The following is a 72,089-nucleotide window of genomic DNA, read 5'->3' as shown; positions in this document are numbered from 1 at the left end:
TGTGGGATCCGCACCAGATCGGGTTGACGGAGGAGACAGAGAAGATCCAAAGAAGAGCGGCGCGTTTCGTCACAGGGTTATTTGGTAACCGTGATAGCGTTACGGAGATGTTTAACAAACTCAAGTGGCAGACTTTGCAGGAGAGGCTCTCTGCATCGCGGTGTAGCTTGCTCGCCAGGTTTCGAGAGGGTGCGTTTCTGGATGAGGTATCGAATATATTGCTTCCCCCTACTTATACCTCCCGAGGAGATCACGAATGTAAAATTAGAGAGATTAGAGCGCGCACAGAGGCTTTCAGACAGTCGTTCTTCCCGCGAACCATACGCGCCTGAAACAGGAAAGGGAGGTAATGACAGTGGCACGTAAAGTGCCCTCCGCCACACACCGTTGGGTGGCTTGCGGAGTATAAATGTAGATGTAGATGTAGATGTAAGTGAAGGAATTCGGGGGACAGCGATATGGCCACATACACAGGGCAGTAGTATCGTGTACATATGATATGGTATTTGGCGGAGCTGCCATTTGTATTCACGTAATTCATGTAGAAAGGTTTCGTAAGTAATTATGGCCGCAGGACTGGAATTAACAGATTTTGAGCACTGACATTCCGTTTCGGAAATCGTTAGGGAATTCAATATGCCAAGGTCCACAGTATCAGTAGTGTGCCTAGATTACCAAATTTCGGGTATTACCTCTCATCACAGACAGCGCAGTATCCGACTGCCTTCACTTAACGACCGTGAGCGTTTGCGTAGATTTGCCATTGCTAACAGACAATAAACACCAGATGAAATAGGCGCATAAATCAATGTGGGACGCACGATGATCTTATCAGTTTGGACAGTGTGGCGAAATTTGGCGTTAATGGGCTACGGTATCAGACGGCTGGTGTGAGTGCCTTTGTCAACGGCACGACATCGCCTGCAGCGCTTCTCTTGAGCTCGTGACTGTTTCGATTGAACCCTAAACGATTGCAAAACCCTGACCTGGTCAGGTGAGCCCCGATTTCAGTTGGTAGAGCTGATTGTAGGAAACGAGTGTGGCGCAGACCCAACGAAGCTACGGTCCCATGTTGTCAACAAGGCACTGTGCAAGCTGCTGCTGGCTCCATAATGGTGGGCTGTGTTTAAGCGGTCCAACTTAACCGATCATCTCTGGAAACGGTGCCGTCGAACATTTATGGGACAAAATCGAGATCTCAGTTCATGCATAAAATTCTACACCCTCAACAATTTCGCAGTTTTGGACTGCTATAGAGGCAGCATGGCTCAATATTTCAACAGTGGGCGTTCAACGACTTGTTGGGTTCATGCCACCGTCGACATGCTGCACCAAGCAGTGCTAGAAGAGGTGTTGTTGTAGTTGTGGTCTTCAGTCCTGAGACTGGTTTGATGCAGCTCTCCATGCTACTCTATCCTGTGCAAGCTTCTTCATCTCACAGTACCTACTGCAACCTACATCATTCTGAATCTGCTTAGTGTATTAATCTCTTGGTCTCCCTCTACGATTTTTACCCTCCACACTGCCCTCCAATACTAATTTGGAGATCCCTTGATGCCTCAGAACATGTCCTACCAACCGATCCCTTCTTCTGGTCAAGTTGTGCCACAAACTTCTCTTCTCCCCAATCCTATTCAATACTTCCTCATTAGTTATGTGATCTACCCATCTAATCTTCAGCATTCTTCTGTAGCACCACATTTCGAAAGCTTCTATTCTCTTCTTGTCCAAACTATTTATCGTCCATGTTTCACTTCCATACATGGCTACACTCCATACAAATACTTTCAAAAATGACTTCCTGACACTTAAATCTATACTCGATGTTAACAAATTTATCTTCTTCAGAAACGCTTTCCTTGCCATTGCCAGTCTACATTTTATATCCTCTCTACTTCGGCCATCATCAGTTATTTTGCTCCCCAAATAGCAAAACTCCTGTTACTACTTTAAGTGTCTCAAAAAAATGGCTCTGAGCACTATGGGACTCAACTGCTGTGGTCATAAGTCCCCTAGAACTTAGAACTACTTAAAAATAACTAACCTAAGGACATCACACACATCCATGCCCGAGGCAGGATTCGAACCTGCGACCGTAGCGGTCGTGCGGTTCCAGACTGTAGCGCCTGTAACCGCTCGACCACACCGGCCGGCAAGTGTCTCATTTCCTAATCTAATTCCCTCAGCATTACTCGACTTAATTCGACTACATTCCATTATCCTTGTTTTGCTTTTGTTGATGTTCATCTTATATCCTCCTTCCAAGACGCTATCCATTCCATTCAACTGCTCTTCCAAGTCCTTTGCTGTCTGTGACAGAATTACAATGTCATCGGCGAACCTCAAAGTTTTTATTTCTTCTCCATGGATTTTAATACCTACTCCGAATTTTTCTTTTGTTTCCTTTACTGCTTGCTCAATATACAGATTGAATAACATCGGGGAGATGCTACAAGCCTGTCTTACTCCCTTCCCAACAACTGCTTCCCCTTCATGTCCCTCGACTCTTATAACTGCCATCTGGTATCTGTACATATTATAAATAGCCTTTCGCTCCCTGTATTTTACCCCTGCCACCTTTAGTATTTGAAAGAGAGTATTCCAGTCAACATTGTCAAAAGCTTTCTCTAAGTCTACAAATGCTAGTAACGTAGGTTTGCCTTTCCTTAATCTTTCTTCTAAGATAAGTCGTAGGGACAGTACTGCCTCACGTGTTCCAGTATTTCTACGGAATCCAAACTGATCTTCCCCGAGGTCGGCTTCTAGTAGTTTGTCCATTCGTCTGTAAAGAATTCGTGTTAGTATTTTGCAGCTGTGGCTTTTTAAACTGATTTTTCGGTAATTTTCACATATGTCAACACCTGCTTTCTTTGGGATTGGAATTATGATATTCTTCTTCAAGTCTGAGGGATTTTCGCCTGTCTCATACATCTTGCTCACCAGATGGTAGAGTTTTGTCAGGACTGGCTCTCGCAAGGCCGTCAATAGTAGAAGAGGTAAGGTACGGTATTTGGAGGTACCCCATGACTTTTGTCACCTCAGTGCCAGGTGCAATTTTTTTTGTAGTAAAATTCTCATTTTTATAAATTCGTTATTTTTCCTTCAGTTGATCAGTAAGATATTGAAATTAATTGGTTATTTTTCTTTTAATTTCGCTGTAATGTGTTAAAATAATTTGGCAATTTTGATACTGTTCTGTGAAAGACAAACAATATTTGGTGGACAACACAAGTATGTACAGCATTTTACCTTGGGACCATTTCTATTTCATACGTATGTTGCCGGAGACATGTTTGTTTAGAGTCATCTTTTACTTACACAGAAATAATTTACTTGTCACCATCATCAATATTCGTAGAGCTCTGTGATTACACTTGTAGTGATCACTGGTGTCTGCCATCAATGATGGTCAGTATTCAATAGACACGATTCTTTCAGCGTTAGGCGTTTACCGTTTGCCATTACCATTTACCACTCAGAATTTACAATATTTGTTTAATCTTTGACTATTCTAGTATGATAAAAGAAAAAAATAAGTTAAATATATTTGATTTTGTTTGCGTACTAACGGGTTCTTACTGCTGTTACCAAGTGGAGAGAATTTTACACGACGACAAGGGATTATTATGGCATTCATGTCCTGAAGAAAGCAAGTAGGAATACTCACTTCTGTTGTCATTAGGAAAATCATTGACTTGTTGTTTCAACTGCTCGATTTCCTCAGTGAGGTGTCGTTTCCACTCGAGAAGATCTCGGTGAAAAACTCTACGAATCGCTTCTAACCCACTGAGAAGCGTATCTCCTGATGTACCTGGAGCAGCTAAAACTTCAACTGTGGCTGACTTAACAGCTTCTTTTAAATCCTGTTGAACCTTGTTTTCTATGTACTGTTCTTTTGTCTAGACCCATTCTACAAATTCTCTTCCTATCGTGAAACGTACGTTTGCGGCAGCATAATTCACCCTCTTTTCAATGTTAATATCAGATAGCGCCTGTGTCAGGTCATTGACCTGGCCTTGCAGAGCGACGTTGTCTGAAAGCTTGTTCACTTTAGTTCCGACCTCAGCGGACTTCTTTGAGATTTCCGTTGTACCTGCCTGGCAACTTTCGACTTGTTCTTTCAAGTCTTTGTACATGTTACCGTCTGTGCTGTCACATGCATCTACCTTCTGCAGAATGCCTTCTATCCTTTCATTAACTTTAGTACATAATTCTGTGATATATTCCACCGTGACTGTCCTTATTCTTGCCTCTAGGTTGACATCAATATTATCTAACCGAGTTTTCATTGTACCAGTAACAGAGGTCAGATTACCAATGGTGGTATTTAGATCAAACCATTTTCGCTCTGTCTCCCGTTCCTTTTCCCACTCTTTTTGTTCCCTTTCTTGTCTATCACGTTGTTTTTGTAATTTATAAGCTTCCCTTTCCAGTTTCTCCTGTTCTCTTTCTTGAAAAAAAAATTCTCAACAGTTCAACCATCGAATTTTCGCCCGATTGCTGTGACGATGATTGCTGTGACGACACGACACGCACACCATCATCGTCTGCCGTCTCTCCATTCGCGAATCAGGTCTGCCTGTTCCCGTTCGTGAACGTAATCGGTATGACTTGACTACTGAGTCATCACCGTCAACCACACTGTTTGTCGGCCTGCCTATGTCACCTGCCATGTTTATTTTCAAGTTTGTGACGTAACTGCTCAAAGAATTACTTCGCAACACGCCGATCGTCAACTCTCAGATGCGCACGATGATCGTCAAACGCTACACTGCGGTAGCTGACAATTGCAGAGGTATACCGGGTAGAAGACAACATGGCACCTAGCTTTGGAAATAAGTGACAGTCACCTACTAGACACTGCATCAGCTATTATGGCATCCATCTTGTGTTCTTAACCCTAGCAACAATGAAGATGCTAATAATGCTAACAAATAAACTTTGCATGAAGAGATGATCAGAGATGAATTATAACTACGTAAATAAGCAACTGTGCAAGGAAATTAACAGCGATAGGATGAAATGAAGCAGTAAGGAAAGAAATTCCGGAAATAAGTTTCTTTATACAAGACGCGAGAGTGTATGCGTAATGAAAACCATACTTACATCCGTCGTTTTGCGCACTGCTGTTATTTTTCGAAATTTTTTTTAATACATCCACGATTTTGTTCATTACCTCCTTTACGGCTTCCCGATGTCCACCGGATGATGTCATGAAACCATAAGAGAACAGATTTAAAAAAAATTTTATCAGGCCCTTGATCGGGCACCACAGCTAGTATGAATATATAAGTTAAATATATTTCAATTTTTTTCAATATTAATCTGAAAATTATGTATATATTGTGCTTCATACTAGAGTGTAGTTTTCGCAGTTTGGCACAGCTTTGCCACAGGAAACACGAAAGCGGTCGAAGACGTCCGTCTTCTGGTCGGCTTCTGATCGTTGTCAGGAGGCTAGTTTTTGATTACGCAGAGATTTCTATTATTCGCAAAAGAACAACCCGGATTTCTTTACGTAATCAGTATGAATTTTATAATTACCTAAGGGATCTTTAACAATGAACAATAAAAAAATGCATTTGCAAAAGGAATCATTAATAAACGGGGCAGCTATGAGTTGTATAAGCTACTACAAACAGCATACTGAACGCATTATTGTGGCCAAGATAGACACGAAGCCCACGCCTACTACAGTAGTACAAGTTTATAAGCCAAATAGCTCTGCAGATGACGAAGAAATTGAAGAAATGTATGATAAAATCAAGGAAAATATTTAGATAGTGAAGAGAGACGAAAATTTAATAGACATGGGTGACTGGAATTCGGTAGTAGCTTGGGGCTAAGAAATGAAAGAGGAAGCCGCCTGGTAGAATTTTGCACAGACTACAACTAAATCATAGCTAACACATGGTTCAAGAATCATAAAAGAAGGCTGTATACATGGAAGAAGCCTGGAGATACCGACATTTTTGAGATAGATTATATAATGGTAAGACAGAGATTTAGGTACCAGATTTTAAATTGTAAGCCATTTCCAGGGGCAGATGTGGACTCTGACCACAATCTATTGGTTATGAACTGTAGAGTAAAACTGAAGAAACTGCAAAAAGGTGGGAATTTAGAGAGAGAGGACCTGGATTAACTGACTAAACCAGAGGCTGTACAGAGTTTCACGGAGAGCATAAGGGAACAATTGACAGGAATTGGGGAAAGAAATACAGTAGAAGACGAATGGGTAGCTTTGAGGGATGAAGTAGTGAAGGCAACAGATGATCTTGTAGGTAAAAAGATGAGGGCTAGTAGAAATCCTTGGGTAACAGAAGAATTATTGAATTTAATTGATGAAAGGAGAAAATACAAAAATGCAGCAAATGAAGCAGGCAAAAAGGAATACAAACGTCTCAAAAATGAGATCAACAAGAAGTGCAAAATGACTAAGCAGAGATGGCTAGAGGACAAATGTAAGGATGTAGAGGCCTTTCTCACTAGGGGTAAGACAGATACTGCCTACAGGAAAATTAAAGAGATCTTTGGAGAAAAGAGAGCCATTTGTATGAATATCAAGAGCACAGATGGAAACGCAGTTCTAAGCAAAGAGGGGAAAGCAGAAAGGTGGAAGGAGTATATAGAGGGTCTATACAAGGGCGATGCACTTGAGGACAATATAATGGAAATGGAAGGGGATGTAGATGAAGATGAAATGGGATATATGATACTGCGTGAAGAGTTTGACAGAGCACTGAAATACCTGTGTCGAAACAAGGCCCCGGGAGTAAACAACATTCCATTAGAACTACTGACAGCCTTGGGGGTGCCAGTCCCGGGAAAACTATAACATCTGGTGAGCAAGATGTATGGCACAGGCGAAAATACCCTCAGACTGCTAGAAAAATATAATAATTCCAATCCCAAAGAAAGCAGGTGTTGACAGATGTGAAAATTACCGAAATATCAGTTTAATAAGCCACAGCTGCAAAATACTAACGCGAAATCCTTACAGACGAATGGAAGAACTAGTAGAGGCCAACCTCAGGGATGATCTGTTTGGATTTCTTAGAAATATTGGAACACGTGAGGCAATACTGACCCTACGACATATCTTAGAAGCTAGATTAAGGAAAGGCAAACCTACGTTTCTAGCATTTGTAGACTTAGAGAAAGCTTTTAACAATGTTGACGGGAATACTCTCTTTCAAATTCAGAAGGTGACAGTGGTAAAATACAGGGAGCGAAAGGCTATTTAAGTTATAAGAGTCGAGGGACATGAAAGGGAAGCAGTGGTTGGGGAGGGGGTGAGACAGGGCTGTACCCTTTCCCCGATGTTATTCAATCTGTATATTGAGCAAGCAGTAAAGGAAACAAAAGAAAAGTTCGGAGTAGGTATTAAAATCCATGGAGAAGAAATAAAAACTTTGAGGTTTGCCGATGACATAGTAATTCTGTCAGAGACAGCAAAGGACTTGGAAGAGCAGTTGAAGGGAATGGACAGTATCTTGAAAGGAGGGTATAAGATGAACATCAACAAAAGCAAAACGAGGATAATGGAATGTAGTCGAATTAAGTCTGGCGATGCTGAGGGAATTAGATTAGGAAGTGAGACACGTAATGTAGTAAAGGAGTTTTGCTATTTGGGGAGCAAAATAACTGATGATGGTCGAAGTAGAGAGGATGTAAAATGTAGACTGGCAATGGCAAGGAAGGCGTTTCTGAAGAAGAGAAATTTGTTAACATCGAGTATAGATTTAAGTGTCAGAAAGTCATTTCTGAAAGTATTTGTATGGAGTGTAGCCTTGTATGGAAGGGAAACATGGACGATAAATAGTTTGGACAAGAAGAGAATAGAAGCTTTTGAAATGTGGTGCTACAGAAGAATGCCGAAGATTAGATGGGTAGATCACATAACTAATGAGGAGGTATTGAATGGGATTGGGGAGAAGAGACGTTTGTGGCACAACTTGACTAGAAGAAGGGATCTGGTGGTAGGACATATTCAGAGGCATCAAGGAATCACCAAATTAGTATTGGAGTACAGCGTGGAGGGTAAAAATCGTAGAGGGAGACCAAAAGATCAATACACTAAGCAGATTCAAAAGGATGTAGGTTGCAGTAGGTACTGGAAGATGAAGAAGTTTGCACAGGATAGAGGAGCATGGAGAGCTGCATCAAACCAATCTCAGGGCTGAAGACCACAACAACAACAATGAGTTGTATAGAAGACAAGGAGCGGCCTTCTGTCTACGACCAGGATGCCGCAGTAGTCTCTGCTGTAGTAAAGGCTGTTTGACATTTGTAAAAATAATATGACATGGAGGTAAAAAAAATAAAGGCAAAGAATTGAATAAGAAATCTGGTAAACACTAAATATATTCAAATAATTCTCACAAGCAATTAGAACTTATTTATAAACAGCATAACCCGCATAAGTAATTTTCTAACTGTATGGTGCGATCAGATTTCAGCCTGTCCTGTATACCTTCTTGGTTCACGTTTTTGTCACAAATTAGAGTCATTACTTTTGTCCTTCCTTCGAGACAATTCTTGCACCGTTCAACACATTCATAACAATAACTTGCCGGTTTACAGTATCGAACATAAATTACTTGAATTTTGTTAATTAAATACTGTTGTGTGCACGCTGGCAAGACCGCTCACTTTTACCGTATAAAGACGAGCTTCTTTACGCTTTCACATTACAAGGAGAAGTACGATAAAATCTGAATATCTGCAAACGTTTTTACTGTCATCTTTTATTTAGATCGAAGGGGAACGTTCAGTTCAGCTTGTGTTAAAATGTTTCTTTGACTGCGCAATCGATGTCTTAGCGTCCGCGCTAGATGCGCTTCTTTATAGTTACGTAAATTATATAAAACAAATGTCTTTCAAAGAATAGGTCTCATCCCATAAGTCGATCATTTAATATACAGCTAGGTGAATGCCTTTCCAAGGATATTCACATATTTCATACGACGGGAAGCCCAATAATATTACACTACTTAACTATTAGCATTTACCCTTAAGCGTTTGGAATTTGCTGTTTAGCTATTTCGTATACCATTAATAGTTTGGTGTTTATAGTTTAAAGTTAACCGTTAATCAATTAGAGTTAACCGTTTAGCTTTTACCATTTAGTGCTTAGTGTTTACCATCTAGAGTTTGCAGCGATTATTGTTCATTATTTGCCATTTAATGTAACCGTTTAGTACGTAGAATTTACTGTTTAGCGTTTAGCATTTACTATTTAGCGATTACTGTCTAACGGCTACCATGTAACGTAACTATTTAGCTCTACCATTTACTGTGACTGTTTAGCCTTTATAATTTAGCTTTTACCGTTAGTATTTATCGTTTAGCATTTACCATTTATCATTTGCCATTTAGCGTTTATCATTATGAATTAGCGTGTACTGGAGGTGGGAATGGGTCTATAAAGCCCACAACTGGTCTACTTCCATCAACTTGGAATTTTTTAATACTGCATTTGAATTAGGGGAGAGGGGAGCGGTGTCATATTACATTCAGTTGATATGACACATAGTATAATAATGTGCTCTTACCAGTTGCCAAAAGTGGAGGGGCAGCACGTTACAATGTAATTTCGTACCATTTGAATACTGCACTCTGATTGGTTTCAGCTAAGGTGGAGAGGGGATGTGAGATGTGTGAGATTTATAGGATAACTGGTGTACTTTCGGTCAACATGGTTTCCTTATGGAGCAGGGGAGTGAGTTTTAGTTTGGCGTTACCACAGTTTGACTGCTTTCACCATCTTAGATTATTAATACTGTACCATGAATGGCAGGAGATAAGGATTTCTGCACTGTATGATTGGTTTGAAAGATGGGTTGGGGTACAGAGGGTATAGCGGGCAGTTTCTGCCATTTTTGGTGGCTGGAGGCAAGGCAGGGATTGGGGTGTAACTTGATGTGTATATCAGAAATAATGTAAGTTGACACTTTTTTAATACAATCCCCTGAGTAGTTGAAGATACAAGGTTGCATGGGGTATAAAGCACACACAATTGGTCAGTTTCGAGCATCTTGCTGGGTTATGACTGGATAGGGATAAGGGGGAGAGAACGGAAATTGGAAAGAGTATTTTTATTTTAAACTTCCAATAACCCAGTCGGACTACTTCCGCCAAATTGGATGTTTTCATCACTATGATTGTCTGGAGATAAGGATTAATGGACTCTGTTATTGCTTGGTAATAGGGGGTCAGGGTTTTCAGTTTTCTGCAGATGAAGTTGGGCTGTTACCATCCTCTTGTATTTTTTTATTGGTTGTTTCACATTTAATGCTGTGATTGATGGGGGACAGGAAGGAGGGGAGGGGAGGGGAGGAGAGAGGTGAGAGAAGGGGTATGAAGACGTCACATACGTAGGCAACCCGATTAAACAGTTGCACTTTTCAAGGATATTTAAATGCCAAGTGAACCATGTAGTATATACCTATACAAATGGTATGTAATGCTGTTTGTCTTAGTATTTCAGATCTAGTTATAAAGTAAGTATTATTGATCTTGAAAAACATGAAATTGACGGAGATAAAATGGAAGGGCTAACAACGTGGTACTTTGAGTAGAATATATCAAAGAATGAAGGTGTTACAAGAAACATCGCTGTCACAATAGGATGGCGAAACAGTGTCGGAATGGTGCTCACTATATTTCAATATGAAGCTGCATTTATGTGTCTGACCTAGTTTCCTTCCTGTTTATTGTGTGTGGTGTCACAAAGCATTCGGTGGCACTAGGTACCAGTAATCACAGACAAGCCAGTTTAAAAGATAATTTATATTTAAAAAAAATGTTTGTGTGTTGTTGTAGATATAATATTATTCTATTTTCATGAAGTGACTGACAAGAAGGACAATGTGTGAAGCCTCTGAACACCAGCAGGGCTACGAAATAACTGGTCATAAGCCGCAACTCTCAGAGTAATGATGACAAATTATCCCCCTTCCGTAAATTTTGCTCCACCACTCCGTTTACACGGGACTCCCAAAACAGGATTTCGTAAACCGATTCAACAATACCGTTTTTGTGTAATCGTGTAAACACTTCAGAACCGGTTCTGGAAATCGTCTTTCAGTTGCCGGTTTTCCAATTGCACAATATATACGCAGTTGGTTTTGAACTGTGCATGGGCTGTTAGGCTTCGTCTTGCTTTTTAAAATTTTTTGCTAATATGGACGAATTGGTTTTTCACAGGGAAGGGTAAGCAGAAATGTTAGATTGAAACTGTTTACACCTCGTCTGACTGAAGAGAAATAGCGATTGTGCTGACTATATCATTAACTGTAACAGCTTTTTTCCAGGCGCCATATTTAACTGGCCTATCAGATCTGGTTCTGACCTTAATAAGTGCACGCGACAGCGAGAAACGTTTCCGAAATCTGTTTTTCGTTTTTCGAAACATGTGTCGCATGTGAAGGTAGTGAATTGAGTAGTTTTAAGGTTAGATTTGCTGTTCACCTGATGCACAAAGCTTTCAACAACAACAAATTTTCATTAAAGCTCTCAAGCTTGCGAATTATTGGTGATAGATTAGTCTATGATAAATTTAGCGTGGGAGATAAAAACTTATTTTATTTAAAGAAGAAATTATGATTTTGATTATATGTTGGAGCCCGCGGGGTAGATATCACAATGGACGAAAAAAAGGTTTGCATGTTATTTAGGCAAGACAGCTTGAGCAAAAAAGAATTTGATTTATTGTTTTTGTACTGTACATAGAAGTTTTGTGCCGCTCAGCGGTGATTTCATTATTGCTATAGAAAACGGACATACTCGTGGAGATATAAGGCGAGACGGCGGTATAGGCATAACGCTGTGCTTTCCTTCGGAGACGGCAACTTCATTTTATATGCCCCAACCATGAGTACACTACTCTACAGAATTGACTCTTGTTCTTCATTTCTGTCGTGTGAATGCCAGTGTTGTAAGTGGAAAATGATACCGTGCTTTCGTGGAAAACATAGCGTCAGGGAAGCATTTTCAGAAGTTTTTCTGCTCTTAAATGCATGTTAGATGCAGCAATACGACGCATTTCGCCTCATTACTGCAACTTTCTTTTTGTTATTCATTTCGAATAATCAACTACAGAAGTATGTAGTGTGAAAGGCTGCTTTTATAATCCATTAGTTTAATTAGTACGGAGTGAAAAAAACCGAATGTCCTCTTGCAGAGATAACATATGTTTCGCTCTTAGGTCTGTTTTCAATCGTTACCTCTGACATCGTTCATTTAGAGAGCTTTTAACGTTATGTTAGTGGGAAATCTAAATACAAATGACGAACATAAAACTACCACAGTTGAAGTGAGCAGCGCAACCACAGTAATGTATTCAACAGGAAATATTACTTGAACGAATTCACTTCCGAATAAAGTGTGATTCCTTTACACCATAGACAGTAATCAGAATGATTGGGACATTCATAAACGATGCAAGCTGATCACTTTCCTCAAAGCTCTTCCACCAGAACCCAATGTTTCGTGCAACTAATACGACGTCCTGATGACTGGCCTTATTATAGACATAACAGCCGCGCGGACTCATTTATCTTGCAATCGTCCGCGTGGCTGCCCCCGTCGGAGGTTCGAGTCCTCCCTCGGGCATGAGTGTGTGTGTTGTCCTCAGCGTAAGTTAATTTGAGTTAGATTAAGTCTTGTGTCGGGCTAGGGAACTATGACCTCAGCAGTTTGGCCCCACGGGAACTTACCACAAAAACAAAAAAAAAACAAAAAATGCATCCATACACTAGTGGCCATTACAATTGCTACACCAAGAAGAAAAGCACATGATAAACGGGCATTCATTGGACAAATATATTATACTAGAACTGACATGTGATTACATTTTCACGCAATTTGGGTACATAGATCCTGAGAAATCAGTACCCAGAACAACCATCTCTGGCCGTAATAACGGCCTTGATATGCCTGGGCATTGAGTCAAACAGAGCTTGCATGGCGTGCCCATGCAGCTTCAACACGATACCACAGTTCATCAAGAGTAGTGACTGGCGTATTGTGACGAGCCAGTTGCTAGGCCACCATTGACCAGACGTTTTTTACTTGTGAGAGATCTGGAGAATGTCCTGGCCAGGGCAGCAGTCGAACATTTTCTGTATCCAGAAAGGGCCGTACAGGACCTGCAACATGCCGTCGTCAATTATCCTGCTGAAATGTAGGGTTTCGCAGGGATCGAATGGAGGGTAGAGCCACGGGTCGTAACACATCTGAAATGTAACGTCCACTGTTCAAAGTGTCGTCAATGCGAAGAAGAGGTGACCGAGACGTGTAACCAATGGCATCCCATACCATCACGCTGGGTGATACGCCAGTATGGCTATGACGAATTCACGTTTCCAATGTGCGTTCACCGCGATGTCGCCAAACACGGATGCGACCATCATGATGCTGTAAACACAAACTGGATTCATACGAAAAAATGTTTTACCATTCGTGCACCCAGGTTCGTCGTTGAGTGCATCATCGCAGGCGCTCCTGTCCTGTCTGTGATGCAGCGTTAAGGATAACCGCAGTCATTGCCTCCGAGCGGATAGTCCATGCTGCTGAAAACGTCGTCGAACTGTTCGTGCAGATGGTTGTTGTCTTGCAAGCGTCCATATCTGTTGACTCAAGTATCGAGACGTGGCTGCACGATCCGTTACGGCCATGCGGATAAGAGCCTGTCATCTCGGCAGCTAGCGATACGAGGCCGTTGTGATCCAGCAAGGCGTTCCATATTACCCTCCTGAACCCACCGATTCCCTATTCTGCCAACAGTCATTGGATCTCGACCAACGCGAGCAGTAATGTCGCGATACGATAAACCACAATCGCGATAGGCTACAATGCGGCCTTTATCAAAGTCGGAAACGTGATGGTAGGCATTTCTCCTCCTTACACGAAGCATCAGAACAACGTTTCACCAGGCAACGCCGGTAAACTGCTGTTTGTGTATGAGAAATCGGTTGGAAACTTTCGTCATGTCAGCACGTTGTAGGTGTCGCCACCGGCGACAACCCTGTGTGAATGCTCTGAGAAGCTATTTATTTGCGTATCACAGCATCTTCTTACTGTCGGTTAAATTTCGCGTCTGTAACACATCACCTTTGTGGTGTAGCAATTTCAATGGCCAGTAGTGTATAGAGACTCGAAGTTTATCATAGTCGTCGTCCCTACTCTATGGTTTGTATTATCTTTTACATCTCACGCTGTAGAATGACAAACCTGAAATCGAATGTAAATTAATTTTAACAGTCAATGCCTTAGCCGCATCACATATCTAACCATCATACGACAAGTTACTCAACGTACTTTCTCTACGAGGGTCATTCCATAAGTCGTGGCAACTGCGGTATGCCTTGCGATAAAGCAACAACATGGGAATTCCACGATGTGCATTGAACCGGTAAGGCAGTGTATATCTGAATGCCAGCGTACAAGTACAGTATAGTTCTAGTACAGAAGGTCACGACGAAGTTTGAAGTGAAACATACGCATTGGAAATATGTAGAAATTTATTTTGTACGAGTGCGTAGGGAACAAAAATTAATATAAATAACTGTAGTCCTTCAGACCAGAGCACCAGTGCATCCACACACCGTTGTCAACGACGGGGAGATAGATGCCATTGGCATTACCATCAATGTGGGCTACACTCCAGAACACAGTTGCTGTCATACGCCAGAATGAGCATGACCTTCTTGGGCGATGCCCTGTCACTTATAGCCGTTCATTGTTCCACATAATACTGAGTAACGTTGCTACCAGCGAGAAACGCAATTTTCACGTATTCAGCGACCATCAGTCTGGTAACATGGCCAAGCTTACACTGTGTTTCAGGCGCTATTAGCGAACCATTCCAGAATGCTGTCGCTATCTGTCGTTTCATTTCTGTACTGTTTACGGTGGGTTTTCGGATGTATTTAAGTGCGATTACGGCAGTGCCACACGTTCGCACATTATACAACAGCTGCAATAACTTACGGAACGTCCCTCGTATTTCATCGTATGTGCTACCAGAGGCTATTTTGGAATTCGCCGCGGATTATTCAGAGCGATCACAGGAAATTTAGATAATGACGTCCACGTTGAATTTCGATGGTGCGCCCTCATAAATAGAAATAGATAAACCTTCCAGTATTTGCCTAACGACTGCTATAATAACTACAATAGTTTCTAGTTGCCGTAGTTGCATTAAAATGTTATCAGTCTCACGTTTTCCTTCGCGTCGTCTGTAAGATATGACCGTATTCGTAGGTACTTGTTTGGTGGCGTGTCAATAATATCAACGACCGATGGGCTTGAGATGCCTTGTGCATAAAGCCACCCGCGCAACAGCTCCTTTTTCGCTTGGAAGTTTATTGGCTGCTTCAATTTACACGGGCATTGTGGCGGCTGAATGGAGGCGGTGCTCTTCACTGATTGGCTGTTGGAGGCGCCGACTGTTCACTCGGAGCGCTTTATCAGCACCGCAGCAGTCGCCCTACTTTCAGAAATACCGAAGAAAATCTGAAAACTCGAAATCAAGAGCGTCACTTGTTACCTGTTTAGTTATACCCACTGGAACCAGTCATTGGTAGTATTATATAAACGCTGCACTAAATTTCTAGAATAGAAGAAAATGTAGAGATACTGCATGAAGCACAGTCTTGAGCTTCTTCACGTGCTTTTATTGTTTAAAATATAACTTAAGACGAAATGGAGTTTCGTGATATATGTAGACATTTGTGGTCGTCCATATTTACCTCCGCCGATTCGCTGGTGTGACAGGTTCATAAAATAATGTTAATGTACGCTGGAGGAGTATGGATGGATAAAACCCTTAAAATTGTTTTAAAACCCTTAGGAAGTCGATAATTTATCGTTACTGAACTATCCTTGACAATATATTTTCTAACGAAAGTCAAAACTTCGTATTGCGTTCATTGGAAAGACGTTAATAATTCTTTCAGACAAGTTACTGTGCATATCACACAGTATGTAAATTAGTAATAGACTGCTTACAAACATTTAGGTCCAGCATTGGTTTTCTTTTTATTGTGGAGAACATCCAAATCACTGAACTGTTCAAGTAGCTCACTCTCTGCCGTACTTTCCTACTCGTAACTAATAACACTCCCATTATCCAGTTTTCTGCTGATGTTGCCCAATATTTGTATGGCCAGAACTCCTCAGCTTCTTTCCTTTCCACTTCACTGACGCTAACTCGACTGATGCTTAGCATTCAACTTTTCAGATTATTTACCTTTTCCACTACATGCGAACGTCTAACATTCCATACTGTAACATCCACGAGATAAATTGTAGCTACAGTGCGACGAGAGGAAGTTACGCCTCTAACAGTTATGAAATTATCTATCCGACATATGAAAAAACAGTGAAATAAAACGATGATAAATATTAATTATTTATATAATATTTTATGATGCAATTGGACATATCGATGTGTATCATACAAAGCCAATGATAATTGTAAATTCCTTTTATGATCTGTGTTTGTCTTCCTTTGTATTTACCTTTTGTTGGTTGGCTTTTGTAGGTTACGGACGCAAGACGTATATCAAATTAAGGTCTGTTAAAAAATTTTAATTATTTGTTAATAATTACTTGAGAATAGAGTTCATTATTATTATAAATATGCGTGAATAATTATTTGTAACTTTAATTCCTCTCTCAATAAGCATTATGTGTGTCAATTATTTCTTTCCGCTGGAAGGAGCGCAGCCATTGATGACAGCGATTTGTATCGCGTTTTTATCTGCGTTTCTAACGAAAGTATGAAAGGTTTGCTTGACGCAAATTAGTCTAAATAGTGCACAATATCATAGCAAAGTTTAATAATCATTTCAAATACTTATCCTGTTAAAAGGAAATTTTCTCTAACAATAGAAAGTCTCTATCAATTGTCTGCCGCCATCTTAACAATTATCTCAGCGGCAAATTCAAATCACGCAACTCTGCAGACATAAATGCCGAAGGTAATAAAAATGTGTAAAAATAAATGTACACCGGTGGTCTCGAACTCATTGTAATGAAAATAATTCGAATCAGATTGGTTCTTTAAAAACAGTGCTCATAGCACTTCTCTTCTCCCCAATCCTATTCAATACTTCCTCATTAGTTATGTGATCTACCCATCTAATCTTCAGCATTCTTCTGTAGCACCACATTTCGAAAGCTTCTATTCTCTTCTTGTCCAAACTATTTATCGTCCATGTTTCACTTCCATACATGGCTACACTCCATACAAATACTTTCAAAAATGACTTCCTGACACTTAAATCTATACTCGATGTTAACAAATTTATCTTCTTCAGAAACGCTTTCCTTGCCATTGCCAGTCTACATTTTATATCCTCTCTACTTCGACCATCATCAGTTATTTTGCTCCCCAAATAGCAAAACTCCTGTTACTACTTTAAGTGTCTCAAGAAAATGGCTCTGAGCACTATGGGACTCAACTGCTGTGGTCATAAGTCCCCTAGAACTTAGAACTACTTAAAAATAACTAACCTAAGGACATCACACACATCCATGCCCGAGGCAGGATTCGAACCTGCGACCGTAGCGGTCGTGCGGTTCCAGACTGTAGCGCCTGTAACCGCTCGACCACACCGGCCGGCAAGTGTCTCATTTCCTAATCTAATTCCCTCAGCATTACTCGACTTAATTCGACTACATTCCATTATCCTTGTTTTGCTTTTGTTGATGTTCATCTTATATCCTCCTTCCAAGACGCTATCCATTCCATTCAACTGCTCTTCCAAGTCCTTTGCTGTCTGTGACAGAATTACAATGTCATCGGCGAACCTCAAAGTTTTTATTTCTTCTCCATGGATTTTAATACCTACTCCGAATTTTTCTTTTGTTTCCTTTACTGCTTGCTCAATATACAGATTGAATAACATCGGGGAGATGCTACAAGCCTGTCTTACTCCCTTCCCAACAACTGCTTCCCCTTCATGTCCCTCGACTCTTATAACTGCCATCTGGTATCTGTACATATTATAAATAGCCTTTCGCTCCCTGTATTTTACCCCTGCCACCTTTAGTATTTGAAAGAGAGTATTCCAGTCAACATTGTCAAAAGCTTTCTCTAAGTCTACAAATGCTAGTAACGTAGGTTTGCCTTTCCTTAATCTTTCTTCTAAGATAAGTCGTAGGGACAGTACTGCCTCACGTGTTCCAGTATTTCTACGGAATCCAAACTGATCTTCCCCGAGGTCGGCTTCTAGTAGTTTGTCCATTCGTCTGTAAAGAATTCGTGTTAGTATTTTGCAGCTGTGGCTTTTTAAACTGATTTTTCGGTAATTTTCACATATGTCAACACCTGCTTTCTTTGGGATTGGAATTATGATATTCTTCTTCAAGTCTGAGGGATTTTCGCCTGTCTCATACATCTTGCTCACCAGATGGTAGAGTTTTGTCAGGACTGGCTCTCGCAAGGCCGTCAATAGTAGAAGAGGTAAGGTACGGTATTTGGAGGTACCCCATGACTTTTGTCACCTCAGTGCCAGGTGCAATTTTTTTTGTAGTAAAATTCTCATTTTTATAAATTCGTTATTTTTCCTTCAGTTGATCAGTAAGATATTGAAATTAATTGGTTATTTTTCTTTTAATTTCGCTGTAATGTGTTAAAATAATTTGGCAATTTTGATACAGTTCTGTGAAAGACAAACAATATTTGGTGGACAACACAAGTATGTACAGCATTTTACCTTGGGACCATTTCTATTTCATACGTATGTTGCCGGAGACATGTTTGTTTAGAGTCATCTTTTACTTACACAGAAATAATTTACTTGTCACCATCATCAATATTCGTAGAGCTCTGTGATTACACTTGTAGTGATCACTGGTGTCTGCCATCAATGATGGTCAGTATTCAATAGACACGATTCTTTCAGCGTTAGGCGTTTACCGTTTGCCATTACCATTTACCACTCAGAATTTACAATATTTGTTTAATCTTTGACTATTCTAGTATGATAAAAGAAAAAAATAAGTTAAATATATTTGATTTTGTTTGCGTACTAACGGGTTCTTACTGCTGTTACCAAGTGGAGAGAATTTTACACGACGACAAGGGATTATTATGGCATTCATGTCCTGAAGAAAGCAAGTAGGAATACTCACTTCTGTTGTCATTAGGAAAATCATTGACTTGTTGTTTCAACTGCTCGATTTCCTCAGTGAGGTGTCGTTTCCACTCGAGAAGATCTCGGTGAAAAACTCTACGAATCGCTTCTAACCCACTGAGAAGCGTATCTCCTGATGTACCTGGAGCAGCTAAAACTTCAACTGTGGCTGACTTAACAGCTTCTTTTAAATCCTGTTGAACCTTGTTTTCTATGTACTGTTCTTTTGTCTAGACCCATTCTACAAATTCTCTTCCTATCGTGAAACGTACGTTTGCGGCAGCATAATTCACCCTCTTTTCAATGTTAATATCAGATAGCGCCTGTGTCAGGTCATTGACCTGGCCTTGCAGAGCGACGTTGTCTGAAAGCTTGTTCACTTTAGTTCCGACCTCAGCGGACTTCTTTGAGATTTCCGTTGTACCTGCCTGGCAACTTTCGACTTGTTCTTTCAAGTCTTTGTACATGTTACCGTCTGTGCTGTCACATGCATCTACCTTCTGCAGAATGCCTTCTATCCTTTCATTAACTTTAGTACATAATTCTGTGATATATTCCACCGTGACTGTCCTTATTCTTGCCTCTAGGTTGACATCAATATTATCTAACCGAGTTTTCATTGTACCAGTAACAGAGGTCAGATTACCAATGGTGGTATTTAGATCAAACCATTTTCGCTCTGTCTCCCGTTCCTTTTCCCACTCTTTTTGTTCCCTTTCTTGTCTATCACGTTGTTTTTGTAATTTATAAGCTTCCCTTTCCAGTTTCTCCTGTTCTCTTTCTTGAAAAAAAAATTCTCAACAGTTCAACCATCGAATTTTCGCCCGATTGCTGTGACGATGATTGCTGTGACGACACGACACGCACACCATCATCGTCTGCCGTCTCTCCATTCGCGAATCAGGTCTGCCTGTTCCCGTTCGTGAACGTAATCGGTATGACTTGACTACTGAGTCATCACCGTCAACCACACTGTTTGTCGGCCTGCCTATGTCACCTGCCATGTTTATTTTCAAGTTTGTGACGTAACTGCTCAAAGAATTACTTCGCAACACGCCGATCGTCAACTCTCAGATGCGCACGATGATCGTCAAACGCTACACTGCGGTAGCTGACAATTGCAGAGGTATACCGGGTAGAAGACAACATGGCACCTAGCTTTGGAAATAAGTGACAGTCACCTACTAGACACTGCATCAGCTATTATGGCATCCATCTTGTGTTCTTAACCCTAGCAACAATGAAGATGCTAATAATGCTAACAAATAAACTTTGCATGAAGAGATGATCAGAGATGAATTATAACTACGTAAATAAGCAACTGTGCAAGGAAATTAACAGCGATAGGATGAAATGAAGCAGTAAGGAAAGAAATTCCGGAAATAAGTTTCTTTATACAAGACGCGAGAGTGTATGCGTAATGAAAACCATACTTACATCCGTCGTTTTGCGCACTGCTGTTATTTTTCGAAATTTTTTTTAATACATCCACGATTTTGTTCATTACCTCCTTTACGGCTTCCCGATGTCCACCGGATGATGTCATGAAACCATAAGAGAACAGATTTAAAAAAAATTTTATCAGGCCCTTGATCGGGCACCACAGCTAGTATGAATATATAAGTTAAATATATTTCAATTTTTTTCAATATTAATCTGAAAATTATGTATATATTGTGCTTCATACTAGAGTGTAGTTTTCGCAGTTTGGCACAGCTTTGCCACAGGAAACACGAAAGCGGTCGAAGACGTCCGTCTTCTGGTCGGCTTCTGATCGTTGTCAGGAGGCTAGTTTTTGATTACGCAGAGATTTCTATTATTCGCAAAAGAACAACCCGGATTTCTTTACGTAATCAGTATGAATTTTATAATTACCTAAGGGATCTTTAACAATGAACAATAAAAAAATGCATTTGCAAAAGGAATCATTAATAAACGGGGCAGCTATGAGTTGTATAAGCTACTACAAACAGCATACTGAACGCATTATTGTGGCCAAGATAGACACGAAGCCCACGCCTACTACAGTAGTACAAGTTTATAAGCCAAATAGCTCTGCAGATGACGAAGAAATTGAAGAAATGTATGATAAAATCAAGGAAAATATTTAGATAGTGAAGAGAGACGAAAATTTAATAGACATGGGTGACTGGAATTCGGTAGTAGCTTGGGGCTAAGAAATGAAAGAGGAAGCCGCCTGGTAGAATTTTGCACAGACTACAACTAAATCATAGCTAACACATGGTTCAAGAATCATAAAAGAAGGCTGTATACATGGAAGAAGCCTGGAGATACCGACATTTTTGAGATAGATTATATAATGGTAAGACAGAGATTTAGGTACCAGATTTTAAATTGTAAGCCATTTCCAGGGGCAGATGTGGACTCTGACCACAATCTATTGGTTATGAACTGTAGAGTAAAACTGAAGAAACTGCAAAAAGGTGGGAATTTAGAGAGAGAGGACCTGGATTAACTGACTAAACCAGAGGCTGTACAGAGTTTCATGGAGAGCATAAGGGAACAATTGACAGGAATTGGGGAAAGAAATACAGTAGAAGACGAATGGGTAGCTTTGAGGGATGAAGTAGTGAAGGCAACAGATGATCTTGTAGGTAAAAAGATGAGGGCTAGTAGAAATCCTTGGGTAACAGAAGAATTATTGAATTTAATTGATGAAAGGAGAAAATACAAAAATGCAGCAAATGAAGCAGGCAAAAAGGAATACAAACGTCTCAAAAATGAGATCAACAAGAAGTGCAAAATGACTAAGCAGAGATGGCTAGAGGACAAATGTAAGGATGTAGAGGCCTTTCTCACTAGGGGTAAGACAGATACTGCCTACAGGAAAATTAAAGAGATCTTTGGAGAAAAGAGAGCCATTTGTATGAATATCAAGAGCACAGATGGAAACGCAGTTCTAAGCAAAGAGGGGAAAGCAGAAAGGTGGAAGGAGTATATAGAGGGTCTATACAAGGGCGATGCACTTGAGGACAATATAATGGAAATGGAAGGGGATGTAGATGAAGATGAAATGGGATATATGATACTGCGTGAAGAGTTTGACAGAGCACTGAAATACCTGTGTCGAAACAAGGCCCCGGGAGTAAACAACATTCCATTAGAACTACTGACAGCCTTGGGGGTGCCAGTCCCGGGAAAACTATAACATCTGGTGAGCAAGATGTATGGCACAGGCGAAAATACCCTCAGACTGCTAGAAAAATATAATAATTCCAATCCCAAAGAAAGCAGGTGTTGACAGATGTGAAAATTACCGAAATATCAGTTTAATAAGCCACAGCTGCAAAATACTAACGCGAAATCCTTACAGACGAATGGAAGAACTAGTAGAGGCCAACCTCAGGGATGATCTGTTTGGATTTCTTAGAAATATTGGAACACGTGAGGCAATACTGACCCTACGACATATCTTAGAAGCTAGATTAAGGAAAGGCAAACCTACGTTTCTAGCATTTGTAGACTTAGAGAAAGCTTTTAACAATGTTGACGGGAATACTCTCTTTCAAATTCAGAAGGTGACAGTGGTAAAATACAGGGAGCGAAAGGCTATTTAAGTTATAAGAGTCGAGGGACATGAAAGGGAAGCAGTGGTTGGGGAGGGGGTGAGACAGGGCTGTACCCTTTCCCCGATGTTATTCAATCTGTATATTGAGCAAGCAGTAAAGGAAACAAAAGAAAAGTTCGGAGTAGGTATTAAAATCCATGGAGAAGAAATAAAAACTTTGAGGTTTGCCGATGACATAGTAATTCTGTCAGAGACAGCAAAGGACTTGGAAGAGCAGTTGAAGGGAATGGACAGTATCTTGAAAGGAGGGTATAAGATGAACATCAACAAAAGCAAAACGAGGATAATGGAATGTAGTCGAATTAAGTCTGGCGATGCTGAGGGAATTAGATTAGGAAGTGAGACACGTAATGTAGTAAAGGAGTTTTGCTATTTGGGGAGCAAAATAACTGATGATGGTCGAAGTAGAGAGGATGTAAAATGTAGACTGGCAATGGCAAGGAAGGCGTTTCTGAAGAAGAGAAATTTGTTAACATCGAGTATAGATTTAAGTGTCAGAAAGTCATTTCTGAAAGTATTTGTATGGAGTGTAGCCTTGTATGGAAGGGAAACATGGACGATAAATAGTTTGGACAAGAAGAGAATAGAAGCTTTTGAAATGTGGTGCTACAGAAGAATGCCGAAGATTAGATGGGTAGATCACATAACTAATGAGGAGGTATTGAATGGGATTGGGGAGAAGAGACGTTTGTGGCACAACTTGACTAGAAGAAGGGATCTGGTGGTAGGACATATTCAGAGGCATCAAGGAATCACCAAATTAGTATTGGAGTACAGCGTGGAGGGTAAAAATCGTAGAGGGAGACCAAAAGATCAATACACTAAGCAGATTCAAAAGGATGTAGGTTGCAGTAGGTACTGGAAGATGAAGAAGTTTGCACAGGATAGAGGAGCATGGAGAGCTGCATCAAACCAATCTCAGGGCTGAAGACCACAACAACAACAATGAGTTGTATAGAAGACAAGGAGCGGCCTTCTGTCTACGACCAGGATGCCGCAGTAGTCTCTGCTGTAGTAAAGGCTGTTTGACATTTGTAAAAATAATATGACATGGAGGTAAAAAAAATAAAGGCAAAGAATTGAACAAGAAATCTGGTAAACACTAAATATATTCAAATAATTCTCACAAGCAATTAGAACTTATTTATAAACAGCATAACCCGCATAAGTAATTTTCTAACTGTATGGTGCGATCAGATTTCAGCCTGTCCTGTATACCTTCTTGGTTCACGTTTTTGTCACAAATTAGAGTCATTACTTTTGTCCTTCCTTCGAGACAATTCTTGCACCGTTCAACACATTCATAACAATAACTTGCCGGTTTACAGTATCGAACATAAATTACTTGAATTTTGTTAATTAAATACTGTTGTGTGCACGCTGGCAAGACCGCTCACTTTTACCGTATAAAGACGAGCTTCTTTACGCTTTCACATTACAAGGAGAAGTACGATAAAATCTGAATATCTGCAAACGTTTTTACTGTCATCTTTTATTTAGATCGAAGGGGAACGTTCAGTTCAGCTTGTGTTAAAATGTTTCTTTGACTGCGCAATCGATGTCTTAGCGTCCGCGCTAGATGCGCTTCTTTATAGTTACGTAAATTATATAAAACAAATGTCTTTCAAAGAATAGGTCTCATCCCATAAGTCGATCATTTAATATACAGCTAGGTGAATGCCTTTCCAAGGATATTCACATATTTCATACGACGGGAAGCCCAATAATATTACACTACTTAACTATTAGCATTTACCCTTAAGCGTTTGGAATTTGCTGTTTAGCTATTTCGTATACCATTAATAGTTTGGTGTTTATAGTTTAAAGTTAACCGTTAATCAATTAGAGTTAACCGTTTAGCTTTTACCATTTAGTGCTTAGTGTTTACCATCTAGAGTTTGCAGCGATTATTGTTCATTATTTGCCATTTAATGTAACCGTTTAGTACGTAGAATTTACTGTTTAGCGTTTAGCATTTACTATTTAGCGATTACTGTCTAACGGCTACCATGTAACGTAACTATTTAGCTCTACCATTTACTGTGACTGTTTAGCCTTTATAATTTAGCTTTTACCGTTAGTATTTATCGTTTAGCATTTACCATTTATCATTTGCCATTTAGCGTTTATCATTATGAATTAGCGTGTACTGGAGGTGGGAATGGGTCTATAAAGCCCACAACTGGTCTACTTCCATCAACTTGGAATTTTTTAATACTGCATTTGAATTAGGGGAGAGGGGAGCGGTGTCATATTACATTCAGTTGATATGACACATAGTATAATAATGTGCTCTTACCAGTTGCCAAAAGTGGAGGGGCAGCACGTTACAATGTAATTTCGTACCATTTGAATACTGCACTCTGATTGGTTTCAGCTAAGGTGGAGAGGGGATGTGAGATGTGTGAGATTTATAGGATAACTGGTGTACTTTCGGTCAACATGGTTTCCTTATGGAGCAGGGGAGTGAGTTTTAGTTTGGCGTTACCACAGTTTGACTGCTTTCACCATCTTAGATTATTAATACTGTACCATGAATGGCAGGAGATAAGGATTTCTGCACTGTATGATTGGTTTGAAAGATGGGTTGGGGTACAGAGGGTATAGCGGGCAGTTTCTGCCATTTTTGGTGGCTGGAGGCAAGGCAGGGATTGGGGTGTAACTTGATGTGTATATCAGAAATAATGTAAGTTGACACTTTTTTAATACAATCCCCTGAGTAGTTGAAGATACAAGGTTGCATGGGGTATAAAGCACACACAATTGGTCAGTTTCGAGCATCTTGCTGGGTTATGACTGGATAGGGATAAGGGGGAGAGAACGGAAATTGGAAAGAGTATTTTTATTTTAAACTTCCAATAACCCAGTCGGACTACTTCCGCCAAATTGGATGTTTTCATCACTATGATTGTCTGGAGATAAGGATTAATGGACTCTGTTATTGCTTGGTAATAGGGGGTCAGGGTTTTCAGTTTTCTGCAGATGAAGTTGGGCTGTTACCATCCTCTTGTATTTTTTTATTGGTTGTTTCACATTTAATGCTGTGATTGATGGGGGACAGGAAGGAGGGGAGGGGAGGGGAGGAGAGAGGTGAGAGAAGGGGTATGAAGACGTCACATACGTAGGCAACCCGATTAAACAGTTGCACTTTTCAAGGATATTTAAATGCCAAGTGAACCATGTAGTATATACCTATACAAATGGTATGTAATGCTGTTTGTCTTAGTATTTCAGATCTAGTTATAAAGTAAGTATTATTGATCTTGAAAAACATGAAATTGACGGAGATAAAATGGAAGGGCTAACAACGTGGTACTTTGAGTAGAATATATCAAAGAATGAAGGTGTTACAAGAAACATCGCTGTCACAATAGGATGGCGAAACAGTGTCGGAATGGTGCTCACTATATTTCAATATGAAGCTGCATTTATGTGTCTGACCTAGTTTCCTTCCTGTTTATTGTGTGTGGTGTCACAAAGCATTCGGTGGCACTAGGTACCAGTAATCACAGACAAGCCAGTTTAAAAGATAATTTATATTTAAAAAAAATGTTTGTGTGTTGTTGTAGATATAATATTATTCTATTTTCATGAAGTGACTGACAAGAAGGACAATGTGTGAAGCCTCTGAACACCAGCAGGGCTACGAAATAACTGGTCATAAGCCGCAACTCTCAGAGTAATGATGACAAATTATCCCCCTTCCGTAAATTTTGCTCCACCACTCCGTTTACACGGGACTCCCAAAACAGGATTTCGTAAACCGATTCAACAATACCGTTTTTGTGTAATCGTGTAAACACTTCAGAACCGGTTCTGGAAATCGTCTTTCAGTTGCCGGTTTTCCAATTGCACAATATATACGCAGTTGGTTTTGAACTGTGCATGGGCTGTTAGGCTTCGTCTTGCTTTTTAAAATTTTTTGCTAATATGGACGAATTGGTTTTTCACAGGGAAGGGTAAGCAGAAATGTTAGATTGAAACTGTTTACACCTCGTCTGACTGAAGAGAAATAGCGATTGTGCTGACTATATCATTAACTGTAACAGCTTTTTTCCAGGCGCCATATTTAACTGGCCTATCAGATCTGGTTCTGACCTTAATAAGTGCACGCGACAGCGAGAAACGTTTCCGAAATCTGTTTTTCGTTTTTCGAAACATGTGTCGCATGTGAAGGTAGTGAATTGAGTAGTTTTAAGGTTAGATTTGCTGTTCACCTGATGCACAAAGCTTTCAACAACAACAAATTTTCATTAAAGCTCTCAAGCTTGCGAATTATTGGTGATAGATTAGTCTATGATAAATTTAGCGTGGGAGATAAAAACTTATTTTATTTAAAGAAGAAATTATGATTTTGATTACATGTTGGAGCCCGCGGGGTAGATATCACAATGGACGAAAAAAAGGTTTGCATGTTATTTAGGCAAGACAGCTTGAGCAAAAAAGAATTTGATTTATTGTTTTTGTACTGTACATAGAAGTTTTGTGCCGCTCAGCGGTGATTTCATTATTGCTATAGAAAACGGACATACTCGTGGAGATATAAGGCGAGACGGCGGTATAGGCATAACGCTGTGCTTTCCTTCGGAGACGGCAACTTCATTTTATATGCCCCAACCATGAGTACACTACTCTACAGAATTGACTCTTGTTCTTCATTTCTGTCGTGTGAATGCCAGTGTTGTAAGTGGAAAATGATACCGTGCTTTCGTGGAAAACATAGCGTCAGGGAAGCATTTTCAGAAGTTTTTCTGCTCTTAAATGCATGTTAGATGCAGCAATACGACGCATTTCGCCTCATTACTGCAACTTTCTTTTTGTTATTCATTTCGAATAATCAACTACAGAAGTATGTAGTGTGAAAGGCTGCTTTTATAATCCATTAGTTTAATTAGTACGGAGTGAAAAAAACCGAATGTCCTCTTGCAGAGATAACATATGTTTCGCTCTTAGGTCTGTTTTCAATCGTTACCTCTGACATCGTTCATTTAGAGAGCTTTTAACGTTATGTTAGTGGGAAATCTAAATACAAATGACGAACATAAAACTACCACAGTTGAAGTGAGCAGCGCAACCACAGTAATGTATTCAACAGGAAATATTACTTGAACGAATTCACTTCCGAATAAAGTGTGATTCCTTTACACCATAGACAGTAATCAGAATGATTGGGACATTCATAAACGATGCAAGCTGATCACTTTCCTCAAAGCTCTTCCACCAGAACCCAATGTTTCGTGCAACTAATACGACGTCCTGATGACTGGCCTTATTATAGACATAACAGCCGCGCGGACTCATTTATCTTGCAATCGTCCGCGTGGCTGCCCCCGTCGGAGGTTCGAGTCCTCCCTCGGGCATGAGTGTGTGTGTTGTCCTCAGCGTAAGTTAATTTGAGTTAGATTAAGTCTTGTGTCGGGCTAGGGAACTATGACCTCAGCAGTTTGGCCCCACGGGAACTTACCACAAAAACAAAAAAAAAACAAAAAATGCATCCATACACTAGTGGCCATTACAATTGCTACACCAAGAAGAAAAGCACATGATAAACGGGCATTCATTGGACAAATATATTATACTAGAACTGACATGTGATTACATTTTCACGCAATTTGGGTACATAGATCCTGAGAAATCAGTACCCAGAACAACCATCTCTGGCCGTAATAACGGCCTTGATATGCCTGGGCATTGAGTCAAACAGAGCTTGCATGGCGTGCCCATGCAGCTTCAACACGATACCACAGTTCATCAAGAGTAGTGACTGGCGTATTGTGACGAGCCAGTTGCTAGGCCACCATTGACCAGACGTTTTTTACTTGTGAGAGATCTGGAGAATGTCCTGGCCAGGGCAGCAGTCGAACATTTTCTGTATCCAGAAAGGGCCGTACAGGACCTGCAACATGCCGTCGTCAATTATCCTGCTGAAATGTAGGGTTTCGCAGGGATCGAATGGAGGGTAGAGCCACGGGTCGTAACACATCTGAAATGTAACGTCCACTGTTCAAAGTGTCGTCAATGCGAAGAAGAGGTGACCGAGACGTGTAACCAATGGCATCCCATACCATCACGCTGGGTGATACGCCAGTATGGCTATGACGAATTCACGTTTCCAATGTGCGTTCACCGCGATGTCGCCAAACACGGATGCGACCATCATGATGCTGTAAACACAAACTGGATTCATACGAAAAAATGTTTTACCATTCGTGCACCCAGGTTCGTCGTTGAGTGCATCATCGCAGGCGCTCCTGTCCTGTCTGTGATGCAGCGTTAAGGATAACCGCAGTCATTGCCTCCGAGCGGATAGTCCATGCTGCTGAAAACGTCGTCGAACTGTTCGTGCAGATGGTTGTTGTCTTGCAAGCGTCCATATCTGTTGACTCAAGTATCGAGACGTGGCTGCACGATCCGTTACGGCCATGCGGATAAGAGCCTGTCATCTCGGCAGCTAGCGATACGAGGCCGTTGTGATCCAGCAAGGCGTTCCATATTACCCTCCTGAACCCACCGATTCCCTATTCTGCCAACAGTCATTGGATCTCGACCAACGCGAGCAGTAATGTCGCGATACGATAAACCACAATCGCGATAGGCTACAATGCGGCCTTTATCAAAGTCGGAAACGTGATGGTAGGCATTTCTCCTCCTTACACGAAGCATCAGAACAACGTTTCACCAGGCAACGCCGGTAAACTGCTGTTTGTGTATGAGAAATCGGTTGGAAACTTTCGTCATGTCAGCACGTTGTAGGTGTCGCCACCGGCGACAACCCTGTGTGAATGCTCTGAGAAGCTATTTATTTGCGTATCACAGCATCTTCTTACTGTCGGTTAAATTTCGCGTCTGTAACACATCACCTTTGTGGTGTAGCAATTTCAATGGCCAGTAGTGTATAGAGACTCGAAGTTTATCATAGTCGTCGTCCCTACTCTATGGTTTGTATTATCTTTTACATCTCACGCTGTAGAATGACAAACCTGAAATCGAATGTAAATTAATTTTAACAGTCAATGCCTTAGCCGCATCACATATCTAACCATCATACGACAAGTTACTCAACGTACTTTCTCTACGAGGGTCATTCCATAAGTCGTGGCAACTGCGGTATGCCTTGCGATAAAGCAACAACATGGGAATTCCACGATGTGCATTGAACCGGTAAGGCAGTGTATATCTGAATGCCAGCGTACAAGTACAGTATAGTTCTAGTACAGAAGGTCACGACGAAGTTTGAAGTGAAACATACGCATTGGAAATATGTAGAAATTTATTTTGTACGAGTGCGTAGGGAACAAAAATTAATATAAATAACTGTAGTCCTTCAGACCAGAGCACCAGTGCATCCACACACCGTTGTCAACGACGGGGAGATAGATGCCATTGGCATTACCATCAATGTGGGCTACACTCCAGAACACAGTTGCTGTCATACGCCAGAATGAGCATGACCTTCTTGGGCGATGCCCTGTCACTTATAGCCGTTCATTGTTCCACATAATACTGAGTAACGTTGCTACCAGCGAGAAACGCAATTTTCACGTATTCAGCGACCATCAGTCTGGTAACATGGCCAAGCTTACACTGTGTTTCAGGCGCTATTAGCGAACCATTCCAGAATGCTGTCGCTATCTGTCGTTTCATTTCTGTACTGTTTACGGTGGGTTTTCGGATGTATTTAAGTGCGATTACGGCAGTGCCACACGTTCGCACATTATACAACAGCTGCAATAACTTACGGAACGCCCCTCGTATTTCATCGTATGTGCTACCAGAGGCTATTTTGGAATTCGCCGCGGATTATTCAGAGCGATCACAGGAAATTTAGATAATGACGTCCACGTTGAATTTCGATGGTGCGCCCTCATAAATAGAAATAGATAAACCTTCCAGTATTTGCCTAACGACTGCTATAATAACTACAATAGTTTCTAGTTGCCGTAGTTGCATTAAAATGTTATCAGTCTCACGTTTTCCTTCGCGTCGTCTGTAAGATATGACCGTATTCGTAGGTACTTGTTTGGTGGCGTGTCAATAATATCAACGACCGATGGGCTTGAGATGCCTTGTGCATAAAGCCACCCGCGCAACAGCTCCTTTTTCGCTTGGAAGTTTATTGGCTGCTTCAATTTACACGGGCATTGTGGCGGCTGAATGGAGGCGGTGCTCTTCACTGATTGGCTGTTGGAGGCGCCGACTGTTCACTCGGAGCGCTTTATCAGCACCGCAGCAGTCGCCCTACTTTCAGAAATACCGAAGAAAATCTGAAAACTCGAAATCAAGAGCGTCACTTGTTACCTGTTTAGTTATACCCACTGGAACCAGTCATTGGTAGTATTATATAAACGCTGCACTAAATTTCTAGAATAGAAGAAAATGTAGAGATACTGCATGAAGCACAGTCTTGAGCTTCTTCACGTGCTTTTATTGTTTAAAATATAACTTAAGACGAAATGGAGTTTCGTGATATATGTAGACATTTGTGGTCGTCCATATTTACCTCCGCCGATTCGCTGGTGTGACAGGTTCATAAAATAATGTTAATGTACGCTGGAGGAGTATGGATGGATAAAACCCTTAAAATTGTTTTAAAACCCTTAGGAAGTCGATAATTTATCGTTACTGAACTATCCTTGACAATATATTTTCTAACGAAAGTCAAAACTTCGTATTGCGTTCATTGGAAAGACGTTAATAATTCTTTCAGACAAGTTACTGTGCATATCACACAGTATGTAAATTAGTAATAGACTGCTTACAAACATTTAGGTCCAGCATTGGTTTTCTTTTTATTGTGGAGAACATCCAAATCACTGAACTGTTCAAGTAGCTCACTCTCTGCCGTACTTTCCTACTCGTAACTAATAACACTCCCATTATCCAGTTTTCTGCTGATGTTGCCCAATATTTGTATGGCCAGAACTCCTCAGCTTCTTTCCTTTCCACTTCACTGACGCTAACTCGACTGATGCTTAGCATTCAACTTTTCAGATTATTTACCTTTTCCACTACATGCGAACGTCTAACATTCCATACTGTAACATCCACGAGATAAATTGTAGCTACAGTGCGACGAGAGGAAGTTACGCCTCTAACAGTTATGAAATTATCTATCCGACATATGAAAAAACAGTGAAATAAAACGATGATAAATATTAATTATTTATATAATATTTTATGATGCAATTGGACATATCGATGTGTATCATACAAAGCCAATGATAATTGTAAATTCCTTTTATGATCTGTGTTTGTCTTCCTTTGTATTTACCTTTTGTTGGTTGGCTTTTGTAGGTTACGGACGCAAGACGTATATCAAATTAAGGTCTGTTAAAAAATTTTAATTATTTGTTAATAATTACTTGAGAATAGAGTTCATTATTATTATAAATATGCGTGAATAATTATTTGTAACTTTAATTCCTCTCTCAATAAGCATTATGTGTGTCAATTATTTCTTTCCGCTGGAAGGAGCGCAGCCATTGATGACAGCGATTTGTATCGCGTTTTTATCTGCGTTTCTAACGAAAGTATGAAAGGTTTGCTTGACGCAAATTAGTCTAAATAGTGCACAATATCATAGCAAAGTTTAATAATCATTTCAAATACTTATCCTGTTAAAAGGAAATTTTCTCTAACAATAGAAAGTCTCTATCAATTGTCTGCCGCCATCTTAACAATTATCTCAGCGGCAAATTCAAATCACGCAACTCTGCAGACATAAATGCCGAAGGTAATAAAAATGTGTAAAAATAAATGTACACCGGTGGTCTCGAACTCATTGTAATGAAAATAATTCGAATCAGATTGGTTCTTTAAAAACAGTGCTCATAGCACGATCCATATAACAAACTTTTCTTGCTGATGAATGGAGCCGAAATTAATTACACACAAGTTGCGAAGAGTATTGTTTCAGGTAATATACGTCAGTGTTGTGCGCGGCTGATATTCGGTGGTTTTAACGATCATTTTGCTGAAGATAACTGTTTCCATCATGATCAATAGTTGTATAGAATCTGTTGTATGAACTGTGATTTAGTGACACGTACACAACTTACACTCACCACTTTAACACAACGTTAACTTTGAGTTCTTTAGCAACTTGACCAAATCTTTAGCCGGGTGAACAATTATTAAGTAATTACTCACTGCAATAAATTAAAATTACCATTCTCATTTACAAATTACTTAAATACCATACCACTGAATAACACAGCGAACTCCACAATGCTCCTACTCATAGAATCTTATCCCTTTGTTGGTAATTCCATCTTTTTCTCGCCGTACCTACCCTTTGACAGTCTCGACCAGAAATCCGAGAGGGCAATGGAAAGATCATCAGGACACATTTTCTATTACAGGCCACTGTGCACGAAGAATATCCAGAGTGATGATAAAGTTTTATTGCTGGATGCTAAATTTTATTTCTGCAACTGATAGTTTCTAAAGCAGTGAAACCCTCTCTGACAATAAAGGATGTGGTTGGGCTTGTGCCGGTGCAATGGCTACGTCTGGTCTATGTGCACAGCGTTCTGAAATCATGTAGTGCTGACTAAGTAGGGCTCTATGAAATCATCGTTCAGTAGGGCACACTTGCGAAGTTCCTCCAGTGGCCAGTCAGATGGCTGTGAATGGTCAGTTGCGGAGGCGCAGGGCAAGTTAACGAGGGCGCGCCAGCACCACCAGGAAGGGACGGTCCCTCTGGAACCAGCTCTCGCCCCTCTCTTAGGCACTATCTCCCTCAATCCGGCTGTAGGTTATCTCCACTCTGTGCTCTATATTGTAAGTGGGAAACAAAGTCTTTGGCAGCCATTGCTGAGGAACTGAGTTCAAAATTTAAGCTGTGGCCTGGTTAGAAACCGGAACCTAGGACATTCTCATTATTGGACGCGGACGAACTCTAGGACACAGGTCGACGAACGCTAAGGATGTCTAAAGTCAGGGGTTACGTTGAAGCAGGAGTAGACATGCATAGGTGTCAGTGGGTAGTAGCCTTTTGAAGTCCCTTATAGTATGGCTCTGAGCACTATGCGACTTAACGTCTGAGGTCATCAGTCGCCTAGAACTTAGAACTAATTAAACCTAACTAACCTAAGGACATCAGACACATCCATGCCCGAGGCAGGATTCGAACCTGCGACCGTAGCGGTCACGCGGTTCCAGACTGAAGCGCCTTTAACCGCACGGCCACACCGGTCGGCCCTTATAGTATGTAAATGGCCTATAATAAGGGAGTATAATGTGACATGAGTAGGAGAGAAAGCAAATGGAAAATTTGTTGGAACATTTGTGGGTGATTTGGTGCAGCTATTAAGAAAAAGTACATACACTCCTGGAAATGGTAAAAAGAACACATTGACACCGGTGTGTCAGACCCACCATACTTGCTCCGGACACTGCGAGAGGGCTATACAAGCAATGATCACACGCACGGCACAGCGGACACACCAGGAACCGCGGTGTTGGCCGTCGAATGGCGCTAGCTGCGCAGCATTTGTGCACCGCCGCCGTCAGTGTCAGCCAGTTTGCCGTGGCATACGGAGCTCCATCGCAGTCTTTAACACTGGTAGCATGCCGCGACAGCGTGGACGTGAACCGTATGTGCAGTTGACGGACTTTGAGCGAGGGCGTATAGTGGACATGCGGGAGGCCGAGTGGACGTACCGCCGAATTGCTCAACACGTGGGGCGTGAGGTCTCCACAGTACATCGATGTTGTCGCCAGTGGTGGGCGGAAGGTGCACGTGCCTGTCGACCTGGGACCGGACCGCAGCGACGCACGGATGCACGCCAAGACCGTAGGATCCTACGCAGTGCCGTAGGGGACCGCACCGCCACTTCCCAGCAATTTAGGGACACTGTTGCTCCTGGGGTATCGGCGAGGACCATTCGCAACCGTCTCCATGAAGCTGGGCTACGGTCGCGCACACCGTTACGCCGTCTTCCGCTCACGCCCCAACATCGTGCAGCCCGCCTCCAGTGGTGTCGCGACAGGCGTGAATGGAGGGACGAATGGAGACGTGTCGTCTTCAGCGATGAGAGTCGCTTCTGCCTTGGTGCCAATTATGGTCGTATGCGTGTTTGGCGCCGTGCTGGTGAGCGCCACAATCAGGACTGCATACGACCGAGGCACACAGGGCCAACACCCGGCATCATGGTGTGGGGAGCGATCTCCTACACTGGCCGTACATCACTGGTGATCGTCGAGGGGACACTGAATAGTGCACGGTACATCCAAACCGTCATCGAACCCATCGTTCTACCATTCCTAGACCGGCAAGGGAACTTGCTGCTCCAACAGGACAATGCACGTCCGGATGTATCCCGTGCCACCCAAGTGCTCTAGAAGGTGTAAGTCAACTACCCTGGCCAGCAAGATCTCCGGATCTGTCCCCCATTGAGCATGTTTGGGACTGGATGAAGCGTCGTCTCACGCGGTCTGCACGTCCAGCACGAACGCTGGTCCAACTGAGGCGCCAGGTGGAAATGGCATGGCAAGCCGTTCCACAGGACTACATCCAGCATCTCTACGATCGTCTCCATGGGCGAATAGCAGCCTGCATTGCTGCGAAAGGTGGATATACACTGTACCAGTGCCGACATTGTGCATGCTCTGTTGCCCGTGTCTATGTGCCTGTGGTTGTGTCAGTGTGATCATGTGATGTATCTGACCCCAGGAATGTGTCAATAAAGTTTCCGCTTCCTGGGACAATGAATTCACGGTGTTCTTATTTCAATTTCCAGGTGTGTAGAAGAAGCTCATGCTGAAGATCCTTGATTACTGGCCCAGTGCGTAGGGTACGTTAGCAGATATATATATGACAACAGGCATCTACAGAACTGTACTAATAGCATCGTAACGGATCAGTATCGTCATTAGTAAATAGTAGCGGCTTTATTCACAAAACTATTAAATTACGACGAAACCCTACAAGGTAAATCTGGAAAAATAATATTCGAAGGAAACTGCAGCAGTTATGTTACTTCACACAACCAACATACAGGTCTCATCTGCCACCGTGTGAATACCACCTCTCCGGTAAATTGAAGACAACACTTCATGGAACGAGATTTGAAAATCTTGACTCCCTTGGCAGCACTGCTACAGACTGTCTCGAGCGTCCCAGTCCTGACGTCTAACGTTCAGGTTTACATGCTGGTTGTGTAGGACAGCTCAAAGGGACTGAGAGGGTTTGGAAAAATGACATTCGTCTCTCAAGAACGTACTAACATACTTTAAAAATGTGAAAGTTACGGAAAGTCAATTGGATACTAAAAATATATGAGTGTGTGTTTCTTTCTGAATGACTCTCGTTGGTCAATTTAATATCTTGGAGAAACATGACTGTAATTTCTTTTGCATTTCTGAATATCATTCATATAAGATCTGGGTTCCACCAAATACATTTTAAGAGCTATTAAATGAACGTCTACGAAATATGCTACAGAATGTATTTCGCTGATATTTGTCGAACCAGAGTCTAGACCATCATGCGAGTATGTCAGTTCAAATGGCTCCAAGCACTATGGGACTTAACATCGGAGGTTATCAGTTCCCCTAGACATAGAACTACGTAAACCTAACTAACCTAAGGTTATCACACACATCCATGCCGGAAGCAGGATTCGAACCTACGACCGTAGCGAACGCGTGGTTCCAGACTGAAGCGTCTAGAACCGTTCGGCCACAGCGGCCGGCTGAGAATGTCAGTGAGCTGTTGTCTGTGAAGAAAAAGAACTAAAATAGGATAGAAATATCGGACACGGTTTCTTCCACTTCGTAAATAAGTGTAAGAAGACAGGCTGAGCATGCTAGACAAAAGAGAGCACATGAATATTTTGCAGGATTCTCGAACTTATTCTCAGTTCGAATATAATGAATTTCCTTGAGACAGAGAAGTTGCTGTCCATGCATCAGCACGGCTTTAGAAAGCATCGCTCCTGCGAAACGCAACTCGCCCTTTTTTCACATGATATCTTGCGAACCATGGATGAAGGGTATCAGACGGATGCCACATTCCTTCACTTCCGGAAAGCGTTTGACTCGGTGCCCCACTGTGGACTCCTAACTAAGGTACTAGCATATGGGATTGGTTCCCAGATATGTAAGTGGCTCGAAGACTTCATAAGTAATGGAACCCAGTACGTTGTCCTCGATGGTGAGTGTTCATCGGAGGTGAGGGTATCATCTGGAGTGCCCCAGGGAAGTGTGGTTAGTCCGCTGTTGTTTTCTATTTACATAAATGATCTTTTGGATAGGGTGGATGGCAATGTGCGGCTGTTTGCTGATGACGCTGTAGTGTACGGGAAGGTATCGTCGTTGAGTGACTGTAGGAGGATACAAGATGACTTGGACAGGATTTCTCATTGGTGTAAAGAATCCCAGCTAACTCTAAATATAGATAAATGTAAATTAATGCAGATGAATAGGAGAAAGAATCCAGTAATGCTTAAACTAATGGAGTATTCAATCTAATGTAGTGTAGCGTTTGACACAGTCACATCGATTAAATATTTGGGCGTAACATTGCAGAGCGATATGAAGTGGGACAAGCATGTAATGGCAGCTGTGGGGAAGACGGTTAGTCGTCTTTGATTCATTGGTAGAAGGAGACCGCTTATAAAACACTAATAAGACCTATTCTTGAGTACTGCTCGAGCGTTTGGGATCCCTATCAGGTCGGATTGAGGGAGGACATAGAAGCCAATCAGAGGCGAGCTGCTAGATTTGTTACTGGTAGGTTTGATCATCTCGCGAGTGTTACGGCAATGCTTCAGGAACTCGGGTGGGAGTCTCTGGAGGAAAGGAGGCGTTCTTTTCGTGAATCGCTACTGAGGGAATTTAGAGAACCAGCATTTGAGGCTGGCTGCAGTACAATTTACTGCCGACAACTTATATTTCGCGGGAAGACCACAAAGATAAGATAAGAGAGATTAGGGCTCGTACAGAGGCATATAGGCAGTCATTTTTCCGTCGTTCAATTTGGGAGTGCAACAGGGAGAGAAGATGCTACTTGTGGTACGAGGTACCCTCCGCCACGCACCGTATGGTGGATTGCGGAGTATGTATGTAGATGTAGAATATTTTCCAATTAAATTGTTCAATTGCAACTGAAATGGACGCAAGTTTGAAAACAAGTTTGAAAATCTGAAATATCTGGAGATTCAGGCATCTGTCACTTGACGTGTGTAATATCATCAGAGGAAGATGAATAAAGAGAAGAGGAGGATGAGAATGGAACTACGAGGGGCGTTCAAAATGTAATGCACCCTAATTTTCTTAAAGCAGGTTGGTTTAATTCAGAAGTGCAATTTTAGTCCATGTTTTTCCCCACGCTTTTGGGTACAAAATTATCTTTTTCAACATAATCTTCGTTCAGTTCGATTCCTTTATGCCATGTTACTGGGTGGGCCTGTATGATTGCGTGATACCACTCTACTCCTAACGGCGGACCCAACGGACGTACAGCTTCAATAACCTCCCCTGCATCCACGTTCTGCTTCCCACGGAAGCCAAATACATGGAAATCGGATTGTGCGAGTTCCGGGCTCAATGGCCGAGCTGTTTTAGGTGCTACAGTCTGGAACCGTGCGACCGCTCCGGTCGCAGGTTCGAATCCAGCCTCGGCATGGATGTGTGTGATGTCCTTAGGTTAGTTAGGTTTAAGTAGGTCTAAGTTCTAGGGGACTGATGACTTCAGAAGTTAAGTCCCATAATGCTCAGAGCCATTTGAAACTTTTTTTTTTTTTTTTTGAAGGTCGTACTTGTAGCAACAGGCGTCAATGATAAACACAGTAGGCCTACAGAACGATAAATGTGCTGTCGATTGTTTTTGCATGGTAGAAGTACATGTCTGTTCTTCTTACGTGTGAATCTGTTTGTTTATATTCTTTTGATATCAACGAGGTAAGCTGCAATTCTATCGAACGTCACAAGTGTTTCTTCACGAATGTGTTATAGCTTGCCCCGCTCGATTCATGGTTTTTGTCCATACTTGCGCTTATTTTGGAATCATTTTAAGAAACATATATGTCTTCTGATACCACACAAACCCCTAGAGGCCAGAAAATAACTGAAATATTTCTTAAATTACGTAGGTAATTGGAGCAAAACAAACATTATGCTTACGACTCGTCTGATGTTCACCTTACTCGCCACCTGGAGCGCTAGTGGCGCTCCAACTGCCAAACGGTAACGACTTTTACAGCAGTGAGTGCCGCGACTATAATACGAGGGCAGTTCAATAAGTAATGCAACACATTTTTTTTCTGAAACAGGGGTTGTTTTATTCAGCATTGAAATACACCAGGTTATTCCCCAATCTTTTAGCTATACAACACTATTTTTCAACGTAATCTCCATTCAATGCTACGGCCTTACGCCACCTTGAAATGAGGGCCTGTATGCCTGCACGGTACCATTCCACTGGTCGATGTCGGAGCCAACGTCGTACTGCATCAATAACTTCTTCATCATCCGCGTAGGGCCTCCCAAGGATTGCGTCCTTCATTGGGCCAAACATTTGGAAATCCGACGGTGCGAGATCGGGGCTGTAAGGTGCATGAGGAAGAACAGTCCACTGAAGTTTTGTGAGCTCCTCTCGGGTGCGAAGACTTGTGTGAGGTCTTGCGTTGTCATGAAGAAGGAGAAGTTCGTTCAGATTTTTGTGCCTACGAACACGCTGAAGCCGTTTCTTCAATTTCTGAAGAGTAGCACAATACACTTCAGAGTTGATCGTTTGACCATGGGGAAGGACATCGAACAGAATAACCCCTTCAGCGTCCCAGAAGACTGTAACCATGACTTTACCGGCTGAGGATATGGCTTTAAACTTTTTCTTGGTAGGGGAGTGGGTGTGGCGCCACTCCATTAATTGCCGTTTTGTTTCAGGTTCGAAGTGATGAACCCATGTTTCATCGCCTGTAACAATCTTTGACAAGAAATTGTCACCCTCAGCCACATGACGAGCAAGCAATTCCGCACAGATGGTTCTCCTTTGCTCTTTATGGTGTTCGGTTAGACAACGAGGGACCCAGCGGGAACAAACCTTTGAATATCCCAACTGGTGAACAATTGTGACAGCACTACCAATAGAGATGTCAAGTTGAGCACTGAGTTGTTTGATGGTGATCCGTCGATCATCTCGAACGAGTGTGTTCGCACGCTCCGCCATTGCAGGAGTCACAGCTGTGCACGGCCGGCCCGCACGCGGGAGATCAGACAGTCTTGCTTGACCTTGCGGCGATGATGACACACGCTTTGCCCAACGACTCACCGTGCTTTTGTCCACTGCCAGATCACCGTAGACATTCTGCAAGCGCCTATGAATATCTGAGATGCCCTGGTTTTCCGCCAAAAGAAACTCGATCACTGCCCGTTGTTTGCAACGCACATCCGTTACAGACGCCATTTTAACAGCTCCGTACAGCGCTGCCACCTGTCGGAAGTCAATGAAACTATACGAGACGAAGCGGGAATGTTTGAAAATATTCCACAAGAAATTTCCGGTTTTTTCAACCAAATTTGGCCGAGAAAAAAAATGAGTTGCATTACTTATTGAACTGCCCTCGTATTAGACTGTGGCGTATCTCTGCCGCGGTAGCCGACCGTTGCGTTTGTGTGGCTGTGCGCGCCACGTCAGGGAGAATCCCAGCAGGCACACACCTTTGAGTACGCCAACTAGTAGGCGAGTGTGTCAACACTACCGACAGAGACTTCCAGCTGTGGAACGAGGTGTCTGATTGTGATGCGTCGATTACCTCGAAAGAGGGTGTCCGCACGTTCTGACATCGCAAGAGTCAGAGCTGCTTGCGGCCGTCCTGCGCGCGGCAGATCGGGCAGGTTTGCGCGACCTCGTACGGTGATGACAGACGCCTCACGCACCGACTCACTGTGCTTCCATAGACACTCTGGTAGCGCCTAAGAATATCTGCGATCCTCTAGTTTTCCGCCGAAAGAAACACCCATGAGAGCTGTCTGCTTGGAACGCATCTCCGTTACAGACGCCCTTTTGAAGGTAAAGCACAGCGTCGCTACCTATCAGAACTTGATGAACTATAGGGGCTAAAGCGGGAATATTAGGAAACTTCACTCAATAAATTATGCTTTTTTTTCACCCGAAACTGGCTGAGGAAAGAAAAGTGTTGCATTACTTTTTGAACGGCACTCGTACTGTATGTTGATTTCAATAAAGACACTGTTAGATACCGATTCGTTAGAGTGGTAACAAGGAACGTACTGGATATGTTTGGATCTGGCTGGAAATCTGTCAGTAATAAGCACTGGATATTTAATTATAAATAAATTACAGAACAAGAATGTAATAGCATATATTGTAAAATGTTAAAATATCCCAATCAGATATCGTGATACTTTTGATAATAATTAAAGAGAGCAAATCCAGAGGGACACTGAATACTACGCTCAGATTATGCTCTCAGGGATAACGTGCCTAACCATAATACCTTGTAACTAAGTTTGAATTTTATTTTATAGTTCTCCGCACATTATTCTTGTCGAAAACTTAAATGCGTGACCTGGCAAACTGAACGTGTAACTGTTTTCACATGTATCTTCCCTTGTTATCTTCGGAACTGTTTGGACGATATCCTTTCGATAGTCCGACGGCACGTTTTCTCTCCGATACAGTCAAAAAACTAACATTGCGAATACTATGGTTGTCAATTCCGTCAATGAATTTAGAGATTCTAATGGACCGTTATCTATCCCCTTTGGTTTCTCGTCCTCAGGGTTTTCGAGTCTTTGTGAGCTTCTTAACGCTAATACGACTATCCTCTGTATCAAACGTATTTTCTTATTCTAATACGTCTCCTTCCCGTCGTAGAAGTGTACAGCATACTGTTTCCACCTATTCACTCTCTCCTCCCCATGTAACCGTGCTATTTGTTTTGCTCTCCTAATACTGACTCTACTGTTTGTACTTCTTCCAAAACTTATTTTCTTCGCACTATATCCTACATAAATTTGCGTATTTGAGTAATCATATGGCTTTACGTTCTGTAGTTACTGTGTGACGAGGCCCAGTAACACACGTTTGATAGCCGTGTTCGTAAGGTGTGGCGTTAGAATTTTCGTCCAGATATCATACTTGCTTTTCTCTTATTGTCCCTAAATTAAATTTGATGAATGTGAAGTCGACAAGGCTCCTTCGAAACGTCAGGCCATTTTCAAAAGCTTCATCCGATTTCGCAAGACTGCTTCTTTTACAGTGATGAATATAAAAGGTTGGGCCAAATTTTAAACGAAAAGTACACGTTCTAATTTTAAAAATAACCGTCCTACTTTGGAAGAATATCATTTAAAAGTATGTACTGAAAACTTGGGGCACTTTTAAAAAAAAGGTTTTCATTGCATTTTGTACTTACCTAGAACAAACGCACAATGTGCCCCATACCGGACAGACAGCCATAAAACAGATTCGTCTCGTAGTTTTGCTAGAGTGCCTGGAGTTGCAGCATACGCTGCCGTTGTTACGCTGCGACACAGTTCACAAAATGTTTGGAGCAGTGGTACGTAACCGAGTCTCGCACAGTCCACCCTAAGGAAACACATACGTTGAGAACAGGCGACTTTGCTCTGTGATGTTGAAAAATAACATTTTCGGCATACCCTTGGAGTTACGGAAAAAGGCAGATCTGCAACAGATCCAACTACCTATTGATTCACGTTATTGTCTATTCTATAAGAATGAGATAACCGTAAATCATTTCTCGGGAATGGTACAGTCTCTTGTACTTAACTATAGTACTAGGCTTACATTTATTCAACTTTCTAGTTAACTGGAACGTTGTCAGCACTGAACAGTAGGGTGTCACACATCATCCATTTTATATTTGTGCTAACCAGTAAAAATGATATAAATTCTTATTTTTTTTTAATTTTGTCTCAGAAAATATTCTTCAGAAGTAGTATGTTCATCAACAACTTTCTTACTGTCAACTCAGCTGTAAATACTTTTAAGTTAACCTTATTATAAAATCGGCTGTATGGTAAAGCAAGTATCATATGAAAGCCGGTAAAATCAGTAAGTATGAATGCGATTGTTATTAGACACTCCACTGAGCACCGTATCTATTATTTCTGATATCAGTGACATTTCATATTGAAATTCCAACATTGCCCATGGCATCTTTAACATTTTTAAATAATTTTTTTTAATACAAGGTAATAACTTGTTCACTTGACAGCATATTACGGGTTAACACCGTCGAGCACTGAGGCAGACTAATTATTTATTACATTCAAACCTTTCTTATTTGCCCGCAGGAGCAGGAGTTCGTGAAAGATCGCCCAATTACCCCGACGTTCGTCCTGTAATTTCTGTTAATTCCTATATGAAGTAATTTTTAGCACTTCACTTTTTACGGAGTATCTATTAGCATGAGGCATTACTAAAGCATCAGTTGTATTACAGTTACTCATACATTACTTTGAGGTGTCATGTATTTGTTGGGTGTGGCAATGATATTATGAGCCGAGGTTTAACTATTGTTGCTTGAAAATTATTTGTTTTGTAAACAGGCAGAGTAATAAATACTTCACCACAAAATAAAAATTCAGACTCAGATGTGTACGCTTCAAATACTGTTGACTGCTAAACTTTGAACTGTTAAGAGATGTTCTTGTGTTCATTACGGCGCTCTCTGTGCCAGATAAATCATTTTCCAGGACAAATGGTTAAATATTGGTATGTAATCACAATATCACAGCCGGCCGTAGTGGCCGTGCGGTTCTAGGCGCTGCAGTCTGGAACCGCGAGACCGCTACGGTCGCAGGTTCGAATCCTGCCTCGGACATGGATGTGTGTGTGATGTCCTTAGGTTAGTTAGGTTTAACTAGTTCTAGGTTCTAGGGGACTAATGACCTCAGAAGTTGTGTCCCATAGTGCTCAGAGCCATTTGAACCATTTCTTTTTTCATGAGTCCCATAGTGCTCAGAGCCATTTGAACCATTAGAACAACATCAGGGCCGGAAAGTATCCTTCATGAGATTTCAGATTGTATGTAGCTGTTCTGCGCCTGATAATATCAGAACGCTGGCGCAATACGTCTTACTAATAAATACATTCTCCCATCACTTTAATGTGGTCACCTGACTAAGCCCTGAATATCCAAGTTTTGCGGCGCAGAGCGCTGCGAGACGTGTAGAAAGAGTGTCATTGAGGATCTAGATGGAACCGATAGGGATGTGGAGCCATGCTGAGACCAGCTCCGTGGACACTTGCGTTAGGTTTCTCGGTTGAGGATCCATGGCGCGATCGACGCGATCGAGGTGGTCCCACAGTTTCTGGACTGGGCTTATATCAGGGGAGCATGGTGGCCAGGAGATTACGGTAAACTCAACCTGATGCTCTTCGTACTACACACGTACAATGCGATGTCTGTGATACGGTGCACTCCCACTCTACTAGATACCATGGTGCCGAGCAAAAACAAAAAAAAAAAAAAAACAGCATGTAGGGATGTCAAAGGTCCGCAAGGATAGATGCGTACTTGTGTTGCTCCACTCTGACTTCCAGGACAACGAAATAACCTCCGGATGGCACAAAAACGTTCCCCAGACCATAACCCTCCCTCCAACGGCCGGGACGCTTCCGGTAATTGCTTTACGGTGTTTGATTTCAGACGTTTCATGCCGTACGCGCGTAAAACGTGATTCATCATAAAAGGCTACCTGTCGCCACTCACTGGACAGCCAATAGCGTTTTTTTTTTATTATTATTATAATATTTTTTTGTTAGGGTCAACAATCTTAAGAATGGTTTGATGCGGTCCGCCACGAATTCCTGTCCAGTGCCTATCTCTCTGTCTCAGAGTAGCACTTCCAAACTACGTCCTTAATTATTTGCTGGATGTATTCCAGTCTCTGTCTTACTCTAAGGTTGTTGGCCTCTACAGCTTCCTCTGGTAGCACGGAAGTCATTCTCTGATGTCTTAACAGATGACGCTTCTCCTTATCAGTGTTGTCCACATATTGCTTTCCTCTGCCTTTCTGCACACAATGTCCTCATTCCTTACTTTATCAGTCCACCTAATATTCAACATTCGTCTGTAGCACTACATCTCAAATGCCTCGATTCTCTTCTGTTCCTGTTTTCCTACAGTCCATGTTTCACTACCATACAATACCGTACTGCAGACGTTCCTCGTAAATTTCTTTCTCAAACTAAGGCCTGCGGTTGATACTAGTAGACTTCTCTTGGCCAGGAATGCCCTTTTTTGCCACAGATAGTCTACTTTTCATGTCCTCTTTGCTTCGGCCGCCATTGATTATTTTACAGCCTATGTAGCAGAATTTCTGATCATCAATCCTGATGTTACGTTTCTTCCTGTTCTCATTTCTGCTACTTCTCATTACTTTCGTCTTTCTTCGATTTACTTCCAGTACATATTCTGTACTCACTAGATTGTTCATTCTATTCAGCAGATCATGTAATACTTCTTCACTTTCACTCAGGATAGCAATGTCATCAGCGAATCGTATCATTGATATCCTTTCGCTTTGAATTTTAATTCCACTCCTGAACCTTTTTTTTATTTCCATAATTGGTTCATCGTTGTACAGATTGAACAGTAGGGACGTAAGACTACATCCCTGTCTTACATCCTTTATAATCCGAGAAATTTATTCTTCGTTGTCCACACTTATTATTCCCTCTTCGCTATTGTACATATTGTATATTACCCGTCTTTCCCTATACCTTGTGGTTATCTATGAGTGGTTATTGCACGTTGACATCAAACATAGGCGGTGGCCACATTAATGTGTCTAAACCACATATCAGGAGAAGATGGACCCGCATTCGGGAGGACGACGGTTCAATCCCGTCTCCGGCCATCCTGATTAGGTTTTCCGTGATTTCCCTAAATCGCTTCAGGCAAATGCCGGGATGCTTCCTTTGAAAGGGCACGGCCGATTTCCTGCCCATCCTTCCCTCACCCGAGCTTGCGCTCCGTCTCTAATTACCTCGTTGTCGACGGGACGTTAAACACTAATCTCCTCCTCCTCAGGAGAAGATGACTGAAAAAGCAAAAATTATTTCATAAATTTTCGATTCATACGCTGATCTCATTTCCATACGAAAGTTCTTTTTAGTAAATAATGATGCAGATCTGAAACTTCAGTAAGAGTATAGATTGTGGTGCAGTCAGTATGGATTATCACTATTAACACCTTTATTATTAACTGACCCATTTTGTAGAGAAATTCCTATGGCTTCCCTTAGCCAAGGATACTATCGCGTAACGACTGGAGCTTTCCCATGCTGATGATCCACGTGTGTGTAGCACATTCCCTAGAGGAGTGAGTTAACTACCAATCTGTTGTGACACGCATGGCTGTAGCAGCGAATGTATCTTTACACTGAAATAAAGTTACGATCCGCTTTGTTGCATAAAGGCCACGAGCTCTGTAAGATGCAGACGAATGCAAGGAATTGTGATCAGATCTGAAGATCTGTCAGGGTATTTGATCAACGTCTAAGAACCCGAGTACCGAATTGGGCCTACTGGAGGCGGGCGGCGCCGCGCCGGACGTCGATACCCGCTGCCGCTCGGTAGGGGCAGCAAGTGTCTGCAGCGGGTTAAGCCGCCCCCTGGAGCCGATTAGCCCCGACCCCGCGGCCGGCTCAGCCGATGGCTCCCCGCGGAGCTGCCAGCCGCGTCCAATTTTCTGCCCGGCGCCGCCAACGGCCTCCTAATCGTGGTGGCGACCGGGCCAGGCGCTTAAAGCGCAGGAAAACACAAAACGAAACAGCTGCTCCAGAACGAAAGCAGTCTCCGTTGCGAAATTATTTAACGTCAATGACATGTTTCACCCTTTCTGGGCATCATCAGATTGTTGTGTCTAAGTAGCTGGATTCGTGGCCCATTAGTCATAAAACCACATATGATGTATAATTTTCACCAAAGTAACCGGTTACCTCAATGTCTATCTTCTATTAAATTGGTTTTATGACTAATAAGTCACGTATACAGCTACTTTATACACAATCTGCTGATACTTTGAAAGGGTGAAACGTTAGACATTAAATAATTTCGTAACCGAGACTCTTTTTGTTCTGAAACACTTTTAAGCCGGGGGTTCAAACAGCTTGTCAAAATGGAAAGGGAAAATTTTTTGAAGGTATTTTGTTACAAGTAAGTAGAATATTTCACGAGTGGAAATATTTAACGTTCTATTGCAAACTCTCAGATTTATCAGGTGAATCGAAACACAATTTTCCCATTTCGTACATAGCTTATTTGGTTAGTGTTTTATCCATCTCCACCGAACTATATTTCTAATTTGATAAAAAATATATTTGTGCCATCAACTGTACTACCGGTCTCCATTATTACCATTATCTGAACAGGAGAAAACGGAACACTGATCGGCCAGAACATTATAACCACCTACCTATAGCCGGTATGTCCACCTTTGGCATGGTTAACAGCGACGACGCGTAGTGGCGTGGAAGCAACAGGGCCTTGTAGCTCACTGGAGGTAGTTGGCACTACATCTGCACAAACAAGTCACCTAACTCTAGCAGGCGGCGGTGGCCGAGCGGTCCTAGGCGCTTCAGTCGGGAACCACTCAACTGCTACGGTCGCAGGTTCGAATCCTGCCTCCCGCATGGACGTGTGTGATGTCCTTAGGTTAGTTAGGTTTAAGTAGTTCTAAGTTGTAGGGGACTGATGACCTCAGAAGTTGAGTCCCATAGTGCTCAGAGCCATTTGAACCATTTGAACCACTGCCTTCCTCGAACCACTCCATAACTCACTGCCGCGTGACAAAGCACAATATCTGTTTAGAAATGCCGCTGTCGTCGGGAAACTCGAACGTCATGATTGAGTTTACGTGACCTGCAACCAGTGTACCATGTTCCTCGTACACTCCTGGAAATTGAAATAAGAACACCGTGAATTCATTGTCCCAGGAAGGGGAAACTTTATTGACACATTCCTGGGGTCAGATACATCACATGATCACACTGACAGAACCACACGCACATAGACACAGGCAACAGAGCATGCACAATGTCGCCACTAGTACAGTGTATATCCACCTTTCGCAGCAATGCAGGCTGCTATTCTCTCATGGAGACAATCGTAGAGATGCTGGATGTAGTCCTGTGGAACGGCTTGCCATGCCATTTCCACCTGGCGCCTCAGTTGGACCAGCGTTCGTGCTGGACGTGCAGACCGCGTGAGACGACGCTTCATCCAGTCCCAAACATGCTCAATGGGGGACAGATCCGGAGATCTTGCTGGCCAGGGTAGTTGACTTACACCTTCTAGAGCACGTTGGGTGGCACGGGATACATGCGGACGTGCATTGTCCTGTTGGAACAGCAAGTTCCCTTGCCGGTCTAGGGATGGTAGAACGATGGGTTCGATGACGGTTTGGTTGTACCGTGCACTATTCAGTGTCCCCTCGACGATCACCAGTGGTGTACGGCCAGTGTAGGAGATCGCTCCCCACACCATGATGCCGGGTGTTGGCCCTGTGTGCCTCGGTCGTATGCAGTCCTGATTGTGGCGCTCACCTGCACGGCGCCAAACACGCATACGGCCATCACTGGCACCAAGGCAGAAGCGACTCTCATCGCTGAAAACGACACGTCTCCATTCGTCCCTCCATTCACGCCTGTCGCGACACCACTGGAGGCGGGCTGCACGATGTTGGGGCGTGAGCGGAAGACGGCCTAACGGTGTGCGGGACCGTAGCCCAGCTTCATGGAGACGGTTGCGAATGGTCCTCGCCGATACCCCAGGAGCAACAGTGTCCCTAATTTGCTGGGAAGTGGCGGTGCGGTCCCCTACGGCACTGCGTAGGATCCTACGGTCTTGGCGTGCATCCGCGCGTCGCTGCGGCCCGGTCCCAGGTCGACGGGCACGTGCACCTTCCGCCGACCACTGGCGACAACATCGATGTACTGTGGAGACCTCACGCCCCACGTGTTGAGCAATTCGGCGGTACGTCCACCCGGCCTCCCGCATGCCCACTATACGCCCTCGCTCAAAGTCCGTCAACTGCACATACGGTTCACGTCCACGCTGTCGCGGCATGCTACCAGTGTTAAAGACTGCGATGGAGCTCCGTATGCCACGGCAAACTGGCTGACACTGACGGCGGCGGTGCACAAATGCTGCGCAGCTAGCGCCATTCGACGGCCAACACCGCGGTTCCTGGTGTGTCCGCTGTGCCGTGCGTGTGATCATTGCTTGTACAGCCCTCTCGCAGTGTCCGGACCAAGTATGGTGGGTCTGACACACCGGTGTCAATGTGTTCTTTTTTCCATTTCCAGGAGTGTATTTTTGATCTATTGACGTACACTGTGTAAGTACTAGGGTTTTAGGATCGTGGCTTGCATGAGCTCTACTCGAGCCATGGATGCCCACGTCAATCTTCTACAGACCATAATACCGCCGCCGCCAGCTTGTCTCCGTCCCGCAGTACAGGTGTCAAGGAGCTGTTCCCGTGGAAGAGGGCAGACTCGCCATCAAAAGAAGGTATTCGAATTCATCGGAATATGCAACGCTCTGTCACCGTGCCAGCGTCCAGTGCCGTTTGTCATGTGCCCATATCAGTCGTAGCTGCCGATGTCGTGGTGCAATCTAGAATTGGCACGTGCATGGACTATCGGCTGCGGTCGAACATCATTAGGACTGTTCGGTGCACTGTGTATACTAAATGTCTTTTTCCAAAGTTGTTTCACAGAGGAAGATTGCACTGTAGTTCCTTCTCTAGATTGTCGCACAGATGACAAAATGGTAGATATCGAAATAGACGACAGAGGGATAGAGAAACAATTAAAATCGCCCAAAAGAGGAAAGGCCTCTGGACCTGATGGGATACCAGTTCAATTTAACACAGAGTATGCGAAGGAAGTTGCCCCCCTTCATGCAGCGGTGTACCGTAGGTCTCTAGAAGAGCGTAGCGTTCCAAAGGATTGGAAAAGGGCACAGGTCATCCCCGTTTTCAAGAAGGGACGTCGAACAGATGTGCAGAATTATAGACCTATATCTCTAACGTCGATCAGTTGTAGAATTTTGGAACACGTATTGTGTTCGAGTATAATGACTTTTCTGGAGACTAGAAATCTACTCTGTAGGAATCAGCATGGGTTTCGAAAAAGACGGTCGTGTGAAACCCAGCTCGCGCTATTCGTCCACGAGATACACAGGGCCATACACAAGGGTTCACAGGTAGATGCCGTGTTTCTTGACTTCCGCAAGGCGTTCGATACAGTTCCCCACAGTCGTTTAATGGACAAAGTAAGAGCATATGGACTATCACACCAATTGTGTGATTGGATTGAAGAGTTCCTAGATAACAGGACGCAGCATGTAATTCTCAATGGAGAGAAGTCTTCCGAAGTAAGAGTGATTTCAGGTGTGCCGCAGGGGAGTGTCATAGGACCGTTGCTATTCACAATATACATAAATGACCTCGTGGATGACATCGGAAGTTCACTGAGGCTTTTTGCAGATGATGCTGTGGTGTATCGAGAGGTTGTAACGAAGGAATATTGTACTGAAATGCAGGAGGATCTGCAGCGAATTGACGCATGGTGCAGGGAATGGCAATTGAATCTCAATGTAGACAAGTGTAATGTGCTGCGAATACACAGAAAGATAGATCCTTTATCATTTAGCTACAAAATAGCAGGTCAGCAACTGGAAGCAGTTAATACCATAAATTATCTGGGAGTACGCATTAGGAGTGATTTAAAATGGAATGATCATATAATGTTGATCGTCGGTAAAGCAGATGCCAGACTGAGATTCATTGGAAGAATCCTAAGGAAATGCAATCCGAAAACAAAGGAAGTAGGTTACAGTACGCTTGTTCGCCCACTGCTTGAATACTGCTCAGCAGTGTGGGATCCGTACCAGATAGGATTGATAGAAGGTACAGAGAAGATCCAACGGAGAGCAGCGCGCTTCGTTACAGGATCATTCAGTAATCGCGAAAGCGTTACGGAGATGATAGATAAACTCCAGTGGAAGACTCTGCAGGAGAGACGGTCAGTAGCTCGGTACGGGCTTTTGTCAAAGTTTCGAGAACATACCTTCACCGAAGAGTCAAGCAGTATATTGCTCCCTCCTACGTATATCTCGCGAAGAGAACATGAGGATAAAATCACAAAGATTAGAGCCCACACAGAAGCATACCGACAATCCTTCTTTCCACGAACAATTCGAGACTGGAATAGAAGGGAGAACCGATAGAGGTACTCAAGGTACCCTCCGCCACACACCGTCAGGTGGCTTGCGGAGTATGGATGTAGATGTAGATGTAGATGTATTCAGACACACCTGTAATCCGCTCAGCATTAAAGTCTGATGTTAGGACCGCCACAGTTCGCCGCCTGTCCTCTTTTACCGGTCTTACCACATTGCGCCGTTTGACATCTGTAATGCAGATTGCGCGCCCAACCTCACGACATCCGGACGTGTTGTTACCTTGGTTTCTTCACGTGTTGAGGACACCCTCCACAGCACTCCTTCAACACCCGACAAGTCGCGCAGTTTCCAAAATTCTCGTGCCGAGCCTCCGGACCATCATAATCTGCAGTCGGTCAGACTCAGATAGATAGTACGTCTTACACATTCTACACTCGGACAGCACGTTCACTGATACTTCATGCGCCTTGCCGGTGTCGACTAACAGTCATTCCTCGCCGTGTGACACTGCTAATGCCTGGACGGTCTAGCGTTAAAAGGTTTTTTCTTTTCACATTTAACCAAATATAGCATTGATGATGATAATCTATAGCAATGTTTGCCGACAACATAAAGAATGCAACCTTGAACACTAGATTGCGTACTCACGGCAGTTCTCCTTGGTCGTTTTTTGGTACGACTTGGAAAGAGAGACAAATTAATGAATGAAACTTCCTGGCAGATTAAAACTGTGTGCCCGACCGAGACTCGAACTCGGGACCTTTGCCTTTCGCGGGCAAGTGCTCTACCATCTGAGCTACCGAAGCACGACTCACGCCCGGTCTCACAGCTCTACTTCTGCCAGTATCTCGTCTCCTACCTTCCAAACTTTACAGAAGCTCTTCTGCGAACCTTGCAGAACTAGCACTCCTGAAAGAAAGGATATTGCGGAGACATGGCTTAGCCACAGCCTGGGGGATGTTTCCAGAATGAGATTTTCACTCTGCAGCGGAGTGTGCGCTGATATGAAACTTCCTGGCAGATTAAAACTGTGTGCCCGACCGAGACTCGAACTCGGGACCTTTGCCTTTCGCGGGCAAGTGCTCTACCATCTGAGCTACCGAAGCACGAATCACGCCCGGTCTCACAGCTCTACTTCTGCCAGTATCTCGTCTCCTACCTTCCAAACTTTACAGAAGCTCTTCTGCGAACCTTGCAGAACTAGCACTCCTGAAAGAAAGGATATTGCGGAGACATGGCTTAGCCACAGCCTGGGGGATGTTTCCAGAATGAGATTTTCACTCTGCAGCGGAGTGTGCGCTGATATGAAACTTCCTGGCAGATTAAAACTGTGTGCCCGACCGAGACTCGAACTCGGGACCTTTGCCTTTTGCGGGCAAGTGCTCTACCATCTGAGCTACCGAAGCACGACTCACGCCCGGTCTCACAGCTCTACTTCTGCCAGTATCTCGTCTCCTACCTTCCAAACTTTACAGAAGCTCTTCTGCGAACCTTGCAGAACTAGCACTCCTGAAAGAAAGGATATTGCGGAGACATGGCTTAGCCACAGGCTGGGGGATGTTTCCAGAATGAGATTTTCACTCTGCAGCGGAGTGTGCGCTGATATGAAACTTCCTGGCAGATTAAAACTGTGTGCCCGACCGAGACTCGAACTCGGGACCTTTGCCTTTCGCGGGCAAGTGCTCTACCATCTGAGCTACCGAAGCACGACTCACGCCCGGTCTCACAGCTCTACTTCTGCCAGTATCTCGTCTCCTACCTTCCAAACTTTACAGAAGCTCTTCTGCGAACCTTGCAGAACTAGCACTCCTGAAAGAAAGGATATTGCGGAGACATGGCTTAGCCACAGCCTGGGGGATGTTTCCAGAATGAGATTTTCACTCTGCAGCGGAGTGTGCGCTGATATGAAACTTCCTGGCAGATTAAAACTGTGTGCCCGACCGAGACTCGAACTCGGGACCTTTGCCTTTCGCGGGCAAGTGCTCTACCATCTGAGCTACCGAAGCACGAATCACGCCCGGTCTCACAGCTCTACTTCTGCCAGTATCTCGTCTCCTACCTTCCAAACTTTACAGAAGCTCTTCTGCGAACCTTGCAGAACTAGCACTCCTGAAAGAAAGGATATTGCGGAGACATGGCTTAGCCACAGCCTGGGGGATGTTTCCAGAATGAGATTTTCACTCTGCAGCGGAGTGTGCGCTGATATGAAACTTCCTGGCAGATTACAACTGTGTGCCCGACCGAGACTCGAACTCGGGACCTTTGCCTTTTGCGGGCAAGTGCTCTACCATCTGAGCTACCGAAGCACGACTCACGCCCGGTCTCACAGCTCTACTTCTGCCAGTATCTCGTCTCCTACCTTCCAAACTTTACAGAAGCTCTTCTGCGAACCTTGCAGAACTAGCACTCCTGAAAGAAAGGATATTGCGGAGACATGGCTTAGCCACAGCCTGGGGGATGTTTCCAGAATGAGATTTTCACTCTGCAGCGGAGTGTGCGCTGATATGAAACTTCCTGGCAGATTAAAACTGTGTGCCCGACCGAGACTCGAACTCGGGACCTTTGCCTTTCGCGGGCAAGTGCTCTACCATCTGAGCTACCGAAGCACGACTCACGCCCGGTCTCACAGCTCTACTTCTGCCAGTATCTCGTCTCCTACCTTCCAAACTTTACAGAAGCTCTTCTGCGAACCTTGCAGAACTAGCACTCCTGAAAGAAAGGATATTGCGGAGACATGGCTTAGCCACAGCCTGGGGAATGTTTCCAGAATGAGATTTTCACTCTGCAGCGGAGTGTGCGCTGATATGAAACTTCCTGGCAGATTAAAACTGTGTGCCCGACCGAGACTCGAACTCGGGACCTTTGCCTTTCGCGGGCAAGTGCTCTACCATCTGAGCTACCGAAGCACGACTCACGCCCGGTCTCACAGCTCTACTTCTGCCAGTATCTCGTCTCCTACCTTCCAAACTTTACAGAAGCTCTTCTGCGAACCTTGCAGAACTAGCACTCCTGAAAGAAAGGATATTGCGGAGACATGGCTTAGCCACAGCCTGGGGGATGTTTCCAGAATGAGATTTTCACTCTGCAGCGGAGTGTGCGCTGATATGAAACTTCCTGGCAGATTAAAACTGTGTGCCCGACCGAGACTCGAACTCGGGACCTTTGCCTTTCGCGGGCAAGTGCTCTACCATCTGAGCTACCGAAGCACGACTCACGCCCGGTCTCACGAGATACTGGCAGAAGTAGAGCTGTGAGACCGGGCGTGAGTCGTGCTTCGGTAGCTCAGATGGTAGAGCACTTGCCCGCGAAAGGCAAAGGTCCCGAGTTCGAGTCTCGGTCGGGCACACAGTTTTAATCTGCCAGGAAGTTTCATATCAGCGCACACTCCGCTGCAGAGTGAAAATCTCATTCTGGAAACATCCCCCAGGCTGTGGCTAAGCCATGTCTCCGCAATATCCTTTCTTTCAGGAGTGCTAGTTCTGCAAGGTTCGCAGAAGTGTTCTGTAAAGTTTGGAAGGTAGGAGACGTGATACTGGCAGAAGTAGAGCTGTGAGACCGGGCGTGAGTCGTGCTTCGGTAGCTCAGATGGTAGAGCACTTGCCCGCGAAAGGCAAAGGTCCCGAGTTCGAGTCTCGGTCGGGCACACAGTTTTAATCTGCCAGGAAGTTTCATATCAGCGCACACTCCGCTGCAGAGTGAAAATCTCATTCTGGAAACATCCCCCAGGCTGTGGCTAAGCCATGTCTCCGCAATATCCTTTCTTTCAGGAGTGCTAGTTCTGCAAGGTTCGCAGAAGAGCTTCTGTAAAGTTTGGAAGGTAGGAGACGAGATACTGGCAGAAGTAGAGCTGTGAGACCGAGCGTGAGTCGTGCTTCGGTAGCTCAGATGGTAGAGCACTTGCGCGCGAAAGGCAAAGTTCCCGAGTTCGAGTCTCGGTCGGGCACACAGTTTTAATCTGCCAGGAAGTTTCATATCAGCGCACACTCCGCTGCAGAGTGAAAATCTCATTCTGGAAACATCCCCCAGGCTGTGGCTAAGCCATGTCTCCGCAATATCCTTTCTTTCAGGAGTGCTAGTTCTGCAAGGTTCGCAGAAGAGCTTCTGTAAAGTTTGGAAGGTAGGAGACGAGATACTGGCAGAAGTAGAGCTGTGAGACCGGGCGTGAGTCGTGCTTCGGTAGCTCAGATGGTAGAGCACTTGCCCGCGAAAGGCAAAGGTCCCGAGTTCGAGTCTCGGTCGGGCACACAGTTTTAATCTGCCAGGAAGTTTCATATCAGCGCACACTCCGCTGCAGAGTGAAAATCTCATTCTGGAAACATCCCCCAGGCTGTGGCTAAGCCATGTCTCCGCAATATCCTTTCTTTCAGGAGTGCTAGTTCTGCAAGGTTCGCAGAAGAGCTTCTGTAAAGTTTGGAAGGTAGGAGACGAGATACTGGCAGAAGTAGAGCTGTGAGACCGGGCGTGAGTCGTGCTTCGGTAGCTCAGATGGTAGAGCACTTGCCCGCGAAAGGCAAAGGTCCCGAGTTCGAGTCTCGGTCGGGCACACAGTTTTAATCTGCCAGGAAGTTTCATATCAGCGCACACTCCGCTGCAGAGTGAAAATCTCATTCTGGAAACATCCCCCAGGCTGTGGCTAAGCCATGTCTCCGCAATATCCTTTCTTTCAGGAGTGCTAGTTCTGCAAGGTTCGCAGAAGAGCTTCTGTAAAGTTTGGAAGGTAGGAGACGAGATACTGGCAGAAGTAGAGCTGTGAGACCGGGCGTGAGTCGTGCTTCGGTAGCTCAGATGGTAGAGCACTTGCCCGCGAAAGGCAAAGGTCCCGAGTTCGAGTCTCGGTCGGGCACACAGTTTTAATCTGCCAGGAAGTTTCATATCAGCGCACACTCCGCTGCAGAGTGAAAATCTCATTCTGGAAACATCCCCCAGGCTGTGGCTAAGCCATGTCTCCGCAATATCCTTTCTTTCAGGAGTGCTAGTTCTGCAAGGTTCGCAGAAGAGTTCTGTAAAGTTTGGAAGGTAGGAGACGTGATACTGGCAGAAGTAGAGCTGTGAGACCGGGCGTGAGTCGTGCTTCGGTAGCTCAGATGGTAGAGCACTTGCCCGCGAAAGGCAAAGGTCCCGAGTTCGAGTCTCGGTCGGGCACACAGTTTTAATCTGCCAGGAAGTTTCATATCAGCGCACACTCCGCTGCAGAGTGAAAATCTCATTCTGGAAACATTCCCCAGGCTGTGGCTAAGCCATGTCTCCGCAATATCCTTTCTTTCAGGAGTGCTAGTTCTGCAAGGTTCGCAGAAGAGCTTCTGTAAAGTTTGGAAGGTAGGAGACGAGATACTGGCAGAAGTAGAGCTGTGAGACCGGGCGTGAGTCGTGCTTCGGTAGCTCAGATGGTAGAGCACTTGCCCGCGAAAGGCAAAGGTCCCGAGTTCGAGTCTCGGTCGGGCACACAGTTTTAATCTGCCAGGAAGTTTCATATCAGCGCACACTCCGCTGCAGAGTGAAAATCTCATTCTGGAAACATCCCCCAGGCTGTGGCTAAGCCATGTCTCCGCAATATCCTTTCTTTCAGGAGTGCTAGTTCTGCAAGGTTCGCAGAAGAGCTTCTGTAAAGTTTGGAAGGTAGGAGACGAGATACTGGCAGAAGTAGAGCTGTGAGACCGGGCGTGAGTCGTGCTTCGGTAGCTCAGATGGTAGAGCACTTGCGCGCGAAAGGCAAAGTTCCCGAGTTCGAGTCTCGGTCGGGCACACAGTTTTAATCTGCCAGGAAGTTTCATATCAGCGCACACTCCGCTGCAGAGTGAAAATCTCATTCTGGAAACATCCCCCAGGCTGTGGCTAAGCCATGTCTCCGCAATATCCTTTCTTTCAGGAGTGCTAGTTCTGCAAGGTTCGCAGAAGAGCTTCTGTAAAGTTTGGAAGGTAGGAGACGAGATACTGGCAGAAGTAGAGCTGTGAGACCGGGCGTGAGTCGTGCTTCGGTAGCTCAGATGGTAGAGCACTTGCCCGCGAAAGGCAAAGGTCCCGAGTTCGAGTCTCGGTCGGGCACACAGTTTTAATCTGCCAGGAAGTTTCATATCAGCGCACACTCCGCTGCAGAGTGAAAATCTCATTCTGGAAACATCCCCCAGGCTGTGGCTAAGCCATGTCTCCGCAATATCCTTTCTTTCAGGAGTGCTAGTTCTGCAAGGTTCGCAGAAGAGCTTCTGTAAAGTTTGGAAGGTAGGAGACGAGATACTGGCAGAAGTAGAGCTGTGAGACCGGGCGTGAGTCGTGCTTCGGTAGCTCAGATGGTAGAGCACTTGCCCGCGAAAGGCAAAGGTCCCGAGTTCGAGTCTCGGTCGGGCACACAGTTTTAATCTGCCAGGAAGTTTCATATCAGCGCACACTCCGCTGCAGAGTGAAAATCTCATTCTGGAAACATCCCCCAGGCTGTGGCTAAGCCATGTCTCCGCAATATCCTTTCTTTCAGGAGTGCTAGTTCTGCAAGGTTCGCAGAAGAGCTTCTGTAAAGTTTGGAAGGTAGGAGACGAGATACTGGCAGAAGTAGAGCTGTGAGACCGGGCGTGAGTCGTGCTTCGGTAGCTCAGATGGTAGAGCACTTGCCCGCGAAAGGCAAAGGTCCCGAGTTCGAGTCTCGGTCGGGCACACAGTTTTAATCTGCCAGGAAGTTTCATATCAGCGCACACTCCGCTGCAGAGTGAAAATCTCATTCTGGAAACATCCCCCAGGCTGTGGCTAAGCCATGTCTCCGCAATATCCTTTCTTTCAGGAGTGCTAGTTCTGCAAGGTTCGCAGAAGAGCTTCTGTAAAGTTTGGAAGGTAGGAGACGAGATACTGGCAGAAGTAGAGCTGTGAGACCGGGCGTGAGTCGTGCTTCGGTAGCTCAGATGGTAGAGCACTTGCGCGCGAAAGGCAAAGTTCCCGAGTTCGAGTCTCGGTCGGGCACACAGTTTTAATCTGCCAGGAAGTTTCATATCAGCGCACACTCCGCTGCAGAGTGAAAATCTCATTCTGGAAACATCCCCCAGGCTGTGGCTAAGCCATGTCTCCGCAATATCCTTTCTTTCAGGAGTGCTAGTTCTGCAAGGTTCGCAGAAGAGCTTCTGTAAAGTTTGGAAGGTAGGAGACGAGATACTGGCAGAAGTAGAGCTGTGAGACCGGGCGTGAGTCGTGCTTCGGTAGCTCAGATGGTAGAGCACTTGCCCGCGAAAGGCAAAGGTCCCGAGTTCGAGTCTCGGTCGGGCACACAGTTTTAATCTGCCAGGAAGTTTCATATCAGCGCACACTCCGCTGCAGAGTGAAAATCTCATTCTGGAAACATCCCCCAGGCTGTGGCTAAGCCATGTCTCCGCAATATCCTTTCTTTCAGGAGTGCTAGTTCTGCAAGGTTCGCAGAAGAGCTTCTGTAAAGTTTGGAAGGTAGGAGACGAGATACTGGCAGAAGTAGAGCTGTGAGACCGGGCGTGAGTCGTGCTTCGGTAGCTCAGATGGTAGAGCACTTGCCCGCGAAAGGCAAAGGTCCCGAGTTCGAGTCTCGGTCGGGCACACAGTTTTAATCTGCCAGGAAGTTTCATATCAGCGCACACTCCGCTGCAGAGTGAAAATCTCATTCTGGAAACATCCCCCAGGCTGTGGCTAAGCCATGTCTCCGCAATATCCTTTCTTTCAGGAGTGCTAGTTCTGCAAGGTTCGCAGAAGAGCTTCTGTAAAGTTTGGAAGGTAGGAGACGAGATACTGGCAGAAGTAGAGCTGTGAGACCGGGCGTGAGTCGTGCTTCGGTAGCTCAGATGGTAGAGCACTTGCCCGCGAAAGGCAAAGGTCCCGAGTTCGAGTCTCGGTCGGGCACACAGTTTTAATCTGCCAGGAAGTTTCATATCAGCGCACACTCCGCTGCAGAGTGAAAATCTCATTCTGGAAATTAATGAATGATCGCCGATGCATCGGTTCGCGATTGAGTTCGGGAGACGTACAGATTGATTGCGCGAAAATAGTTTCTCAAATGATCTCGTAACCCGGATTGCTTTTACGCTGACTCTTCAAAGAAAAATTACCTAAGGGACCAATTTGAATAATAAAAAAAATTGGAAATGAATGCAAAACAGTGAAATTTTGTAAAAAAAGTTGTCAGATCGGAAATTGAACACATTAATGGTCTCCCAAATACAATCGAGACACAGCGATAAAGAGCGAACCTGTAACAAAGTTCATTTAAACATAAACATTATTGTGATGTTTAAAGCTTTCCCGGCGTACTGATTGTTCCATAAAAACACGGGAGAACTGCCAGATATCAGTAACTTCCTGCCACGATATTTCGGCGCAGAGTCTTCTGGCCATCTTCAGGTGAATGCCACTGTAGTAATACTACTACAGTGGCATTATTTGTGGTTAATTTAAAGTAAAGAATAAGCATAGATTTTCTGTACAGTGAAGCAACAATATATTCTCAAAGAACAAAGGCGTTAAACTATAAATATTAACAAATCTACAATGAATACAAAACTTACATTTTCATGTTTTTCTCATACATCGAAAAGTCCAACAATCGCTGCTTTTGTATGTGTCATATTTTGTAAAAAGTAAATGTCCTGGCGTGCGCGTAAGTACACTCCTGGAAATGGAAAAAAGAATACATTGACACCGGTGTGTCAGACCCACCATACTTGCTCCGGACACTGCGAGAGGGCTGTACAAGCAATGATCACACGCACGGCACAGCGGACACACCAGGAACCGCGGTGTTGGCCGTCGAATGGCGCTAGCTGCGCAGCATTTGTGCACCGCCGCCGTCAGTGTCAGCCAGTTTGCCGTGGCATACGGAGCTCCATCGCAGTCTTTAACACTGGTAGCATGCCGCGACAGCGTGGACGTGAACCGTATGTGCAGTTGACGGACTTTGAGCGAGGGCGTATAGTGGGCATGCGGGAGGCCGGGTGGACGTACCGCCGAAATGCTCAACACGTGGGGCGTGAGGTCTCCACAGTACATCGATGCTGTCGCCAGTGGTCGGCGGAAGGTGCACGTGCCCGTCGACCTGGGACCGGACCGCAGCGACGCACCGATGCACGCCAAGACCGTAGGATCCTACGCAGTGCCGTAGGGGACCGCACCGCCACTTCCCAGCAAATTAGGGACACGGTTGCTCCTGGGGTATCGTCGAGGACCATTCGCAACCGTCTCCATGAAGCTGGGCTACGGTCCCGCACACCGTTAGGCCGTCTTCCGCTCACGCCCCAACATCGTGCAGCCCGCCTCCAGTGGTGTCGCGACAGGCGTGAATGGAGGGACGAATGGAGACGTGTCGTCTTCAGCGATGAGAGTCGCTTCTGCCTTGGTGCCAATGTTGGTCGTATGCGTGTTTGGCGTCGTGCAGGTGAGCGCCACAATCAGGACTGCATACGACCGAGGCACACAGGGCCAACACCCGGCATCATGGTGTGGGGAGCGATCTCCTACACTGGCCGTACACCACTGGTGATCGTCGAGGGGACACTGAATAGTGCACGGTACATCCAAACCGTCATCGAACCCATCGTTCTACCATTCCTAGACCGGCAAGGGAACTTGCTGTTCCAACAGGACAATGCACGTCCGCATGTATCCCGTGCTACCCAACGTGCTCTAGAAGGTGTAAGTCAACTACCCTGGCCAGCAAGATCTCCGGATCTGTCCCCCATTGAGCATGTTTGGGACTGGATGAAGCGTCGTCTCACGCGGTCTGCACGTCCAGCACGAACGCTGGTCCAACTGAGGCGCCAGGTGGAAATGGCATGGCAAGCCGTTCCACAGGACTACATCCAGCATCTCTACGATCGTCTCCATGGGAGAATAGCAGCCTGCATTGCTGCGAAAGGTGGATATACGCTGTACTAGTGCCGACATTGTGCATGCTCTGTTGCCTGTGTCTATGTGCGTGTGGTTCTGTCAGTGTGATCATGTGATGTATCTGACCCCAGGAATGTGTCAATAAAGTTTCCCCTTCCTGGGACAATGAATTCACGGTGTTCTTATTTCAATTTCCAGGAGTGTATTTTTTTATCGTGACAAGGTTTACAAAAGCGTTTTCTTTTTCTTGGTGATAACGTGGTTTTTCACACTAAATGAAATATAACTTGTAGCGGTGCAACACAACACGTCTTAATAAGTCGGCGACCAAACATCAAAGGTAATAAAGTACATGTTAACATATCGGCGACCAGAAGTACAACTAACTGTAAAGACTAGAATTTTCCTAGCAAATGATAGATTGTTCTTTCTTCTGTTTCGCAGCTTCTTGCTATCAAGCGCTGCGGTAATGATTTTAAATATCTGCACCCAGCGAGTCATAGTGTTTAAAAGTACCTTTTAAACGCTGGCCGCGCGTCTTGGTATAGGCGCACGTTACAAACAGATTTCGTTTCTTTACTCTCGCGTTGTCAGGCTTGGTATCATTACAAACTACAGCTCGATGGCTGTCCTCTTCTCATATGCAAAATGCTTGAAATCCAATAATATCACAACGGTAGGTCGATGCTCACAACGTTATGGGTGATCAGTGTATAAGAACGTCGAATATACCGGATGATCAAAAAGTCAGTATAAATTTGAAAACTGAATAAATCACGGAATAATGTAGATAGAGAGGTAGAAGTTGACACATATGCTTGGAATGACTTGGGGTTTTATGAGAACCAAAAAAATACAAAAGTTCAAAGAATGCCCAACAGATGACGCTTCATCTGATCAGATTAGCAATAATCAGCATAACAAAGTAAGACAAAGCAAAGATGATGTTCTTTACAGGAAATGCTCAATATGTCCACCATCATTCCTCAACAATAACTGTAGTCGAGGAATAATGTTGTGAAGAGCACTGTAAAGCATGTCCGGAGTTATGGTGAGACAATAGCGTCGGATGTTGTCTTTCAGCATCCCTAGAGATGTCGGTCGATCACGATACACTTGCGACTTCACGTGACCCCGAAGCCAATAATCGCACGGACTGAGGTCTGGGGACCTGGGAGGCCAAGCATGACGAAAGTGGCGGCTGAGCACACGATCATCGCCAAACGACGCCCGAAAGAGATCTTTCACGCGTGTAGCAATATGGGGTGGTTCTAATAAAACCCCATGTCATTCCAAGCATGCTTGTAAATTTTTACCTCTCTATCTACATTATTCCGTGGTTTATTAAGTTTTCAAATTTATACTGACTTTTTGATCACCCTTGAGAATACATACCCCAAAGAAAATGAGGGATATTTAAAACATCATTCTAAAACTATGGTAGTTACACAGTGTACATCAATAGATCAGTAATACGTTTTGCTCAAATATGATAAAACTAAATGTAGCACATACACAACTGTTTTAACAGACTGTGTTACCATAGCACGTAGAAACATGCTGTACCTTGTCGCAGTTACAGTGCTATAGTAATTGACATGTTATAATTGTCAAAGGTACAAATGCTATGTGATCGTCAAAGAGGACAGGTTGTGACACATATAAAATATGAATACCTAAAGCATTTCAGATGTGTTATGGTCTAATCAGATAATACAACAACAGACATACAGAAGTAACGTCTGATCAACAATGTAAGTACATAACCTGTTACAATGACGTATATCGACTTTAGTGTTACACAAATTGAAAAGGACGCGTTTATCTGAATCAAACAACGTGCCAGAAGTCATAGTTGATATTCCACATAATAGCTGGTAGTGTATTTATGTTGTTGTTCAGAGAAAAGACGCCGCGTAATTTCTGTATTTCTGTTACTGGAACCTTTGCCTAGGCCAAAGAACATTCGTAAACATTTAAGTATTCATGCTTTGTATACGTTTCAACTTGATCTCTTTGATGATACATTGATTTTCAACAAGTAATATGGTTTCAAAATGACCTTCTTTTAATTTCCTCATTTTCTATGATGCCTGTGCATATTTTATACTCGTATTTTGATACCTTATATTATTTCTTGTCAAGATCATAGTAATAATCGAAACCGGTAGAGAATAAACACACAGTTGTGCAGCTGATGGCACAAATATGCTTTTCTGATAAGATCTAACACCTGTAGACTGTCACGTACGATATTTTCCCTATTTTTGTCAAACTAACCTGCAATCAGTTGCCCAAAAGTAACTTTATTTCTTTGTCGGTTTTAGACATCTAGTGCCCTTCTTCAGGAGGCTGTACAGAATATTGTACCACAAGAAGTACAAGTTGGATAACGATATTGAAATTTAAGAACGCAGTGCAAATAAGATATTTTTGGTTTCAGATGCCATTAATACTGAGTAATACATTTCACTTGTGATAACGTAAGTACAGAAATGCAGCAGTAAGATTTTAACTAGTAGAACTACAGTTAACATAAACCATTACTCATATCTTTTAAACTAAACGAGATAATAGCGAAATTAAATTTTAAAAGAGGAAAAATATCAGTATTGACGACTATTTATCATACAAATCTATTTTTGGGATCCAATGTTTCAGAGTTTACAGTTAAACTCCTTATACTGTTGAGGAAGCAATGGCAATATCATCAACGTGTCTTAGTTATTTCCAACTGATAAACGTGACTGATCTTCCAGGTGAAGCACGCACAATACATGGCTTTCCCTATTTTGAATACAGTAGTTACTGTTTCATTCCACTGTTTCGCAGTAAGAATTTTTAGTAGCTTTTTGAGAAGGGTGTATATGAGAAACTTCGACCACACTGCATTTGGAGATCTTACATTCCTGCATTGACAACAGTATTCCTGCAGCGTTTTTAACCCCAAGGAAGTCAGTTGTACGCACTTGCACTACATGTAATAGAATCAAAGCTTTACGTGATTCAACAGTATTGTGTAAATCTTGCTAACAAAGGCACTGATTAACTTTGTCCTTTATAATTGCAAATTTTTTTCCGCAGCTCAAGAAGCTCTGCCCGCTAGTCAAAAACATTGGTTTTTTTTACTATTCTTGAAACCCGAATTATTGATACAAACAAATGGTTACATACAATCTGCCTACCACACAAACGCACGTGATGTAAGCCATGACGCTTGAAACTTTGGACTCCAGAGCGAAGCACAAATTGCCGTGAGGACAACACGGCCTGTGGTATTGGAAGTTTGAAACATTTATTCCATGATTTGCTACTTGGATCAAGTCTAGGGAAATAAAACAATGTACCGAGGAAACAACAACTCTGAAGAAAAGCTTTCTGTAAAAACGGCACATGGAACGTTTGAAATTTCAACTCCTCGGTTATCAATCGTGGTGCTTTACTTTTCACACACAAAGCTTGTTCTTTCTACGTACAGTATGTTTAAAAACGGTTCATCCGATTTCACAAGGCTACAAGGATCAATAACTTGGTACACCTTTCATCTTACTCACATAAACTAAGCATTTACCTTGATGCTAGATGGAAGATACCTATTAATTCAGTTGCCAGTTGGGTTCTGCCTGGAGCAGACTCACAGCTTGCCCCCTCTCTCGCTAGGTCGCTCGTTCACCATCTGGTGTGAGACAAGTCGAGACGATGATGGCGGTCTGAGACGGCCAACTATAACCATACTCACACTGTCGTACTAAGAGGGACGTCCAGTGAAATGAAGTAATGTTGACTGGAGTACACGTGTTTTGCGTTCTCCGTTGTAACAGGCAGCCAAGTCAAATGCTGGTTTTCCCATAGTAAGAGTTGGGAAGTTTTGTTCACAACAGTTAGATATGTTTTCTGGGATATTGAATCAGAGTTTAATGTTTGTTTCCCAGTGTGAAGTCAGGAAGTCAGCTTTTCAAGGAATAACGCACATGATCTCAAGATTTCTTGTTCTCTTTTTTTTTTTTTTTAGATTTTCCCTTACATCAGGGAGACTAAGAGTTTTTCAGAAACACCCACCGTATACAAAATTAAAGGAGGTACAATTTACTGAAGAACGCACTACCCAAGTTTGGTTTCCTGAAAATCAGTACTGGTGCTAGAGGACGCTGGAAAGCAGCGATTTTTGGGTTTTCTGCGAAAACGTCACAGCAGCCCATTCTCTCTCCCTATTACCCGAAAAGCATACATGTTATCAATGACAATTATGAACCACATTAAGCTTCTTTATATTTCCGACAGAAGACGTCTGCAACATTCAACTGTCTCCTAATGGGCGAGGGACCGTGGTGACAATAACGAAAAATGCCGTCAGCGCCGTACAGCCAACCGAATGCTCCCACCTATCTCTCATAGGTAATATACTTCCAAAGTATTAAGCTTAAAAGATGTTTTCAACGAAATTATGGATAAGTATGTTTGATTAAAATATTAAGAAATTACATTTACAACTTCTGGATTCACGGCAGTGGAACTTACATGTGTCATGAAATGAGTGAGTGTTGATCCCAGGGTAAGGTCATCACTTCGAGTAAGTTCTCCGTCTAGAAAAGAAGGAAGGCATTTAGTAACGTAATATCGAAGCAAATGATAGAGAAATTGTGTAATGAGTTATCGATGTAACGAATGCCGTTTCTTACTCGTCTCCATTTGGCTGCTGGGGGCCCAGGCAATGTTTCTTGGGCACTAGAAAGTCCAAGTGAAAGATCTTAATCAATGGACAGTCAAGGCAAAGGTTTTGGGGCTATAGAACGTACGGGTTGATAAATGAGTTGTTTCTGTTCAGGGGCTCGTCGAGGTCACCTACGTCTTCTGTATCAAAATTATCTTTGCTGCTGGAGCAGGCCCTTAACATTGCTGGCAAAATGTCCTGCACAGCAGTGTCGATCGCCTGCTCGTAAACCGAGATTAGCAATCTGTGTTGCAGTTGCGAGATATAAACTAAAGAAGCCTCCCGGGAGTCGTGGGTTTCAGTGTGGTAAAGGTAGCAACCCTAAGGTGGAATTTGGATCAGCACAACAAAAAACTGCTGAGAACATAACTTTAGTAACTTGGTTACGAAAACAGTGGTTTTAGACACAAACTGACTGAAAGGTGCAATTCAGCAGCAAACACGCAATATGATAATTGTCCATACTATGGCACTGCACAGACTACATCTCGAAGGATTCACCTATACTACCAGCGGTTTCGAAAGCCTGGTTGTTTATGAAAGTGGAAATCCACAGTCGACTCCAGACAGAGAGCGCAGTCAACATTGTTTTACACTTTGTCCACAAATTGACCTCATGGTGCAAACGAAGATTTAGTTTGTGTCTGCCTGGTGTGTTCTGTGGCTAGGTTTGTGTGTTCTGGCAATCAGTTGTTACAAGCCCTTCGTCATGGGAATTGACAAGAATTTGTAGAGTTCTATAAATTCTTTCTGAGCAAACTTGGCCTTTTACCCATGTCGTTGACAAACTGTGAGACGGTTAAGGAAATGTAAGAGCAGTTGAACGGAATAGGTGATGTCTTGCAAATAGATTGTAAGATGGCCGTCGATAAAAGTAAAAGGAGGTAACCGAATGTTATCGAATTAAACTAGCGATACACAGGGGATGAGGTCAGGAAATGAGACACAGTAGTAGATCAGTTTAGCTATTCGGGTAGAAAAATACCAGTTGATAGACAAAACAGAGAAAATATAAAATGCAGACGACCAATAACAAGAACGGCATTCCTGAAAAAGGAGATTTTGTAAACGTTTAACGGGAGTTTGCAGGTAAAAATTCAAAAATTTTCACATTTTACGAAACACGCCCTAGAACATTATGTACACCTTCCTGCATAAAATAGTGCATAAATAAGTCTGTGTGTGACATTCAGAAGTATTTCACTTTTAATTTTGACGTCTTGACGTCAAACCTAAGTTTGGTGGAAGCCAACACACTAGAAGTGTAAAACCGTGTGTTGTTCAAGACTTGGAACCCACAAGCAGTGTGAGATCAAACAATCTTGATGTGCCACCAGAGAACAAAGGAGATGCGAGCTCACCAACGCAAGTAAAACTAAATTACATAAACAATTCGAGGAACTAGGATTACTGCAGGATAAATTACGGTCTAGACTATGTTTTGTGCGATATGAAAATTTTAATTCAGGTGTTGTGTGATACATTGTGCTGTAATATTTATGGCTGAAATTTATTATTGAAGAAGATTTTTCTGCAAGAGTAGGACACACTACGTCAATAGTAATTATTTGCACTGGCTGTGATAACAACGTCAAATAAATTCAAGAATAATCGTTATGAGGTAAATGTAAGACTTTTCTACCCCATGAGAGCTATCGGAAAAGTCTTAGTGCAGCTCAGTGTTTCTGTTCGCTTATGAATCTACCACCACCACCTACAAAAATGCAGAGGTATACTAAAGTTATAGGAGAAGCTGCTGAATCTGTCGCTTCCCTGTCAATGAAGGCTGCAAAAAATGAACTGTTGAAGTGAGCGAAGGCAACATTGATTTACCAGTTGCGTTTGATGGGACATTGCAAAAGCGTAGTCAAAGGCAAAGTAATTGATTTTGAGGGTCTTACAAAACATTGCTATACTTCCTGTGACAAAAATGGAAAAAAATGAACATGAAAACTTCCAGAAAAATTATAAAGGATCAAGCGGAGGAATGGAAGCTGACGCCGCAATGAAAATGTTTAGCAGGTCACTGCAGGGAAGATGTGTACGATACACCCTGTTCCTTGGGGATGGAGATAATAAGGCGTATATAAGTGTGTTGCTGAAGCAAATCCATATGGAAATGTTGTCATAAAGAAAATGGAATTTTTTGGGCTTGTGCAAAAGAGGATGGGCACACGTCTCGGAAAATTAGAAAGATCTCTTCGCACCATCACACTGTCTGATGGCAAGCCACTTAGAAGTCGGTTGACTGATAAACAATAAACCAGCTGCAGAAGTATTATGGAATGGCCATCAGAAATAACGGAAATGATTTAGAAAGTATGAGAAAAGCAGTGTAGGCCACATACTTCCACAAACTTTCAACCGACAGAAAACCGACACATACGCTCTACCCACCTTGATCTGAATCGTGGTATAAATTCCGGACGGTTGATGTTTCGGGAGTGTCTTTTGAACACACGAAGTCTATCCTAGAAGCTGTTATGGAAGCAATAAAATCAATTTATAGGGATCTAGGTACCCAGACCACCTCCGAATGTGTCTACATGGGCGAACACTGAATCTTAATGAATCATTCAATAACATTATCTGGACACAAGTGCCCAAAAATGTTTCTGTAGGGCTCATTACACTAAAATGGGGAGTTGGTGATGCTGTATTAACATTTAATGATGGAAATATGGGAGGAATAAGAGTTCTAAAACATCTTGACATCACTCCAGGCTACAATAGTGTAAAGGGCTTGAAGTTATTGGAGAAGATAAGACTTGCCAAGGCAACGCGTGCAGCCAAGTTCACCACCAAAGAAGCAAGATCAATCAGAAGAAAGAAGCTTTTGGAGAAGGAAGCTGACAAAGATGGTGAAGCTGACTATGCTCCTGGGTGTTTTTGAGACTTAATTTAAAATTACAAGTCAATTTTTATCATTTTGCACTTTAAATGTGATTTTCTCAAAATAAATTTTTTTATGCTTTATATTCCTTTATATCAAAACCTAATATGATAGCTATATGAAAGTTTGGCAACTATTTCATTACAATATATTGTACCTACTGAAGCACAACCATGGCAATAATTTGAATAGGAGGCCATCTATGGCATTATGTGTACAATTATTTCTAATAAATAATAGCGTAATTGAAAATATATATTTATCTCTCCTTCTTTTGTACCTCATCTCTTAATTCTGGTTCAGTAGACATAAATAACATGGATAAGACAGCTGTAAAAATTGTACAATGTTATTTTAATCGACACCAGAGATGTAGGTACATGAAGTAGGCTAATTTAACATTACCGCATGTTCTTGTGGTCTTCAGTCCTGAGACTGGTTTAAAGCAGCTCTCCATGCTACTCTATCCTGTGCAAGCTTCTTCATCTCCCAGTACCTACTGCAACCTACATCCTTCTGAATCTGCTTAGTGTATTCGTCTCTTGGTCTCCCTCTACGATTTTTACCCTCCACGCTGCCCTCCAATACTAAACTGGTGATCCCTTGAACAACCGATTCCTTCTTCTAGTCAAGTAGTGCCACAAACTCCTCTTCTACACAATTCTGTTCAATTCTTCCTCCTTAGTTATGTGATCTACCCATCTAATCTTCAGCATTCTTCTGTAGCACCACATTTCGATAGCTTCTATTCTGTTCTTGTCCAAACTATTTATCGTCCATGTTTCACTTCCATACATGGCTACACTCCTTACAAATACTTTCAGAAACGACTTCCTGACACTTAAATCTATACACGATGTTAACAAATTTCTCTTCTTCAGAAATACTTTTCTTGCCATTGCCAGTCTACATTTTATATCCTCTTTACTTCGACCATCAACAGTTATTTGGCTCCCCAAATAGCAAAACTCCTTTACTAGTTTAAGCGTCTCATTTCCTAATCTAATTACCTCAGCATCACCCGACTTAATTCGACTACATTCATTATCCTTGTTTTGCTTTTGTTGGTGTTCATTTTATATCCTCCTTTCAAGAAACTAACCATTCCGTTCAACTGCTCTTCCAAGTTTTTATTTCTTCTCCATGGATTTTAATCCCTACTCCGAATTTTTCGTTTGTTTGCTTCACTGCTTGCTCAGTATAGAGATTCAATAACATCGGGGAAAGGCTACAACCCTGTCTCACTCCCTTCCAAACCACTGCTTCCCTTTGATTTCCCTCGAATCTTCTAACTGCCATCTGGTTTCTGTACAAATTGTAAATAGCCTTCGCTCCCTGTATTTTACCCCTTCCACCTTCAGAATTTCAAAGACAGTATTCCAGTCAATATTGACAAAAGCTTTCTCTACGTCTGCAAATGCTAGAAACGAAGGTTTGCCTTTCCTTAATCTAGTTTCGAAGATAAGTCGTAGGGTCAGTATTGCCTCACGTGTTCCGATATTTTTTCGGAATCCAAACTGATCTTCCCCGTCGTCGGCTTCTACTAATTTTTTCATTCGTCTGTCAAGAATTCGCGTTAATATTTTGCAGCCGTGACTTATTAAACTGAGAGTTCGGTGATTTTCACATCTGTCATCACCTGCTTTCTTTGGGATTGGAATAATTATATTCTTCTTGAAGTCTGAGGGTATTTCGCCTGTCTCATACATCTTGCTCACCAGATGGTAGAGTTTTGTCAGGACTGGCTCTCCCAAGGCCGTCAGCAGTTCCAATGGAATGTTGTCTACTCCCGGGGCCTTGTTTCGACTCAGGTCATTCAGTGCTCTGTCAAACTCTTCACGCAGTATCGTATCTCCCATTTCATCTTCATCTACAGCCACTTCCATTTCCATAATATTGTCCTCAAGTGCATCGCCCTTGTACAGACCCTCCATATACTCCTTCCACATTTCTGCTTTCCCCTCTTTGCTTAGAACTGGGTTTCCATCTGAGCTCTTGATATTTATACAAGTGGTTCTCTTATCTCCAAAGGTCTCTTTAATTTTCCTGTAGGCAGTATCTGTCTTCCCCCTAGTGATAAAAGCCTCTACATCCTTACATTTGTTCTCTAGCCATCCCTGCTTAGCCATTTTGCACTTCCTGTCGATCTCATTTTTGAGACGTTTGTATTCCTTTTTGCCTGCTTCATTTACTGAGTTTTTATATTTTCTCCTTTCATCAGTTAAGTTCAATATTTCTTCTGTTACCCAAGGAGTTCTACTAGCCCTCGTCTTTTTACCTACTTGATCCTCTGCTGCCTTCACTACTTCATCCCTCAGAGCTACCCATTCTTCTTCTACTGTACTTCTTTCCCCCATTCCTGTCAATTGTTCCCTTATGCTCTCCCTGAAACTCTGTACAGCCTCTGGTTTAGTCAGTTTATCCAGGTCCCATCTCCTTAAATTCCCACCTTTTTGCAGTTTCTTCAGTTTTAATCTGCAGTTTATAACCAATAGAGTCCACATCTGCCCCTGGAAATGTCTTACAATTTGAAACCTTGTTCCTAAATCTCTGTCTTACCATTATATAATCTATCTGATACCTTCTAGTATCTCCAGGATTCTTCCATGTATACAACCTTCTTTCATGATTCTTGAACCATGTGTTAGCTATCATTAAGATATGATCTGAGGAAAACTCTACCAGGCGGCTTCCTCTTTCATTTCTTAGCCCCAATCCATATTCACCTACTATGTTTCCTTCTCTCCCTTTTCCTACTCTCGAATTCCAGTCACCCATGACTATTAAATTTTCGTCTCCCTTCACTATCTGAATAATTTCTTTTATTTCATCATACATTTCTTCAATATCTTCGTCATCTGCAGAGCTAGTTTGCATATACCCTTGTACTGCTGTAGTAGGCGTGGGCTTCGTGACTATCTTGGCCACAATAATGCTTTCACTACGGTGTTGGTAGTAGCTTACCCGCACTCCTATCTTTTTCTTCATTATTAAACCTACTCCTGCATTACCCCTATTTGATTTTGTGTTTATAACCCTGTATTCACCTGACCAAAAGTCTTGTTCCTCCTGCCACCGAACTTCACTAATTCCCACTATATCTAATTTTAACCTATCCATTTTCCTTTTTAAATTTTCCAATCTACCTGCTCGGTTAAGGGATCTGACGTTCCACGCTCCGATCCGTAAAACGGCAGTTTTCTTTTTCCTGATAACGACGTCATCCTGAGTAGTCCCCACCTGGAGATCCGAATGGGGGACTATTTTACCTCCGTAATTACCGCATTGGCCCTGCAAACTCCCCTTAATGCTACCGCTGAAAGTAAAGCTGTGAGGATGGGCTGTGAGTCGTGCTTGTGTAGCTCTTTTGGAACATGAGCTGAACTCCCCGGAATCACTTCACTTCGGACAACGACCCCTCATCCGTACCATAGCACTGAAACCACTATGACGTGGTACCTCGTGGTCAACAGCAAACATACTAGAAGGCAGAAACTACGCCGCATCGCTCTAGTGGACAGATCCCTGCGCCTCCAGTGCAATGTCGGAGATTTACACCTTTTCGGGTGTGGAGCAGCAGCGGTCGTCTGGTCCCTGTTAGAGAGGATCGTGTCTTTTACCTCCGAGTACCACATCATCATCTCTCCCAGCGCGCTGATATCCCGTACTTGACCTGTTTTCCATCACCTGTTTCACATACATTAGCGGCATGGTCATCAACTAGCTCTTCATG

Source organism: Schistocerca cancellata, chromosome 5, assembly GCF_023864275.1.
Source record: "Schistocerca cancellata isolate TAMUIC-IGC-003103 chromosome 5, iqSchCanc2.1, whole genome shotgun sequence".
NCBI lineage: Eukaryota > Metazoa > Arthropoda > Insecta > Orthoptera > Acrididae > Schistocerca > Schistocerca cancellata.
Note: the sequence above shows the minus strand (reverse complement) of the source record.